Here is a 72,089-nt window from a genome sequence, read left to right on the forward strand (position 1 = left end):
GAGATATACTCAAGTTGCACAATTTCAAATTGGTTTTTTAAAAAAACAAATTTTTAAAATTAAAATTTATATTTTTTGCTATTTCTTTCTCCTTATCGTATCACTAGTGTAGTTCTTTCTACAGAGATAATCACAGAACTTTTGGGTTTATTTTGATTTGACTCTAATGCAAGTTGATGCTCCCATAGCAATTTTTAAAAAGCAAGTGCTATTGTCAAGGCAGAGGGGGAAAAATTGATCCAGATGCTGAGGAGAAAATTGTGTTGCTCTCTAACAGAAATCTATTATACTGAGGTTACAGTCAGTTCCTTTCAGAGTCACAGGGTTCTTGTGGCCAGTTGAAGAGCCAAAACCCTCTAATCTATGGCAGAACTCAATTTTCTTCATACTTCTTGGCTTGCTGTGTAATAGTGTCATGATGATTAGATCTGTATTTATGCAGATTACTCAAGCAAGACGTAAGATGAGTGAAATTATAGTCAAGAATACCAGGTGGGATTCTATTACATATCCCAGGTAAGAAATAATGCAGACAGTCATACTGAATAAATAAAAAGGGGGATATATCAAGACAGATATCTAGGATATGATACCAGAGGCAGAATATGAGAGAAAGGGAAGAGTGGAGAAAAACTCAGACATGTCTGGTTAGGATGACCAATGAATACCTGATTGCCCAGGGCTTTCAAAGTTTCAGTGCTGAAGGTTTCATATTCTGGGAAACCCCTCAGTCCCAGACAAGTTGGTACATTTGAACACCTTAAGATAGGAATAGCATTCACTTATAAAGGATACAGGAGAAGGAATATTTCTTCCGTGAAAAATACACTCTGTGTGAACATGTTGAATTTAAGATAACAACAGAATATATAAAGAGAAACAAACTAAAAATGCATTTTCAGAGCCCTAAGGGAAGGCTGGGTCTGGATGTGGAGAATCGTCAGTCATCATATGAGCATCAGTGTCATGCAAGAGGATGAGAATGTCTCAGGAAGGCTACAGAGTTAAAAAATGGGGAACGGGGATTAAGACTAGTATTCAGTTTTGGAAAAAAGTGGTGGATGTGAATGCTAGTGGAAGAAGAAAACTTATCAAAAGAGACTGAGAGGAAGGTGGGGAGAGAAAAGGTAGTGATTATCCCAGAAAACAAGGAAAAAGAGAATGTTTAGATCTGAAGGACAAAAATGTTAAATGCCAAAGAAATAAGTCCACAGAACCTGGGAATTAGGTCTATTTCTTGTGGTGATGGAAAGGGGTGATATCAGGAGTCACCTCTAGGACTTAAGGAAAAACCTTGGGGCCCAACCAGTAGTTAAAAAGCCACACCCAATACATACAGGCCCACCTATGCCCCAAGAGCATGCAACATCACTTCCATGTTATTCTCTATTCCCAGGCCTTGAGAAACTATTCAACATTTACTGACAGTTTTATTTTTAAAACAATGAAATTTATTGAAAAATTTATTGAATTAATTTATTGAAAAATTAGCATGTGCCAGGCACCATATATGCTTTATCTCATTTAATCCGTACAATAACCTAACAAGGAACTATTATGAATATACTTCATTTTGCTCCTCTTCAATTTCTCTCCATGTGGAAAAATCCGTAATGGCAAAAGCTGAAGAATTTTCTATAACATGCCACATTCCAATAACATCGCCCTAGTATTTTAGAGTGTTCAGTATCTCTGGAAGGTGAATCTGCTTTGAGTCCCAAGGATCAAATGAAATATTTTTTCTAATTTATAAAGATATCTTTGAATTCTATTATAATCTTCTAAGGTACAATAACCTCCCTGACCTCATGGTAGCTAACAGGTTAACGGAGGCCTAGTTTCAATTCTTTCTATAAAAGTGCTAAATAGCAATTCCATGGCAGTCCAGTGGTTAAAACTCCACGCTTCCAAAGCAAGGGGCAAGAGGTTGATCTCTGGTCAGAGAACTAAGCCCCTGGAGAAGGGAAAAGCTACCTACTCCAGTATTCTGGCCTGGAGAATTCCATTGACCATAGTCCATAGGGTAGCAAAGAGTTGGACAGGACTGATTGACTTTCACTTTCACTTTCTTTGGAAGAACTAAGATTCCAAGATTTGATCTCTGCTTGGGGAACTAAGATCCCACATGCCACACGGTATGGTTTTTAAAAAAAAAAAAAGCCTAAATAAGCATTCAGATATCCATGTGCTTAGTCGCTCAGTCATGTCCGACTCTTCGTGACCCCATGGACTATAGCCCGCCAGGCTCCTCTGTCCATAGGGATTCTCCAGGCAAGAAGGAGTGGGTTGTCATGCCTTCCTCCAAGGGGTCTTCCCAACCCAGGGATTGAACCCAGGTCTCCCACATTGCAGGCGGATTCTTTACCATCTGAGGCACCAGGGAAGCCCAACTATCCATTAGTTCTGCAATATTATACTCACAATCTCCACAACTGAATAATTTACTAATTGTTTTATCTTGGTCACTTCTGTTTACCTATAAGACGGTAACCTTCTGGATGTCAGAAATCAAGCATTGTACTCTTCTCATCCACTAATACATCTAATATATTATTTGGTCCCATATGCCTCCTTTAATATTTGATGGCTGAGTCCTAACACTCAGAAAAAAAATCATGACCAGAACATGCTTGCACCATCTCTATGATAGTCTTCCTGATGTTCCCTGGCAGGAATACCATTATATAACCATGTTAGTCTGAGCTCTTCTCACCAAATCATTTCATTAGACATAGAACTAATTTATACAGTGAATGAAAGTGGAAGAGCACAGAAACAAAAATGTACTATATGTAGTATCACCTGTAAAAGAACAAATTAATAGATACCCATAAGAACTGGCATTATCTCAGAAGCCTTCTTGTGAAAGATTAATATAAACCTTAACTGTTACAGTCACACGAGCTTCTGTATACATTTTCCCTGTGATACTGGTAGTAGCAATAATATCGTATTTCCAATTCACCAAAAGTTAAAACTCTCAGAGATGGAACATATATAAGCAACTAATGAAACAGACTCCATTTTCCCCTCTCTGCATTACTCAAATTGAAAAAACTCCAGAGTTATCAATTCTTCTGTAAGACATGCAGGCCTAGGCTTGTATAACTACAACTTCTGCTAACTGGTCACAGGCTAGTATTTTCACACCTTTTTTGTACTAAATGGTTAGAACTGATACAGAAGCTGTCACCAAGACATCATCATTTAAAAATCTTAATAATACACGCAGCATTAATATTGAGGAATTTTTTAAAGTTTAATTTTTTTGCATTTCAGTAAACTCTTGTAAATACCACCCATTTGCCTTCTGTACAATTACAACACATAAATGCCTGCTAAGATAAGCTGAAAATTTTTGTATTCAATTCGCCACATATAAACAGTACATTTCTAGGCTAGACAACTCTTTGGATAATTACCTGAATTTTCTGTAAGTGCTTTAGATTGATCATCTAACTTGATAAAAATCTGTTTGCTAAAAAAAAAAAAGAAAATAAATAAGGGCAGGGTGGAGGACAGCGGGGGAGGGAGAGCATAAAACACCAAGCTTTGCTAATAAATAGTTCTCAGAAATATCAGCTCCCAATTTACTACTTGTACACAATGGGCCAGTTGGAACTTGTATGGTGATCCAATTTGCCACAGCTCTTGTTTTTAGTCTTTGTGGAGCTGCTGTGTGAGCACAGTGGGGGCCGCTCCTGCGCATCCCCTGAGTCAATCAGTGGACTTTTGTCTCCTGCTGGTCAAAAATATCAGGTGGCTTTGAGAGTCTAATTATCAATGAAAAATTAAATTCAATACAGAAATGTAGCCACAAGCACTCCTTTCCTCACCCTTTCTGTGCCCTCCCCACCCCAGGCACATGATGGAATATCACGTTATTCCTTACGATTCCAAAAAGATGGCAAGAAAAAAAATAAAAAGGCACAGGCCTGAGGAGGCGGGCAGAAGAATGATTGATTCTTATTTACATGGCTTTCTCCTTTTTTGGTGCAGGACTGTCCTAATTACCATGGACATCCTGGAAATCAGCAAAGGGTAGGGAGTTTCCCCTTAGAATTGTTGGGCCACATTTATCTCAGCATTGCTTCATAAAATTTTCTAGCAATAGTTTCTATCAGATATTAAATAAGCAGAAAAAATGAAAGAGGATATATGTTATTGTCATTAACCTCAATTTACTTGATAATTCAAATATGTCCTTTTCTAATGCAGTGAAGAAGTTCTTATTGTTTAAGTATATTCTATCTCTCCTGAATTTATCCCAGGTAGTTCAAGAAACATAAAATTGAAAATGCTTGTAACTGCCACTTGATTCAGAGTTTCAAAGGTCAAGATAGATACATGTTCCTCACTTCACATTCTAAGTCACAGAATAATAATTTGAACCTACCAATATCCAGGTACAGTACACCTCCAGTTTTCTACTCACGTATATTCTCTCTTTACCCTCTTGTCTTAAAAAAAAAAGTGCCCTAGTGATGAGAGATCAATTAGGTTAAAAAGGAAGAAAAATTCTACCATCTTGATAAATACACCCTTACCAATCTTCCCTTAAGATACTCTTCCAAAAACTGAAATATTAAAGTCAATCAAAGCAAATCTTCTCATGGTGCTCAAACACTCCAAATATAATGTCATTATACATATTAAAAGTTCCCCAGTAAGTATAATGGCTGATTCACAAAATCCACTGAAGTATAACGTCTTCTTTCATCTGAGGAACTATCAAGAGATGATATCAACCTTGGGTTAACTATCTCTAGAGGTTCTTCAAGCAGAAAATATGCTTTTCTCTATGAGTCCAAAGGTATAAAAAGTCTTGAATATATTGTTAGGTAACAGAGTAGACTAGAAATCCCTCCAGCACTTCTAAATTCTTAGGACACCAATTATGGAATTGTTTGAATCTGTTCTAAGGATCACAAAGGCTCAGTATAGTTAAATTTATCCAAGGATACTCTGGGAACTCAACAGTAAATACAATAAAGAAATACCCTCATGATCAGAGGTAGGCAGAGGAAAGGCACAATATTAAAGGTAAGCTTATAGCATGAAAACATGAATTTTCATTTTTAATGTTTTAAATAAAACTTTTCATCCCTGCAAATAGATGCTCTTTGACAACTCTAACACTACTTTGAAAAGAAAGACACTTACTATACACTGAGAAATACAAATCTTATTTTAAATTATCATATATTATATAACTAAACTTCCCTGATGACTCAGCTGGTAAAGAGTCTGCCTGCAATGTGGGAGACCCAGGTTCGATCCGTGGGTGGGGAAGATCCTCTGGAGAAGGAAATGGCAACCCACTCTAGTATTCTTGCCTGCAGAATTCCATGGACAGAGCAGCCTGGTAGGCTGCAGTCCATGGGATCACAAAGAATCAGACACGACTGAGTGACTAACACTTATCATATAACTGAAGAACAGACTTTGAACATGGCACTATTCATAGAGAAGAGGAGTTATCTGACACTCTTTAGCTTTTACATATTTATGTAAATTTTGCTAATTAATCTTAACACCCATACACAATATATATGTGCATAGCAGTACCACATCTGAAATAGTTACAAAACAAGGGTCATTCTTTACAAATGGCCATAAAGTAAAAGCCTAACAATTAAAAATGATAACAGATATAAGCTAGATAAAGATTATCTTTTCACTATATTTCAAACCTATAGCAACCAAGAATATAAAAAACTGTGTTTCTGTACTGATACATCTTTGTTGAAACCAGTTTAATTAAATGGGCAGAAAAAACTTTTACTCCTTTCATTCTTTCTCTTAGGCTTTACTAAATAAAATTATCATTAAAATATGGTTGAATTCACAGAATACAATCTTTTTTCCTCTTAAGAGATTCTATATTACCTACTTGGAGTTTTTTAAAATAAAAGTGTTATTTTATCTAAAACTAAAAATCTACATGATATTGCAAAAATACATATTAGTGTAAACAGTATGGTTCACATTAAGACAAAAGTTTAGCAACATAAAAGAGGATCTCTTTAACTGAGATTTAAGGTAGGGGTAAATTCTTTATGCAAATACACTTCAGGTTTTTTTCCTGATGCACACCCAGAACTTCTAAAACAAAGCTATAATGCCATTTAAAGTTACATCATACATTTTATATTTTACACATTTTAAATTAATGAACTTAATGGGCAATGCATTAGAAAGAAAACAGGCAAATTACAGAATAATTTAACATTGCAAAGAAACAGAGCAACTTGCAGGACATTAAACACTCTATTTTGACGTGGAATGCCTGAAGCTAAAGCAATTAAAGCTGTAAAATATTGCTGGCTGACATGATGTGTATGTAAATTTGTCATTCATTGGCAAAGGTTTGTACCAATCACTGGGGATGTTCACAGTAAAACAATCCATGTACCATAAAATGCTTTTAGAGCAGTCCTCTAAGAGAGTTGTTTTATATCATTTAGGTATCTGAACATTATCCATGATAAACTTTTGGTTTAATAAGAGTCTTCTACGGAAATGACCTTAAAATTAGTTATTGACATATTACTTATATCTGTGCTTATTTCTTAAAGGGAAATAACATTTTTAACATACCCCACAACAAGAAGAGAAAATACAGGTAGAGCTTGGCATTATATTTAATTTGGTTGTTTTTCCCTAGGCCCCCAAAAGAAGACCTACTTTTGAGTATTATATCAAACTCTACCCTCTACAAATAGAGTCTAACAGGGCTATACTGAATTCTAGCCAATGACCTGATTTATCCCAGCTTAGAAATAGTGGTATTCTCCCACAGGAGGAAGGAGGAAAAAAAAAAAAACCCACAGTAATCCCCCAAATTCACTGTTGCTATGGAAGAGACAGGGAGGCCTGCTGAGATTGAAAGTCACAAAATATTTGGGCAGTTGAGAAAATGTAGGCCCAACTTCTATTGCCAAAGCCTGAAGACTCTCTTTGCCAGGACTCCCTGGTCATTTGGCACTGCAGAGAAATGCTGGGCAGAACCCCAGCAGAAGATACAAGGAAACCAGGCACATTTTAATATTCATCTATCAAAGCTCTGCAAATCATCCTTTCAAATTAGATGAACTGACAAGAGCCAAGAGAACATTTTAATAAATACTGAAATGACTTCGTAATAGTCAAAATAGTTGGTGAATGCTAACTCATATTTCTTAGACATTTCACCAATAAGTTTAATTAAACTTTCCCAAAGCCTATGAATGAGAGAATATCTTTATCTCTTTCTACTTTTCTTTTTAAGAAAGAGAGCTGGCTCATAAGATTTCATAGCTCTAATTCCCCTTTCTAAAACTCTATATTCCAGTCCTTCTTGGCTGCTATAAGAAATAAAAGGTTAATCTCCCACCTTATGTTTTGGAGAAAATCATCACAAAGCATAAGCTCCATTTGGTAAATAAGAAGCTGTACAGGAAACTCTGACTTGCCAGACACTGGATATTATACACATGATATTGTGTTATAATCCAAACAGCATCCTTAAATATTATGTCTAAATTAAATGAATTAGAAATTTAAATTTATATATGAAGACATTAGAAAAGAAAAAATCTCTACTCTAGAGTTTAATAATCCTGACAGCCTCCCACATAACTTGCAAGATAAGAATATTAGACTGTGAATCTCACTCCTGGGCATATATCTGGACAAAACTATCATCTGAAAAGATATATTCACTCCAATGTTCATAGCAGCACTATTTACAAGAGCCAAGGCATGGAGGCAACCTAAATATCCATTGACAGATGAATGGATAAAGAAGTTGTGTAACATATATACAATGGAATATTACTCAGTCATAGAAAGGTACGAATTTGAGTCAGTTCTAGCGAGGTGGATGAACCTAGAACCTGTTAGACATAGTGAAGTAAGTCAGAAAGAGAAAAATAAATATCATATATTAACTCATACGTGTGGAATCTAGAAAAATGGTACCGATGAACCTATCTGTAGGGCAAGAACAGAGTCGCAGACATAGAAAACAGACTTGTGGACACAGCAGGAGAAGGTGAGGGTGAATGAATTGAGAGAGTGGCACTGAAACATCTACATTACCATATGTAAAACAGATAGCTAGTGGAAAGCTGCTGTAAAACACAGGGAGTTCAACCTGGTGCTCCGTGATAACCTAGAGGGGTGGGCTTGGGTGGGGGCGAGAGGGAGGTTCAGAAAGAGGCACCTTGTGTATCCTTTTGGCTGATTCACACTGTTGTATGGCAGAAACCAACACAACATTGTAAAGTAATTATCCTCCAACTAAAGATAAATAAAAAAAGATCTAGTATATACATACAATGAAATGTTATCAGTCATATAAAAGAAGAAAATAATACCATTTGCAGCAACATGAGTGGACCTAGAGATTATCATACCAAGTGAGGTAAGTCAGAAAAAGACAAATACCATTTGATATCACTTGTATGTGGAATCTAAAATATGACAAAAATGAACTTAATTACAAAAAAAAAAAGACTCACAGACATAGAGGACAGACTTGTGGTTGCCAAGACAAATGCGAGTATAGCAGAGGGATGGATAGGGAGTTTGGGATTAGCAGATGTAAACGAATATACATAGAATGGATAAGCAATAAGGTCCTACTGTATAGCACAGGGAGCTTATTTAATATCCTATAATAAATAATAATGGAAAAGAATATGAAAAAGAATATATATATCTAAATCACTTTACTGTACACCAGAAACTAATATAATATTGTTAATCAACTATACTTCAAAAAAATAAATTTTAGAAACCAAAATGAATATTTTTAAGGAATATTAGCTTGTGGGAATAAATATTTATTGAGCATCTCTGATAGGCATTAGGGAAAATTTTTTAATGAATAATATATGTCTTCAAAACGCTTGTAGTCTAAGGAGAAAAGTAAGCAAATAATCAAATATCATACATACAAGGATGGCTAAATACTAAAAAGAGGTATAATGGATAAAAGAAGAAAGTAAGTAGGAGTGGGAAGAAAGAAGAAAAACTTTGAAGAAAATTGAGTAAGGCTTTGACAAACGGAATGGGCAGTGGTAGAATGACTCTCTGAACTGGCTTAAGTGCCACTCCATGTATGCATGCAGTGATCTATCTAGCCATGCACTCTTACTTCCCCCAATCAACAATTTCACGCTGGTTTTAGAAATAAATACCTCTCACAGAGTTATCTAGGATGTACTGGCAAATAAATCCGCTTCATTCTTGGCATTATAACTTAGAAAAGCGATAATCTTGACACTTATATGCCAGCGAGACAATTTCTATGTTGAAAAGGTGATCACACATTTCAATGTCTCATAAACAATAAATATGAGTCATAGCAATGCTGCCCAGTGTGAACAGACTTCAGAGCCCTAAGAACTAAAATAATTTTAAAATTATCTTTGCCTTTGGGCCGTAATAACCATTGGCCTCTTTTTTAATCTAGAAGCTTAAAAAATAATTCTAATGTTCATCTTCCTAACCCTTACTAAAGTAGGATGACATTGAAATAGGGTCTTCTTTGTTATAAACATGTTGTATCTATGAAGTCCAATATTAATCCCATTTGTACCATAAAATGTATGATCCACTTGAGCCTTGCTCTCCTGTGAATTATGAATCATAGTAGTACACTGGGGAGAGTTATCATGTCTCTATGGTTCTTACTTTGTTTCTTCAATTTTTTCTTCAAATATCTTGGTACCAAAAGTATCTAAGAGATTTGAAGTCCCCCAAATGAAATATCTTAACAAATCCTTTACACATACTCTCTACTCTTTCCATAAAATATGTAGCTTAAGAGAACCAGAAGATCACCAAATAAAATAACACTAGTATATTTTTATCCCTTAGAAGGAAAGGCTACTTATTATAATCTTATTCCTTTGGTAAGTAGCTAAAATATCCAATTAATAAGGTTTAACCTATCAGACAGAATTTGTTTTTAGCATAATGAAAATGTGTTGTCATTACATTTGTATTCCCTTGTGTTTTTGAGATATGATTCATTATAACTTATTTTAGCTGTTCTGTTTTCCAATTCTTCATATTTTCACATCTTTTCCAACAAAATAATAATACACAAATAATACCCGACAAGACTTTACACATTTTTCTCTACTGGTATGCTTTTTGTTCAAGCCTCTTAAGTATGGGTGTGGTAAAAATACAAAGAGAGTCTGGATGTGAGCGTTCTCACAGGAAAAAGCATCAGTTTTCTCTCTTCTGCCACACACACTGCAGATTCCAGTTAACAATGCATTAAGCAATACAGAATAGTAATTTTGAACCCAAACAATCATGCCAAATACTTCTGGTGAAAAACAGTTGCTAAATGTAGCTTCATTTTGAAAGTCACTGTTTTCATTAACAGTGTCTTCTAGTTGCCTTGTTTCAATAGTACTACTATTAACCATGAAATTTAACTGCTTCTGTTTACTCTTTGAATTATACCTATTAAATTGCCAACTCAATTTATTTTCCCAGTTGTCATTACCCTGTTAAGAATATTGCTAATAAGCTAAAGGAATCTCTATTCCTTTTCTTAGATTATGTAGCTGACTGAATTTACTCAACAATACAATTTAGAATATAGGATCCAAAGGAAAGTGGAGTCAATTCCTGACATCAGCCTTCGCTTCTATCCCTATTAAAGAGGATCTTTTTTAGAAGAGTTGGAAGAAGAGTGTTCCATGCATTTCTCTACTTACTACAAATAAATGACAAGTTTTAGTGAGTCACATGACTAATTTGGAGCTATGAAAAATGAATGAGTTTAATTAAAAAGTAGGCCGGTAGTACAATTAATTCAAGAATAAACTATGTTATATAACTGACACAATTTTACCACATTCTATTCCTCTCACTAACATCTACAAGATGTTAGCCAAAAACCAACTGAAAATTAAAAAATTTTTAATGTACTATATCATCACCATAGTTAATAATGGTAACAAATATTTACTGTACCCTTAGGTTTCTCAAACTTATTTGCCTGGTACTCAAAATACAATGAAAGAGGAGACATGGTTCCTCCCATCAGAGAATATATATCAAACATCACTTGGATATGCTATCTTTAATTAATCAATGACCTCCACATTCAATCATGTAAACTTTACCTACTTTGACCTAGGGATTGGGGATGAAAAGACATATATAACACACATTGAGAATAATGTTAGATGTTAATTTACCAGACACAATCAAAAAGTATGCACAGATTAATGTTTTTGATAACATTCCAGAATTTAGAAACTAGTACTTGAAAAAAAAAGATGTGATAACTCTTTAATAAGGAAACTTTGTTTCATTTCATAACATTCTGACCAATCCACAAGGAACATTGCTCATCTTGCTAAAGAAAACTACCATTAAGTATTTTCAAACATAACTAATGAGATTAGGAAGTAAACCTCAAGAGTAAAGCTATCAACTGAAAAATTAGCTGAGATAAATGTTTATGAGCGAATTGTGTATTATTAGTGAAGTAGTCAACATTTTACAACATTAGTGTTAAGTTGTAGGGGATTCCTAAAATACTATCACTGTTAACTGTAACAGATGCAACTCAGCTAATTTTTTAAAAACCTGAAATACAAAAAGTAGTAGATCAGATTCCCACCTATGTAACAGATTATTATCCTCTTATGAAAATTCACTTTCATATAGTTAAAGAAGGGCTGATCTGAGTAGTGCGAGCGTCTGTGCTAAGTTGCTTCAGTAGTGTCCAACTCTTTGCAACCCCACTGACAGTAACCTGCCAGGCTTCTCTGTCCACGGGAGTCTCTAGGCAAGAATCTGGAGTGGGCTTCCCTGCCCTCCACCAGGGGATCTTCCTGACCCAGAGATCAGTTCAGTCCAGTTCAATCGCTCAGACATGTCTGACTCTTTGTGACCCCGTGGACTGCAGCACACCAGACCTCCCTATCCATCACCAACTCCCAGAGCTTGCTCAAACTCATGTCCATTGAGACCGTGATGCCAACCAACAATTTCATCCTCTGTTGTCCCCTTCTCCTCCTGCCTTCAATCTTTCCCAGCATCAGGGTCTTTTCAAATGAGTCAGTTCTTTGCATCAGGTGGTCAAAGTATTGGAGTTTCAGCTTTAGCAACAGTTCTTCCAATGAATATTCCTTTAAGATGGGCTGGTTGGATCTCCTTGCTCTCTAAGTGACTCTCAAGAGTCTTCTCCAACACCACAGTTCAAAAGCATCAATTATTCGGTGCTCAGCTTTCTTTATAGTCCAACTCGCACTTCCATACATGACTACTGGAAAAACCATAGCTTTGACCCAGAGATAGAACCCTGCAATGGCAGATGGGTTCTTTATCACTAGCATTACCTGGGAAGCTGAGCTTAGTAGTAGACGTAAGCCAATCACAGCACTTATTCAGTATAGAATAAAGAAGGTCACTAATTACAGTTGCAAAAGTCAAGTTTTCTACAGATATGGCCAAATCACCATGTAAGCAACAAGAATGCATATCTTTCCTAAAACTGACATCACAGACACATGAAGTTAAGATGCCTCACAAATTCAAGTGCTTCACAAATCTGCTCTCCTCACAGTACACTATACCACATGTGCTCTTAGAGTCATCGTGAGAAACTTCAACTTTCATTTCACTACCATCTTAGACTAAGTCACTTTAAGAAGCTCCTAGTAAAAGATAACATTTACCCAAAAAAAGAAAAAAGTGATATCTACTTCTAGATTTCACCTAAATAAATGTCATTCTACTTTTTGACTGATGAGGAATGACATCGTCATAGCCAGAATTCTTTCTGCCTATGCAACAAGTTGAGCCAAAGAAAAGTGAGGAGAAAGGGTCAATAAATTTGGTGCTGAGGAAAAAGATCAAATATTATTTTTCTCAGCCAATTTGTCTAAATTTATGTGTTGCTTTTAAGAACATCATTTGACTCTTAGTACGACTGAGCGACTGAACTGAACTGACTGACTGATACTCCAAACACAGAACAAGATTTTTTCTTAATATCAGGGCCTAACTATACAACAATTTGAAATATGCAAACAAATTTAACTTTATTTTAAAATGCTAAATTTTAAACTTAAAAGTGAAAGTTGCTCAGTCATGTTCAACTCTTTGCAACCCCATGGGCTATAGCCTGCCAGGCTCCTCTGTCCATGGAATTCTCCAGGCAAGAATATTGGAGTGGGTAGACATTCCCTTCTCCAGGGGATCTTCCCAACCCAGGGATCGAACCCAGGTCTCCTGCATTGCAGGTTGATTCTTTACCATCTGAGCCATGGGGTTATCTTAAATTCATATTTATGTGTCTTTTCTAAACACTTATTATTCATATCAAGAGTATCAAACCAATGCATTAAAATGATTATGAATCTTACAGACCATATAAAAAAATCATTCTACAGTGAATAAAATCCCTAATCTCCAAAACTAACTATTTCTCAGTGTTTCTAACACAAGCATCTGGAGCCAGAAAACTGACTATAGAGGGAGAGGTGGGTTTGTTAGTTTTGTTTTTAACCCTTGACTTGTAAAGCCTAAGGTATTATCCTTTCGTGGTGCTGATACTAGGAACTAAAGAAACATTTACATTATGGGTTCTGTGATATAATGAAAGATGTGCACTCTATATTACAAGACAGAAGAACTGTGATTTGATCTTCCCATTAACGAAAACTATGTTAAAGACTGTGCTGCATAATGGGATTTTATTATGCTTTGTTCCATAAAGCACTCCTAGTCACAATGATAAGCTGATATTTCAACATTACCCTATAAATCCAAATTGAGTTTTTAAATCAGAATTTCAAGCAGAAATCAGTCTCAAAGCATCACAGCATTTTTAAACACTTATAAGTGCTATGAAATTTCCTTGGACATTGAAATATTTTACATGCATCAGAGCCTGGTATAGATATTTACACAGGACAATAAAGGTATACACAGATACACATATCAGTGCAAATTTGTCTATAGAGATAAAGAGATGCTCCTGTTTGCATATGTATATTCATGAAAATTAGGGGAAAAAAGTCAAAACCAAATAAATATTTAATGTGTCAGCACCTGTCATACAGTTTTGTGTGTGTGCTTTACTACTATTGACTAGCCGTAGTACTGCTACTCTAACCAACTTCATTAAAGAATAAAAGAAAAGTAATAAGTCATTTCACACTCTGTCTGACCATTATACAATAATAGCAAGATTTCATGCAAGGGTACAACATTATGCCCATCTGCAATCACAGTCTCTTTGCAAAAATCTCAATTCACACTTCACATGCAGCTAACCTTGTTACCATCCCTTCCTAAATCCATCAGTGTTGCAGCTGCACGTCTTCACAGCCCAACATCTTAAAATTCATCACTTTGGCACCTTAGCATCACTATAGGTCAAGATAAAGAATCCAACCAAGAATAATTAAAGGGCACCCAGATGTTTAGTTTACTTATCTCAAGCCTTCCCTTTAACATATTTGAATTGCCTGTGTGTACTATTTCTTTCATATTTTTAAGATAAGTGCAATGTGATTATTTTAAGGGTATGAGCCCTGGAACAATACATTTCTGACTTCTTTTTTTTAGAAGTATAGTTCTTTGTAGTTGAAATTTGAACAAGAGGCGTGATAATGAGTAGGTTGAGGGAAGGAAAGGTGTTATCTCATTAAGGTAATTACTAAGACATCCCCACCATTATATCGGTTTGAAAATGTGGCAATTAAAGCGCCCTACATGGGCTCCTGGAGACAAGAGAACAAGACAGTTCTCTTGGAACTTCTGTGTTGCGGTTAATGTGTGTCATGTAAATGAAAGGGTAGACTATTGCTATTTAATTCTTTTTCTCAAGCCCCCCACGCCCACCCTCAAATTTCTTTGTGGGTTGTGGTTTTTTTTTAACTTAACCTGAATTTAGTTCTGATAAAAGGTGCCATATTGACAGTCCTAGAAGCTAAAGCCTTCCATTTACCCACAGAATAGTTGGAGCACAGAGAAAACAGTAGAACAACCTAGGCAAGCAACATGTTACCAACCTAAATCAAAAGATACATAACCTTCTTCCCTTCTCTTTAGCTAGGCAAGTCCCCTTCTCTGGTGAGGATCTGCCAAATTTATACTCAAAATCAGGGAAGTTTAATATATACATAAAAAATTTGTAAGTGGTGTTCTTAGCTTACTTTACCACAGCATATACAGGTTCATCACAGCTCTCAATTTACTCAGGCTGAATTTGCACTATCCACTGAAACCACTACCTTTGGTCAGTTTCTCATCTCTCTTCTTGAGCTGGTCATCTTGCTCTTTCATTGCTTCCACAGCCCTAGTTAAGATAAGTAATAAAGTGATATACCAAACATCTAGAATCCTTTCTCCAAAATCTTGGTTTCACACTCATTAAAGCATTATTCATCTCAAATTAAGGAAAACAATCTACATGTCCAGCGATGAAAGAATGGTTGACATGACTGTGATACATTTACAGAACAGAATCTTATGTATCAAATATTATACTTACAAAGAGTTTTAAATAATACAGAGATACTTGTACTACTTATGGGAAAAGCAGAAATGTTATCCCAGATGAAATATTACAACTATACAAAAATTCACAGCAAAATTCTAGAAACAACAAATTAAATATTAGCAATGGTTTTCTTTGAATGATAGAAAGTGAACTTTTTTCTTCTCCCCTTAGTATTTTAAATTTTTTTCCACAGTGAACATGCATTACTTTTATGATAGAAAAGTTATTTTAATAGCTTTTACAAAAATCTTGTTTTTTGGTGGGTGTAGTAGGATTTGATCACATAAATTTAATTTCATTAAAATTGAAAGACAAAGCTGTAACACTGTAGTATCTCTTATCTTCCCCCTCTCTATTTTTACAGAAAAAAATGGGAGCAACAGGGATTCAAACAAACAAAAGAAGACATAATCAAATACGTTGTTAAAAAAAAAAAAAAACTAGAATAGGTATTAAGCTAGATGACCTGAGATTCTTTCCAATCCTGAGTGGATTTGGATCAAGATCACGTCTGTTTAAAATCCAATTACTTATTAATGGATGTTGGAAAATATCCTTTTGCCAAATTTCTGGGCAAAACCAAGAATTGAGTTCCCCCAAGGGGCTGGATCATTCATGGGAGGAAAAGAAAAGCCTGTAAAACATGTTACCAAAGAAGAGATATCCTTCCTGAAATGTCACCAATGTATGCAGCACTGCTGTTAATAAGCAGTGTCTTGAATAGTTGGGCTTTTTTTAATCCTGTTCCAAACTGTTGTTAGATCCAGCAAATTTACAAGCTTAATTCAACTTTTCAGCAGGGACATTCCTTAACAGAAATGCTAGGTCTATCACCTTTTGACCACATAAAAACCTCCCAGTCATATAAAATAACAAAAGTCAGGAGGATAAAAGTAGGCGGGGAATGAAGACCCAAACAGACTCTGGGCCTCAGGCCTTAAAAGTCTTCAGGGACCAGCTGCTGCTGCTAAGTCGCTCCAGTTGTGTCCAACTCTATGACCCCATAGATGGCAATCCACCAGGTTCCTCTATCCCCGGGATTCTTCAGGTAAGAACACTGGAGTGGGTTGCCATTTCCTTTTCCAATGCATGCAAGCATGCTAAGTCGCTTCAGTCGTGTGTGACTCTGTGCGACCCCATGGACAGCAGCCCTCCAGGCTCCTCTGTCCACAGGATTCTCCAGGCAAGAATACTGGAGTGGGTTGCCATTTCCTTCTCCCTCAGGTGCCAGAACTTCCCTCTATTGAATTCACTCACCTGAGGCTTCTCAACAGATCCCCACGCCATCCTATCTATTGGAATGAAAGCAGTCATTATTGCTTTACTAAATGAAGTGGAAAAGACTTCAGGTTTATTCCGACTCCAATCAAACTTTCAGTTCAGTTCAGTTGCTCAGTCATATCTAACTCTTTGGGACCCAATGGACTGCAGCACACCAGGCGTCCCTGTCCATCACCAGCCTCTGGAGACTACTTAAACTTGTGTCCATCGAGTCGGTGATGCCATCCAACCATTTCATCGTCTATTGTCCCCTTCTCCTCCTGCCTTCAACCTTCCCCACCATCAGTTCAGTCACTCAGTGGTGTCCGACTCTTTGCAACCCCACGAACCGCAGCACGCCAGGTCTCCCTGTCCATCATCACCAACTGCCAGAGTCTACCCAAATCCATGTCCATTGAGTTGGTGATGCCATCCAACCATCTCATCCTCTGTTGTCCCCTTCTCCTCCTGCCCTCAATTTTTTCCAGCATCAGGGTCTTTTCAAATGAGTCAGCTCTTCCCATCACGTGGCCAATGCATTGGAGTTTCAGCTTCAACATCAATCCTTCCAATGAACACTCAGGACTGATCTTCTTTAGGATGGACTGGTTGGATCTCCTTGCAGTCCAAGGGACTCTCAAGAGTCTTCTCCAGCACCACAGTTCAAAAGCATCAATTCTTCGGCAATCAGCTTTCTTCACAGTCCAACTCTCACATCCATACATGACCACGGGAAAAACCATAGCCTTGACTAGACGGACCTTGGTTGGCAAAGTAATGTCTCTGCTTTTTAATATGCTGTGTAGGTTGGTCATAACTTTCCTTCCAAGTTGTAAGCGTCTTTTAATTTCATGGCTGCAGTCATCCCCAGCATCAGGGTCTTTTCAAATCGAACTTTCAGTTCAGTTCAGTTGCTCAGTTGTGTCCAACTCTCTGCGACCCCATGAATCACAGCACACCAAGCCTCCCTGTCCATCACCAACTCCCGGAGTTCACTCAAACTCATGTCTATCGAGCTGGTGATGCCATCCAGCCATCTCATTCTCTGTCATCCCCATCTCCTCCTGCCCCCAATCCCTCCCAGCATCAGAGTCTTTTCCAGTGAGTCAACTCGTCGCATGAGGTGGCCAAAGTATTGCAGTTTCAGCTTTAGCATCAGTCCCTCCAATGAACACCCAGGATTGATCTCCTCTAAAATGGACTGGTTGGATCTCCTTGCAGTCCAAGGGACTCTCAAGAGTCTTCTCCAGCACCACAGTTCAAAAGCATCAATTCTTCGGCGATCAGCTTTCTTCACAGTCCAACTCTCACATCCATACATGACCACGGGAAAAACCATAGCCTTGACTAGACGGACCTTGGTTGGCAAAGTAATGTCTCTGCTTTTTAATATGCTGTGTAGGTTGGTCATAACTTTCCTTCCAAGTTGTAAGCGTCTTTTAATTTCATGGCTGCAATCAGCATCTGCAGTGATTTTAGAGCCCAAAAAAATAAAGTCTGACACTGCTTCCACTGTTTCCCTATCTATTTCCCATGAAGTGATGGGACCAGATGCCATGATCTTAGTTTTCTGAATGTTGAGCTTCAAGCCAACCTTTTCACTCTCCTCTTTCACTTTCATCAAGAGGCTCTTTAGTTCCTCTTCACTTTCTGCCATAAGGGTGGTGTCATCTGCATATCTGAGGATAAATATCTTCGGGGGAGGACTTTGGACAGGTGAAAATAACCGGGCCTGCCATAAGGATTGGAGAAAGAAATGGCAACCCACTCCACTGTTCTTGCCTGGAAAAATCCTATGGACGGAAGAACCTAGCAGGCTATAGTCCATGGGGTCGCAAAGAGTCGGACACGACTGAGGGACTAACACTCCATAAGGATAAACAGGCCACGAGAATCTCGGGAAGCTGTATAATGTCATTCCCCTAGGTATCGTCAAAGGTTTTAACCCAAAAGGATAACAAGACACAGGCAAAAGAAATGGGTAACATTAGTTTGGGCCTGTTTGCTACAACTGACCCCTAAAAAATTCCGGGTGCAAGCGGAACGAAGAGTAGGCGGAAGAAGAGAAAGTCCCACCAGCCGCAGCAAGGCCGCTTTCTTTCCTGTGCCTCTGATGCTGGGAAAGGTTGGGGGCGGGAGGAGAAGGGGACGACGGAGAATGAGATGGCTGGATGGCATCACCGACTCTGTGGACATGAGTTTGAGTGTACTCCGGGAGTTGGTGATGGACAGGGAGGCCTGGCGTGCTGTGATTCATGGGGTCGCGGAGAGTCGGACACGACTGAGCGACTGAACTGAACTGAACTGAACTGAAGGCGGGCGAATCAAAGGCTGCCACGTGACAGGGATGGGTGGAATTGTTCCCATTAAAGACCAGGATTTTGGAGATCTGCTCTGAAGTAAATCTAGAGAAACTCGCCGGGTGGGGGCAGAAGGGGGACTCGGGGGATGGGAGAGCCACAATATGGATTGCCAGAAATTTCAAAAGCAATCCAAAAAAGAAGACAAAATGAATTACCGCGTACTCGCATTTATCCATTTGTGTTTTATGTGATTTTTTCTGGTCTAATCTATTGATGCATAGCAATGAATGATTATATGGCAATTATGCATTTATTCGCATATGAGTATGTGTAATGTAATGCCACAGTGTATTCACTCAGGGCTAGTGAGAAAGTAGGTATCCTTTTGAAATCCTCTTAATCTAAGGGAAACAGTTTGGTAAGTTTCTATCAATGGAACCTGTGTTGGAAATAGGGCAGATGAATAATAATTTGAGGTTTCTAAGTGATTATGGCCCTAATTCCAATGGACATCTCCGTCTGTTAATATCTGGGCTAGAACTTCCCTGCCCATAGGTCTGCAGATGCCCAGTTTGGGGGTGTGGGAATGCTAAGAGTTGGTGCAAAAGGAAGTTGAGCAATCTGATCCTTATTGGATCTTTCAGAAATTATGGCATGCCTGTTTTTTTTCAAATGAGGAGTATTAGGAAAATCAAATTTTTCATATTAGATCACTAGAAAATAATTTCCCAGCAGTTCAGTCAACCAGGAAACTGCCTAGTGAGAAAGAGACCTACTATGGTCTCTTCACTTGGACAACCCCCACATCTGGAAGATATAAAGAGTAGCTTAACTTCCCTATGGTAGGAAGTGAGTAGCACGGACTTCCATATCCTTTTCCTAACACTATCAGCCAACTGGCTTTAGAAAGTAGACTATTATTCCATAATGGGCATTCTAATTGTGTGGTATAGGAGCGGTGGGACAATGCACTATCACTAATTCCTCTCTCATTAGGCAGCGGTATAAATACACATTGCTCCAAATAAAACTTTTTCTCCCCTTTCACATAACCATGCACACCTTGGAACACTTTCTCTAGCCCCTGAATGCACTGGGAGCCCCCACAATGGTGCCTGGCTTTCGGGTAACCCACGATCCAGCTAAAAGTCTCTGTCAACATCTAAATTGCACTCAGCATTTCCATTCCAAGTCTAAAGGGAAAGAGGAAGAGGAGAGCCAGAGAGGCAGTAGACGAGGTGGGGATAATCAACAATGAGGAGTTGACTTCCTAGACCCGAGGGAAAATCTGAAGGGAGACATTCATTTGCAACCTTGAGGCCTTGGGGGTGGGGGTAGTGTTTGAAGTGGGATACAGATATGAGCTTCCACCTGGGCAACGATTATTTTATCATCTTCATAGGAGGACGCTTCGTATTTTCTCCTAAGCCTACTGGGATGTGAGAACAGGGGGGCCGGCTCTGTAGGCCCTGCGCAGGCACCTTTTGTGAAAGTATTTAAATTCCTGTCCCTGATCTATACAGTCTCTGTCCTGATGCACGCATTTCTTCCACACCGTCTGTAACGGGGATCAGGATCTTGGGGCCGCGGGGCTGTCCGGGGTTGGGTGAGGTGGGGATCGCAAAGTCCCGGCCTGGGCGCGCTCCGCTGGAGACCCAGAGCGCAGCCGTCCGGCGATGGCGGGACATGGGAACCGCGGCATAAACAACGGGCTGCAATGTGTGTGTGTGTGTGTGTGTTTCTGGGAGTGAGAAAGAGGATCCCACTTCCAGGGCTTCTTCACTGAAGAATCAAGTCAGGCGGCCAGACGCAGAGGTGGGTGGGGGCGGAAATCCCTCAACTCCACAAAGTGACAAAAGCCCTTTTTATCGTACAAGTTCAATCTCGGACTTGAGAAGGTCCTCCTTTTTCAGTGGAGCTTCTGCGGGGGCGACCCGCTATCCCAAACCAGATAGTAACGGGAGCTGGGAGAGTCCCAAAACCGGGGAAAGGAGACGCGAGACGGAAAAAGCAGTGGGGATCCGGGCCTCAGCTTAACGCTACCTGCAGGGCGGCCGCCTCGGGAACGCTTCTCCTGGGCTTCCATCGACCCAGGCGGCGGTTCGCTCAGCAGAGTCGGGGCTGCGAGAGCCGAGAAAGTAAAAACAAACAAACAAAAAAAGAATGCCATTGAGAGCCGTTCCATTGGCGACTGCGCGGCGGCCGCGGCTTCGAAGCGGCAGAACTGAGGCCCCTCTCCTTCCCAGTCGGCTTCCGCTAAGAACTTATTAAATAGGGACGGTTTAGAGTTGATCTGTCACTGAGCACTACTTACCCCGAGATCTTTTGGTTTTTGAATTACTTTATTGATCTGAAGATTTTGTTCTTTGGAAAGTGACCCTGTTTGGTCTTAGAGCTAATCAGGAAGCGCTGCCAGGGAGGGCGCTTTGTAATCACCTCGCGGCCCTCCCCCGCGGGCGCCGCCGACCCTTCCCGGGTGCGCCCCCTGCGGTCGCGCAGGCTTTGCCGGGAACCCTCCAGCCTCCGGCAGTTCGCTCCACCGCGCGCCCAAGGAGCTGTCTGTGGTGCTAGGAGAGGGAGGCCCGAGGAGAGACGGAAGGTGGAGAAAGGGAGACTGCGAGGCTAGCCGAGGCCGTCCACACAGCAATACTAAGACTGACAAGAGACTTTCAGAATTCAGCTGGAAGAAGGGGAGGGAAAAAGTCCCTTCTGGGTCTTCTCATCGCCCTGAGACAGAGGACCTGGTTTTCCAAGGCGAAAGGCCAGTGATACCTCCCTCTTTCTGAACACACACATCCCTAACCCCACACACTTACCCCTACTAAGCACCCGGGGTGTTCTACCTTCCAGAAGAAGGGAGGGACAAACAGGCCCCCAACTCCAGGGAAGGAGGCGTGGGTAGAGAGGAAGGCTGGAACTGACCAAGAAGCTAGGACTGGACAAAGACCTAGAAAGCTCAAGAAGCCTCGAGGCGCTGTTCCAGGGTCCATGGGGTAAACCTGGAGAAGCCCCCACTCACCCTTCTGCCTAATTGCCTAGCCAACAGCCAAAACACAGGACAAACCAGCTTTCCCACACTAAGAATTCATTGCAGAGGAGGAAGCATCAGTTCCCTAGGAGGCTCGGCTCTGCCCCTGATATGCCCACCAGTGATGAAAAGTCAGTCTCTTTCCAAGCATGTTGACTTCAAGACATGTCTGGCTTTTTAGAAAGCCAAGCAGCTCTCTTCCAGTATATTTTTGTAACCACATTGCTTAATAAGGACTAAAGTTTCCTTCCCCCTGGGGAGAGCTTCTCCAAATATTTTTAGAAAGTTAAAAATATAACAAAATAAGCTGCCTGTTTACAGAGGGAAGGTGGGATTCAGCAGGCTCCTGGGGAAGGGCTGCTTAGGCAGGAGTCAGATGGCCGGGAGGGAGGAAGAGGAAAGTCTTGGTTTGCAGTAAGCAGTTTTATTTGCAAGGGAGGGAATCAGCTGTCTAATTTGCCATCATGTGGGCTTTCATTTTAGGGGGTGGAGCAAAAATAAACTGATAAAAGGTGGTAAGTATATTTGTTGGAGGCATGGAGGCAAGCAGCAATTATTACTTTGCAACTCATTGAAAATTGTTGGCTGGGGTTAGAATGGCTGGCTGCTAGTTGGGGAGTTAACTTATTTCACACTCACTACCGATTAGTGCTAGGTTTCCTGGAGTCTCAGAGCTGATCTTACAGACAGCAAGTTTAAGGGGTCTTTGTGTTTAAACATCTCTCTGAAACAAGTGGGTTTGTTTTTTCCTGTGTTTCTGTAGCAAGGAAAGAATGCCCCTGAAAATCCCTGTTTTGCCAGTCTCCAACTTAATCAAAGGAGCAATCCAAATGGAGCGAGCAGTGGAGTGGCCTTCTGACACCAGCTGAAGGTGGGAAAAAGAAAAGAAGTGCAGCTCCCAGGACCAGCAGACCTCTGAGCCTCCACAACTAACTCTGGATCTCCCTGGTGAAAAGACCTTTGTCTGTTATCCTATTACTTGCTTTTTTTTGGAAAACCTGGTGTTGCACTCCTCACCTTTTACCCAACCTCCCAACTTTGTTGGGCAGGCACAGACAGAAGGACTTCTTTTGAGGGAATAGACTATGTTTGCATTTGACTTCTAAGCAGTAGTTTGGGGACATATGAATAGAAGGGCACCTGCTGAGGTGCCCCTTGTAGTACTGCTGCAGAAAGAAAAAAATGAAAAGAAGGGATCCAGCACTCAACTTTCTCCCTGGGACGACAATCCCACCGCCACACCACACATACACACACACACACACACACACACACACACACTCCGTTTGCTAACTTCTGTGCAACAGGAAATAACCAAAACAAATTTAGAAGGGAATTGACACTTTCAGCTGCATGGTTTAGGGGGTGAAAGAAAACATGGTTTTGAAGCAAAAAAACATTTGGGAGGACTCTGGTAGATCTAGACTAATTGCTAGCAGCAGTGGAATAGGAGGTTAATTAAGAAACCTTGGTCCCTGTAGACATGGCGTTTCCCCCTTCATTGTGCGTGTTTGGAGCCCCAGTTTGGCCTTGAGAGTAAAGGGGTAGCTGGCAGGCTCCTCAGCAGAGTGGTTGGCGGGCTGCTGGTAGCAGATGGGTTCTATGGTCTTGTTTGTATCTGAAGGTTTGTTTATGTGCTTTTCCCAACTGAACTTGAGGTCATTCTTAGTATGGAACTTTGAATGTGTGAGCACAAATGAATCCCCAGCTCGCCCTTTCCCCTAAAGATGATCAGCCCTGGGGTCAGTGCAAACAAAAGCTGTAGCACCGACCGACCGCCCCCACCCAGGTCCTGGAAAGTGCCTTTTTAGGTCCAGGTGGACCATTTAAGGACCTGAAGTATTTAAACATGATTGTAAAATCCAACAGCAGCTAAGATAGAACAAGGAGAGTCTGCTGACTGTCCAGGCAATGGGCATTCCCACTAGACACAGTGGTGCCCAGCTTCCAGCCTAGGCCAGCTGTTCTGAGTTTGTCCCGGCTCAGCGGGAAGAAAATGAGAAGGGCCAGTCCAGACCCTTTTGTTAGAATCAAACAAGACCACGACCATTTTTAAAGCAAACTGATGAGCTGGAGAGAAATCACTCCCTAATTAGCCAAAGTCTGATCGAGGTGCCCAAAGCAATTTCTTCCTGGATTTCACCTCTTTCCTTCTTCCTTCCCACTCCTCCCCAACACACACTCCCACAGCACTCCACATTTTTAAAAAATGTTTTTATAACTCTACTAAGATTCAAACATCAGAGAAAGTTGGAAAATGGGTCTGGATGTGTTTTAGCTGCAGGTCTTACTCCTTTGACTACATACTAGGGCCAGAGTGAAGACAGAGATGTGAAGACACCCAGATGGGGATTCAACTCTCAAACAACGGGAGACGTGACCTCCAGGCTGGAGAAGGTGGGAGTAGCCCCGAAACAGTACAACCATCCCCTTCCAGTTCAGCCTCTCCTAGTCGGGAGTGCTCAGCCTCTTGGGAGCTAGTAAGGGAGGGAGGTCTGGGGCTGAGGTCAGGCTCTGGATAAGGTGAGGCTCTGGCCAAGGTGCTAAGAGTATTACACACCTCTCACACACTGATACACACTCCCAAAGCAAGCAGCTGACCTCTACTACCCTCCGGGCAGAGCCTCTCATTTCGCGGTCCCCAAAGATCCAGGGACGTGCATACAAAGCTCGGCACACCTGTCTCTGCCAGACTTGCATTCCGCTCTAGGCACCCCATCACAGCCAACTCACCAGGACAAGAGCCTCGGTGCAGGGCAAGGGGTTGGACGCCCGCAGGGGAACAAGAAGGCAGGGATCAAAGCACAACCAGGGTTTGTTAGCCAGGCCTCTCCAAGTCCCCAGGGCGCCCTAATTGCGCGCCCTTCAGCCTCCTGCTTGCAGGCTGTCCCACCACGCGGGCGCCCGGCCTCGGGCTGAAGAACAGCTGTGCGGCCCGCACGTCCACCCGCCCACCGCCCATCTCCTGCCGTCGTCTCTGCTGCCCAGCGCTCCGGACCCTCACCGCTGAGAGGAGCCCTAGGAGAAGGAGGAAAGGCGGTCAGACCGGGTTCGGCTGCAGCTGCCAGGCCAGCCGGGGCAGCAGGGAAAGTTGGCCGCCTACTTGGCCAGCAAGCCTACAAGCACAGATTTTCTCTTGCGGCCTCATGAACTGCTCTGAAATCATCCACTTAAAAAGAAAAAAATTCACACGTACCAAATTAAGGGCTCGGAAGAGGCCAACATGAAAAATGGAGCTGTTTTTACCCAAGTCAACCCAATGTCTTTATAGATGTGGTAAATTCCTAATATTCCGGAAGGGACTTGGGGTAATTCTAAATCAAGTGACACATTTCATCACAGTACACTCTGCTTTAGTAAAATCAGCTCCCTCAGATTTCATCACTTGTTAAAAAAAGATAAACTTTATTTCTGTAATTTTCAATCACCAAAAAATCTATATTTTTGTCTAAGCATTTATTTTACTGAATCAAAAAGACATGAAAAGAAAAATCATGTTTTACTAAGGTATATAAGTGACTCTTTTTTGGACAACATATAATAAATATGATATATCACTTATCACTCAGTCTTTCAAATGTACATTTTTTTTTTTCATATTATGGAGCATGCCACTTTTCCAAAAGAAAAAGGTCATGAGAATTCAGTGCAAAGTTCTCAGTTACCCTCCTCTTTTCTCTGGGCCAGACGGAATGTCCACAGCAACGCCCTCTGCCTTGGAATCTGAGGCTGTTCATCTACAATTCTCTCTGCCTGTGCAGTTTCCTCTCCGTGCCCTTCTTTCTTCCCTCCTTACCCCACCCCCCCTCCCTCCCTCCTGCTTGTCCCTAAAGTCATTTTTAAAAAGAACTTGAGGTTTTTGTTTTTGTTGATGTTTTCACTTACTGGTCGCACTGTGTGGGGTCAGCATTTTCGCCAGTCATACTGCTGTGGGGGAGCTTTCCAGCCCTGTCTCTGGGGGTGGGGAGATGAAGTGCGGAGGGCTGGCTCTTTCGGGGGACCCCCGCCCACTGCTGAGCGTCTTCCTCTCTCACTTCTTTGCTTCCTGGTAGACTGCAAGGGAGGCCAGACTGCCCGGTTCGGGGAGAGGAGGGGCAGCTGTCCTGGTCGGGGAGGGGATAGGGAGGGTCTGCAGGCTCGCTCTTCACCGGGGGTGCGGGGTACCTGGGATGGGGTTGGACAAGGGGTTGAGGGCTGGCTGTCCCCCGGGCCCCAGGCCGTGGATGAGCACTCGGGGCACCAGGGGCCGCTGCAGCTGGGGATGGGGCGCAGGAGGAGTCCGGTACATGCTGCTGTACATGGCGGCAGCGGCCGCCGCGGCAGTAGTGCTGTCCATGCTGCCCAGCAAGCTTGGGTGGTAGAAATAAGGCGATGGAAACATCCTCTGCAGTGCCGAGTAATTCCCCGCCTCAGCCAGCAGCTCCAGGCCCACCGCAGTCTGCCGCTTCCACTTGGTCCTGAAAAAAAAGGAGACGTGCGTGCACCCCACGGCTGGGGGCACAGTCCAGGCCCCAAGGCCCGTTCTCTCCCCTAGCCAGTCTTTTCTTCCTCAGGGAGGACGAGGAAGACTTAGAGAGCGCTGAGAATCGAGAAGGAACCACACCTCCAGGCCCCCATCCCACCCTCTCCCTCACAGAATCACCCAAATCTAAGCCGGTTTCCCAAACAGACATTCAGAAATAAAATTCTCCAAGCTTTGCTGCCTTCTCCTGACTTTTTGCTCTGCTGTTGCCACCCTTATAGTTTGGCTACTTCCTGAAACTTTTCTAGAGATCAACTGAGACCACTCTTTCTAAGGCGGTCTTCTTCTTCCCTCCTTTAATTCTCTTCCCCAAGTGGCTCCCCAACAATCCCCGGAGTGCATGCTCTCTGCCCCTCCCCCTTTCCTCCAGACCGAGTGAGAAGAAACCGTAAACAAAGGGACACGGAGGCTCCTGGGCCTTGGACCCCTGCCCCTTTTGGTCCCCAAGGCTGTGGAGACACATCTCTCTCATCAGCCTGACAGGACCTTACAGCAGGCGGGCGGCTTAGAGTGAGGAAGGTGACAAGGTTTCAAAACGGAATTCGTTTGAGGGAGGGCTCTCCCAAGGGGACAGTACCTCGGGGCCATTCCAGGAGGGGAAAAATGCATTTCAAAATCTTGTCTCCTCTGGGAGAGAGTAACAATTAAAACCTGTGATCAGCTTTTCTTGGTCTCCTTCCTCCCCCACCGCACCCCCACTAGGAAGAAGAGGCAGCAGGCCTTTGCTCACATGCCTCCTGAAGGAACTCAGGGCTGGTGGGCCCTCCATACCCAGCAGCTCCAGCCAAATTAATAAACATGTCGCCCATTTTAAATTGGCGACAAATGACACTAATGTTTTCCGACAGAATTAGGGTGGCTGAAACCGTATGTAATGAGACAGAAAATTATGGTAAAGATGACAACTGGATGGGCATTTCCAACCACACTTATGGACGATTAGAACACAAACGAGAGAAAAGGTGGGAGAGAGAAAATTGAGACAAGGGAGAAACCGTCAGGCTTAGAAACCCGGCATAACCTCGGCCCCAGATTGCCGGGTTTGGGTGTTCGCACTGCAGTTCAGGGGCCTACAAGTACTGCCAGCTCCTTTCCTAATTTCCTTTCAAGGGAAGCTGTGGTTCCTGGAGGGCTCTGACGTGGCCAGAATAGGGGACAGACCCTCAGTCTAGATGCCTGACCGGCTGCCAACCCTAACCCTCCTCCTGGCTGCCTCACAGGCCAGGCAAAGACTTTTAAGCCGAGGCCAGTGGATCCGCTCTTCAGGACAGTTATAGCCAGATTGAGTGACTGGTTATAGATATTTGGAACCATCCTGGGGCAGGCCCAAAAGGGTGCAGTGCATCGGTTTTATGGGTCTGAGTGTCTGCTACACGGATGTCTCGATTTGAGAAGGTGTGGCTTGATTGATTTGGGGGCAAAGTGGGAGAAATTTCAGCCACTCAGATTTGAGAAAGAAAAACAGCATACGTGAAAGACACTTAGAAGTGCAAAATTCTCCAAACTCCAGCTACTCTTCACCTGAGAGGTATGGCTAATCCCTACTCCAGCCTGAAAACCCCCCAACTGCCCACTCTGGGCCCTCTGAGTCCCTACTGACTCCGAGGCCACACGGGATGAAGTGTAGCTGTCTTGACCTGGATGACCAGATGCCTCTGCTCCCCACCACAGCCTCCCTTACCTGCGGTTCTGGTACCAGGTCTTGACCTGGGTATCAGTGAGGTTGAGTGCAGCCGCCAGGTCCATGCGATCCTGCACACTCAGGTACTTCTGTCGTTCAAAGCTACGCTCCAGTTGATTGAGTTGGTGGTCAGAGAAAGCCGTCCTGGCTTTACGAGGCTTTTTGGCTCTCACAGGGGGACTCTCTCGGCTACTTGAAATCTCCCGGTCTCCTTCCTCCTTTGTTCCTACACAGAAACCCAGACATAGCCATGAGGTAGCCTGGAATGGGGAAGGATGGAGTGTCCTCCTGGCACACTTCTACATTCCCAAGCCAGTCACTGGTCTGGGGGGAGCAGGGGGGCTATATTCTGCCACCTTCCTTATACACATACTTGAGCCTTAGCCAGGATGGAGAAAGAGGACCAACTGCTAGCTATTGAATGAGGAGCCTCGTGCAGAGCTCCTAAAAGGCTTCCAAAAGAGTGTTGAATCTTCCCATCTTTGGAAATGAAAAAATACTTTATGGTAAAGGGTCCTTTTCCTAATTGTTTCCTTGACTGAGGAAGACCCTGTCCCTTTCCTTTATTGTTTTCGCTCTGACTTCGTATTTTCTGATTTATTAGGTTTTAAAAGATCTTTCAACTTTTCTTTTTTGACGAGGGGGTACCTTTTTCATTTTACTTCTTCTGCTTACTAAAAGTTATAGGCATTTGTTTTCCTTTTTCAGTTGCACTTGGGAAATGTTGGCTCTCTGCAGTTGCTTGCATCAGGTCTCTTAAAGCTTCAGAAAGAATGTCTCCCAGACACTGCGTTCAGCTCAAAATCACTGAGCCCATCCAGGTGACAGCCCAGAGATTTCCGGATTCTATTTGTCAACTTTGGTTTTCTACTGAAATGCTGGGAAATCGATATGTCAATCCCTCTCTGTTTGTACCCGTTTTTTGCTTCGCTCCTTGATCTTCCCTGCAGGAAGAACAATAATCTCTCTAATTGACCCACTGGGGAGGTTGGTGCACAAAAAAATCGCCAGACCAGACTGTACATCTGTTTTGGGCACCATTATGCTAATGCTACAATAGTAAAATGAAGAGGCAATATCCTACCTTCCAGAGAGCACACATCTTTCCCAGAGATGACAAAGATTAGTAATAATCAACTTATCAGTAAAGGGGAAAAAAGAACTCTCCTTGGATATTAAAACTCTTGCCATGCAAAGGCCAGAACACTTACTTATGAAATTTTCTGGTGAGAAAATGGAAAAAGGGAGTTGAAAGACAATTCCATTGCCATCTTCTGATTTTACAAAAATAGACATTTAATTCCATAAAATTTTATTCATAAATGCAACCTCCCAATTACTTAAGAGCCAAAACTCTGATTGAAATACAGATATTTAGTTAGGGCTATGGAGTAGGAAGGGTATTTTTAAAAATTGAAACGGTAATTATAATCTTTTACCGTGTGGCCTTTCCTATATTAATCACTATGTAATATTTTTTTTAAAGTTGCTCTGTTAATCAACTCGTCATTTTTTCCTTCACTATATCTGATAATTCCTGTGCGGGTGTTTAGAAAATACGATATGTGGGAGGAACGCAATAATTTGCATTAAAAAATAAACACCACGTTGTGATCACACCCCTAGGCACTACGAAATATGAAAGAACTTCCCGTAAGATCTCCTCCGCCTGACCCCTTCCTAATAAATTAAAATGAAGTAAAACAAAGGAAGGAGCTGGGTGGTGGTGAGGGTTGGAGATGTAGAAATGTTAACAATAAACAGAACTTGGGACGAGTGCCCAAATCGCGCGCCCCGGCCTCCCTCTCGCTTGCAGTTTTTGATTGTGGCCCGATAGCCTTGGAAGCTGAGAATCGCCTTCGGATCCCATCAGAGATTCGCGCGAGACGGAAGGGGAGCAGGAGGAGGAGAAGCTAAACGGCCGAGGGAGCCGAGGCGGCGGGACTCACCGTGGCATTTGATGTCGCTCTGGGACTCTTCCCGCTTGTCCAGTTTGGTTTTGCTGTCCTCCTGCTCGAGCTTTGGCCTGAAGCTCTCGTGCGCTGCATTGCTCTCCTGCTTCGGGGTGTGGTGGGGAGAGGAGACGCTGGTGCTGTATGGTGCACACGCCGCCAGAGGTTTGCTGTCGCCCAAGATGTCCTTAATTAAAAAAGAAGAGGTGGAAGTCCTGGGGGCCGAGGCGGCCGAGCCCAGCTGCTGGGCCGCTGGCGGCGGCGGCGGCTGCTGCTGCTGTGGCGAAGGCTGCAAACTTTGCGTAGGGGCCGCGGCTGGCGGCGGCTGCTGGCTGTGGTGCAGGTGGTGATGATGCTGGGGCCCGTCCGCGATCAGATGCGGTTCCGGGGGCTCCATGGTGACCGAGATGGGAGAGGAAGGCGCCGTTCCTACGGTATCAATCTCCGAACAGGGGGACGGAGTGGCCTGACTCCTAAAATCCGCGGTCCTGGCCTCGCCGAGCGGGCGGAAATCTCCATTCATCATGCCTGGGCTGCCCGAACTGGCACTGGACAAAATCGTGTCTATTCCAAAACTCGACCCGCTGGCCCCTTCCATTGTTGTCATTTCTACATGAGGTCCACGCCACTCCGCCGCTCCGCAGCCGCCCCGACCAAGCAAAGGAAGCTATCGATCGTTAAAAGAAAATAACACTAAACAATGTTGTCGCCGCTTAAAAAGAAAAATAAAAAGTGGGGCGGGAGGAAAGGAAGGATAATTGGGAGGTGGCAATCCGTGGACACTTTCGACACTTTTTTTTTTTTTTTTTACCCTGATGAAAAAAGTGGGAGTTGGGAGAAAGAAAGATAGAGGGGGAAAGTTACAAAAATTGTTGAGGAAGCACCGAGCGTGCGCTCCAGGAACGATAGCGCACGTGGGGCGGCGGTGGCAGCGCAGGGGACCCAGACGGAGGCGAGGCGGCAGGAGGTGAACCCGACACCGCCGCCGCTGCCGCCACCGCCAGGGTCTGCCCACAGCCTGGCACCAGGCGGCAGCGGCGGCGACGGACGTGGCAGGTGCAGCGACCGCGAAGCCCGGGCGGCCGCGCGCCCTCGGAGCTGCCCGGCGGCTCCCTGAAGTAGCTGCCGCGCGCGACCCGGCCGCCCCGGAGACGAGTTTCTGAACTTTCTTGGAAAGTTGTGGAGCAGACACTGCCGCGACGTTCGCGGCAACAAGAGGAGGAGGAAAAGAAGGAGCAGGCGCAGGCGGAGGAGGTAGCGGAGACGCGGCGCCGAGCGACTCCCGCCGCTGCCGGGCGCGTTCGCTTGTAATCCGGCGGCGAGCGGGCGGCGCCGACCCCCTCCCGTGACGTCACGGCCACTGCCGCCGCTCCCCGAGCCGCGCCGGGCCCGCGCCCCCGCCGCCGAGGCCGCGCGCCGGGCCCCGCGCCCCCATTGGCCGCGCCCGCGCGAGCGAGCGACGCCGACGTGCCGGGAGCCAATGGGCGCTCGACTCGCGAACCCGTCAGCGATCCCGGCTCTGGCCCCGCTGCTCTTTTCGGAATCCGCACATCCCTTTCCCTGCAACCAAAATACCTAGTCCTACGATGGTCCCCGCGTTCACAATCACGCGAGAGGGCAAAGGGAGAGAGGGGAAGGGAGCACAGGGAGACTAGAGAAGGGAATCGGAGGTTTTAGAAAAAGCGAGAGAAAAGGGGGAGAAAAAGAGAAGAGCGAGAAAATAGTATTGGTTTGCCGTTAAGAAGTCCGAAGAGGGAGGGGAAAGAGGACAGGAAGAGAAAAGGAATCTTGTCGGCTTACCTTTAAACTCCAGCGCTGTCGCCACGCACCTCCTCAAACACGCTCTTGAATAGTCCAAAGAAACTGAGAGCAGAGGAAGGGACTCCCTGAAGGAACCCAGGGGGAAGTGTGTAACTCCAGCAGCCGGAGCTCTGGGTGGGCGGACGGACTCCGAGCTCTGATTTCTCCCCCAAAGAGCCCAGGCGTCCCGGATCTGGCCCAGCTGGGCAGCCGGTCCCTGAGGGGGAAATGGAGAGGGATCCGCGTCCACCAGGCACTCTCGGTAGGGGTGGAAGACAAGTAGCCCGCTGCTCAAAACCGGGGTGCCAGCCTGGTCTCCAATCAGGGCCCGCGCTGGAAGAAATACGTGGCCAGACACTTTCTCCCGAGCGGGGGAAATAATGCCTCGAGGCGTTCTCTAGCGCCGAGGGCAGCCGAGGTTCACTGTGCTGTCAGGCCGGCCTGGGACTCGGGAACCCAGCGGTGGGGCCGCAGCACGTATGCCCTCCTCGCCACCAGGCAGATCTCACTCTCAATTTCTCTGCCTCTGTCTCCTCTCTCTCTCCCCCACTCCCACCCTTCCTCGCCCTCTCCAGCCGCCCTTTTGGAAAGGAAACAGTCACTGTGGATCCACTTGGGACCTGGAGCGTGTCTTGACTGTGACGCCTCGTCGGAGGGTATCAACTTGCATTATTTTCTCTAGGACGTCTCCAACCTGTCTCTTGTTGAATGTCAGAGTAATGGGAAGTGCCAGTGACAAGACGGCGTATTACTCCTGATTAAGTGCCGTGTCAACCTAATTAGCAGAGTAATTATAAGGTGCTAATGAATGATTCAAAGTTCTCTGAGTTACATTTTACTCCAAATTACCATTTTAAGAACCCTATGAATCTGAGTGACTGGCATAGCTTCCGTAACTAGGTGCAGAATGATGATAGAAAATGGCCTTTTAAGTCTCCCGGGGCTGGACTGAAATCTGGGTTTAGCTGCGGTTTTGAAGGTCTCTTACCGGGGGCCGGCTTTTTTCTGTTGAGGACTTGCGGGTGGGGTTGGTGTCAGGGAGGCAGATGACCTCCTGAGACAAGATCCTGGCTTTCTGTGGAACTACATCTGTGTGAGTCCTCGGTCCGGAAGTGGGTAGGTGGGAGTCTAATCCTTCCTGCATTTTCCTAGGGAATTCGATGTGTTTGACCCAGGAAAAAAAAAAAAGCCCGCGCTGTGTCCAGGTTGTGTTGAGCTGTTTCTTAACCATCTTCGTGCTGTTTTCTTATGGGTATGTCTCTGAGGAGAACAGCGGAGAGACGGAAGACCGAGGGGAGGAGATGTACAATCTAGGCGGCTCTCAGGACATGAGGGGAGATTGGCGGAGGAGCCAGGGTTCGTGAGCCGAGGCGGGGACGCGGGGCGAGCAGCAGATAGAGGCCGACCGCGGCCTGAGCGGGTGAGGGGAGTCCCTCGGGAGCGCGTGGAGGGCCGGCTGGCTGGAGTCCCGCCACTCTGGGCCGGGAAGCCGAGAACTGCCGGAATGACGCCTGGAGCGTGGTTGGACCAGTCGCCTTTGGAGCGGGAACTGCGCAGTGGCCAAGCAGACCCTCCTGGGAGCCTGCCGGCCGGGCCTCAGCCTCGCCCGGGGGGAACTCGGAACCACGGGCCTGGGATTTAAGAGGGCATCTCTCTTATCCAAGGCGGCAGTGTCCCGCCCACAAAGCCGGGCCCCCTGCGCCCCTGGCACAATTGGCTTCTGTAGGAAGGGCGCTGGGGCCGCCTGAGGCTGCAGGCAGACGCAATTTATCCTTCTCCCTTCAAATATCAATTCTGGTTCTTCTCTTTCTGACATTACCCACTAACTCCAAAGGAGGTGTGTTTCCTCCCAGACCTGGGGCTCCCAGCCTCACCTCCCTGTCTGCTTTCTTGGGGTGGGGAGGGGTGAAAACAAATTTAAGATCCTGAACTGAAGGCATTGCACAAATCAGTTATTCTCTACCTTGATAAATAATTCATTTAAACCTGTTTTTGTTTTGTTCCGACGCCTAAAATGACTCAAGAGCTCATAAGGCTGATCGAACAGCTTGTGTTGGATGGTTTGACAGGACTTTTTCCTTGGAATAATTCACATTAGCAGGGGAGACAGAAATATGACCCGACGAAAAAATGAAATCTAAAAAGAAAGGAAGAGAGAAGATGGAAGTGTTGGGGGGAAGGGAGTGTTCACTTTTATAAAAACTCTCAAGGGAAGCAAACAGAAGCTCAGTAGGCCTCACCTTGTGAATGTCTTGGATGAGCTTTTCTGAAAAGGTTAAGATCATAGATTTCTTTGGGTGGGATGTTAGGAGATCAGCTCTGGAGAAGGACAGCTGTGAGGGAGATAATACGATCTTGGTTTTTATCCAGATCCTACTTTTGGTCCCTACCAGGGAGGAAAAGGTAGTACTGGCCTGAATATCCAAAAAGGAACTCGAAGACTAGATGGCAAACTTAAAGAAAAAATTCTTCCGACCTGGGGTTTTGTTTTTTAACTTTTCTCTGCTCTTTCTTCTTTAAACACGTCCCTCTTTTGCCTTTTTTCCCGAGAGTATATATAATGTTTATACCCAAAGAAGTCGTGCATTTTTTAGCAGAGCAAGCATAATTAACTTTTTATTTGAAAATCAAATTCCAGACCCAGAACAGGGTACAAGGAAGTCACATTTCCAATCCCCACGAATAGAAAAGGAACTGCATTAACTGGGTTAATCTCTGAGTTTCCCGTTGAAGTTAACATACAAAGAAATATAGTCCCTAAACGGACATAGGTTTGAAAACGACCTTCCACTTTCAGGTCTTCATTTTCTTAGAAATAAAGGACAAAGGAAGAAAGAGAATTCTTTAATTTTTGAAAGATTTTTTGAAATTCCTTCAGAGAAAGCTTTTTTTTTTTTTTTTCTTGCCAGCTATGAATAATAAAGAACTTTTTCTTACTGGCCCTGAAGGCCACATCAGTCTTCAGCACCACTGAAGATGCTTCCTCCCCACCACAAAGAATGATTCAAACATTCGAATATTTTAACAAGTTCTCAATACATTCTCAGTGGCCCTCTTTTACAATCAAAATTTGGTATTTGGGATTGTGTTAAACCGGAGCATAAAGTTTAAAAAAACAGAACTGAACTTTGAAGAAACACACCTATAGATTACAATAAAGTTAGAACTGATGTTCTTTCTATCGCATTTAATTTGAATGTTTCTAAGGATCCACTTGATGACAATGCCAGCTGACGGGAATGGAGTGCAAAGGCGCTTCCCTCCACTGGGCGGCGCCAAGAGCCCCAAACCGAAAGAGCCTGCTATTGTTTCTTTTTATAAAAGATGCAAGATACACAAATAAGCTCTCCTCCTCCTAAGGTTGACTCCCTGACGATAGTGTGACCTCTCGCCCCGTTTACAAAGCTAAAGAAATGTTGAAAGCATCCTTGTTTGCTTGCTTTGTTTTTTCAGCCTATCAATGTATTTCCAACTGCTTATGGATTTGAAGCTTGTTTGCTTAGGAAAATAATATTCTAAAACACTGAAGAAAACACTGAGATTAAGTCCCTTAAACTGAAACCAAGAGGGTGGGGACTGGGAGGAGAGAGAGACAAAAAGTAAAGTGAGAGCAAAGAACAAGGTAACTGAAAACTGTTTAACAGAACAACAGGTGTAAATGATAGTCTATGTCATTGCTAATTGTTCGAAGGGAATAAAAGTTTTAAGAGGTGGTTCACACACCGTAATAAAATGTGTGAGAACTATAAGCTTCACCACAAAGATCAGCAGTTCAGAAGAGACCTAGTGAAGTTGGCTCTCTGGGGGTTAGAGCTGTGTTGTGCCCAGCAAACAGCAGGAAGCAAGTAGACATGTAAAGGATAGGGCGCTGGAAGAGGGAGTTTCAGTCTCATTTTGCTACTTTCCAATGTACTTGAACAAGGCACTTAACCTTTCTGGTCACCAACTTCCTTCTCTATTAAAGAAGAGAATCATCCTTGCCTAGAATAGGGTATTTGTGATGATCTAGTAAGACTTTCTATGTATAAGCTCTTTACAAAATGTGAAGCAAGAGTTTGACAAATGAACAAGGCAGTGGCGGCAATTATTTGGCAGAGGTTCTATGGGTAACATACAGTAGCTGTATTTTTTCACTTTTCCTTGCTCACTCATTTTGTTCATTCACTTAGTCCATAAACATTGCACAGTATGCTTACTGTGCCAGGTGCTTGAGAATGAGAGAGTTAACAGGAGCATGCTAAGTTGTCACAATGCCGTGAGGGCAACACGAATCTGCTGCAGTGAGGATGCAAAAGAAAGATTGGGGAGTCCTACCATGGGAGGAGACAGGGGAACAGAAAGGCTTCCTAAAGGAAACAAAGTGGGTGTTCAGCCATGAAAGAAAAGGGATGTATCCCAAGTAGACGGATATGATATAGTGAGGGATTTGTATCATAGCTAAGAGTAATAACAGTGCAAAAATATCCAAAGATTGTCAAACCTTTAATCTCCTAACTGGAGTGCTGGGCTACAAATGTGTGGGTGCATATTGGCTCTAGGGATCTCTCCTGTGTACTTCAGGAAGGTACAAAATACTCTTGGAGCATCTTGAAGGAAACAGGAAATAACTACATGTGTTCACAGACCTCAGCAGCAGAATTTTATAGCAAGTTACACAGTCTTAGGTTTTTGCTTCCAAGAAATGGTCCAGCCCCCTCGTACCAAGACTGTAAGGGAATAGGGGAAGCCCATATCTATTCCTTTCTACTTTCTAGAGTTCCAAATTTTGGAAGTAGAGTGAAGTCTCCCTCCAAGTCAGGGATGGAGACAGAAAAGACGACCAAGTGGAAGCAGTTGAAGGGGCAAAGAGAGAAGGTGGGGAGAGATTTTATTTCACCTCTCCTAAACTGAATCATTTCCATTCAAGACGGTTTCTAGAGAAATGAAAGGGCCCCCGTGTGACAACGACAGTACTGCTATAAACAGAACTCTTAAGGCTCTAAGGTTCATGAAAGAAGTTGATTCTTCCACTAACTCGTGAGGTTCAGAGGGAATGGAGGCGCCCAGACAGAGGAGAGACGAAAGCCTCAGAGCGCTGGGTGAAGATGCCAATCAGGGAAGGGGAAATTCATTTGCGATGTTAATTAACAAGCGGCTAATTAAAACGGCACTTTGAGCGCTAATCAATCGCCTTATTAAGTTAGAGCCATCACTGGAACAAATTGAAAGATCCCCGCCCCGGCTCCTGCCTCCTGTGCGGGCGGGGTTGAGTTCCCAGATATGGTGCGAGAGAAGGGCTGGGGCGTCTGCATCCACTCTGACAGCCTCTCGGGGTTCTGCAACATCCTCCAACTCCTGGGTTCACCCAAGTCGAACCGCTTGCCCCTGTCCCAGGATCTTCTTAACTAGACATGTGTCTAGGAGGCGATCTCTAGTCCGGACGAACCCGGCAGAGGAGAAGCTGCCGCGGAGAACCACTGAATCAGCAGCAGCTAGCGCGGACATAGTTTCTGGGAAGAGGGACCCCAAAATGTGCCGGGAATTGAACTGTGGGCCCGCAAGCAGTGGGGAGGAAGCAATTCAGCCCGAGAGGGGGCGCTCTCAGGCCAGGACCACACATTCCCCACTTTGCGGAACAGACAGCCTCAAGTTGAAAATTCTGCCTAGGCCCTTGCCTTTGTCCCGCCCAGCAGCCGAGAGCTGGCCTGTCTTCAGGTATTGAGTACTGGTCTGCCAGCCTCTTCGTCTCGGCCTCCTGGAGCTCCACTAGAATGGGGTGAGAAGAGGGAAGTGGGTATGCTGATGGTCTGGGATGCTGGTACACCACCAGTCACTCCGTGCCTTCCACCCAACCCGTTCACGCTTCCCCCATGCCCTTGACCCCCCCAACTCGCTAGGAGAATTTAAGATTTCCAAACTTCATTTTAAGGAGCCTTCCGCATTTTCTGTTAAATGCCTGATTTGCACCAAATTCCCAAGGGAAAAGTATTTGGCAATAAGAGAGGGGCTGTAAATTTAAATGCTAATTAGGTAGGTCCTCTTCCCGAAACTCCACCTGTCTGGCGGCCCTTGTTAAGGAGAAACACTCCCGGAGCGCACACCGCAGCATTCCTGGGGTATACAGCAAAAGTGCAGGAAAGAGACCCCAGCGGATTCCGGTACGGTACGCTTTTCACGGCCTGCTGCAGAGAAAAAGAGGACGCCGTTAAAAGGAGGTCTTTTGCGTGGTGGGTGGTACATGGCGTAGCCGAGGTGGGGTTTGTGTGTCCGCAAAGACACAGGTATGTCCTTGAGCCGGCCTGTCGGCTTGTCGACGACGTGCGTCGGACCGCGGCTGCTCATGGGTCTGAGACGTGCTTCGGCTGTCCCGGGAGAACCGAACGAACGGCTCCCACGTGCAAAGTTCAAAAGCATTAATATTTTCGTCATATTATCATTATTCAATATAATAATATTTGCTCTGTTAGCGGCACTAATTAGGCCACATTAAAACCGTAGTGTCTCCCTAATGGTGCGTAATGTGCCCACACTCACATTTTTCTCTCTCAGGATGGGCGGCTCTTGGCTGGCAGGGGAGAAGAGACAGGCAAGCAGTGGGATGGATTAAGGTTTGACACTCTCCAACACCCATAGACACACACACAGCCAGGTATCTTCCGGGTAGGGTCTGCAGCCTGCGCCCGGTCGATAGTACCCTCCGCTGTGCACTCGGCCCTGCGCCAAGCGCCCTGCAGCCTCCTCCCACGCCCTGGCTCTTTGAACTCGGCGGATTGATTTTGCTACCCTTCCCCCTTTTGTGTGTGTGCCTGCAATTGGTTAAGTTTTTAAGGTTTGGGAGGGCCGTCGTGAAAGAATTAAAATACTCTTAACTGGAGCCCCTTGGCCGAGAACAGGAGGTCCCGCCTCCTAGCTCGGCGCTTTTAGGATCCCCTTGCCAATGGGAATTTCTTTCCGAGATTCGAAGGTAGGAGTGTAAAAGAAGAGCCCGCAGAGCAGGTCCGATCTGGGTCTTTTTCCCGTTCCGGTTGCCAGCGGTCGGCCCGGGCGTCCCGCAGCCCTCGGCGAGGTGGATGTTAAGCTCCGAGAGTGTGCCCCTCCCTCGGGCGCTGCGGCAAGATCACTCTGAATATGTAATATATTTGTAACGCGCGCCGAGGTGTGACGGGAATGGGGGGGAGGGGGACTGAAGCAGGATTGGGAAGGGGTTGCGGCACAGAACTCACATTGTACTGCGCAATCTAACAATCTGAACATTCCTTTATTAAAAGCTGATGCCTGACATTTACACTGAGCTACCAGCGTTTGCCTCTAATCCGAGCGAAAATGTACTGTACCGCCGAATCGTTTCTGCGTGCTGCGACGCGGCATCCGCGGCCTGGCCGGGCCCATCCGCTGCAGCCAGGGAAGACCCCTACCCGCACTCCGCCTCTCCGAGGGTGAGAGAGGTGCTGCCTGCCCAGTCCGGGCGCCCAGGTGTGACAGGCACCCGACCTCTCGCTCCACCTCCCGCCAGCCGCCCGATTCAGCGAAGCTCTGGTGACCTGATCCAAGCATCTGGTCCTTCCTTCCCCTTACAAAGAAGTAAACTTTTCTACCTCCGCCCCCAGCCCCATAATCCGATCGTTTAGAGCTGCTGTTTTCCTTTTGTCAGCTTCCCCCTCCTCGATCAGTCTGAGTACACGATCAGAACTGCTCAGAGAGCAGGAAGCACATTGATTTCAGCTTGTTCTGTCCACAGACAGGCCCTGACAAGGTTGTTAGAACAGTCGGAGAGGTCTATACAATCACTTAATTACCAAAACTGTCAGTCAGGCCGGACTCGGGTCCGCGTCCCCGGCTGCGGCGGGCATTCCAGCACTGGGCCGCGCGCGTGATTGATCTGTGCTGATAGCATTGCAAAATAATTACGGCGAATTTTCTGATGTGTGATTTTATCCCAAGTTCATGCTTCAGAGAGGTAATCAGAGGATGAGAAGGGGTCAGTGCCATTTCAGATTACCTGGAGTCGGCAAGAAAGGGTTGAATGGAAGAGGGAGCGGCTCAAGGAGAAGGGGGGAGAAGGGGGTGCAGGGAATGAGAGACGAAGAGGAAGAAAGAAAGCGAGATATGGATTGCTGGAGGGATTGCTAGCAATTCGTCAAACTGTGCAAGTGACTTCCTTCAGAGCCAGCATATGGCAGATTGATTTTGTCCAACATCGGTTTAGCCACATTTAAGATGATCCAGCGGTTATTACTGCAATTGGTTTAGGAGCTGACAGGCAGTCGTAGGCGCAATGAGTATAGATCCTGTTTACCGGAGACGTTTCGTAACTGCTGTCAAATACAGTTAAGTAAATATCATTAGGGAAGAGCTCCTTTAAGAGAAATGCCAATCCAATAAACATGATTTTCCTCCCCGCCCTCCACATGGCTGCCTGCGCCTCCTTCAAGGTTCTTCTTCCTGTGTCTCTGCTGTTTGGGTCAGGCGTCGCGGGTGAGTCGTTGATTCTCGCCGCCGTCGGGCCGGGGGTACCCAGCCTCAGGCAGAAGATGCCAGGCCCGCGGGCGGGAGGACTGCGAGATCGTCGGAGCACAACCAAGTGGAGCGAAAGGCTCACGGGTGATGGGGGAGTACACTCTGCGCCCCCGCCCAGCGCACCCTCGTTCAGAGGGTGCTTCAGGCCTCGGAACCTGAGCCTGAGACTCCACATCCCGGGAGGCCAAAAGCACCATGCCGCGATAGGAGGGCTGTTCGAAGTTCTCCGCGCGCGCCGGGGTCCTGACGCGGTTCCTTTCCGAAACTGGCTGGCGACTCCGGGTCAGGTCCCCAGGCAGGCCTGGACTCTCAGGCTTTGCGGGCAGTGTCAGAGGAATGGAGTTCAGGATGGCGGACTCAGGCCGTTTCCCTCCCAGGCCCGGCGTTCCAGAACACGTGGGTGTGGATCTGAAGTCCCTACACTTCCCAGGAAGTCCTCTCATGCAAGGAATGGAGAAGAGCAGGCCGGCCACCGCTCAGTCTATGCCACCCATCGCTCAACCCCTCCGCTGACCTTGTGACCCCAAGGAGAGCAAAAGCGCAGTATTTTCTGAGTCGACCCCTCTCCCTGCGGCCCTCTGAAGGCAAATCTCTGAGCCTCCGTCTCAATATAATGGTTTTGGTGGAGTTTGGATCACTGGTGCCTGATTCACTTTCGTCTGGCCTTGGCCTCTCTACCTTCTTGGACTAAAGCCGGTCTTCCATACCCCTTGTAAGGAACCAGGCAGAAGGGAAGGGAAACTAACACAGATTATGTTCATTTAGTAGGCCTGTGGTGAGTCTTCACAGCCCTAAAGTCCTAACCCGGATATCATCCCAGAGAAGAAAGGCCAAAAAGACTTTAAAATGAGGGGAGAAAACCAACCTAGAAGAGAGTAAAGGGTCAGAAACATGAAAGGATTGCTCTAGGGGCTAAAGGGCACCCTAGTTTATAATTTGGTCAAAGGAGGAAGTCATCGGCCCCTAGAGGCGTGTCATCTATCTTCCCAGGGAACATGATGGTTCACAAATGAAGAGGCTAGCCCTCCTGCAGCTTTCTTCTACAAAGTGTAAAACACACATCGCCTTCATCAGTGTTTGGGATGTAAAGAACCCTGTCTATTTAAAAGAGATGCTGCATTTTTAAAGTCAAACAGTACCAATGTATGTGGTGAATCAAGTAGGTAAACAACTTACATATGGTTGCTGCACTTGAAGGAACCATCCATTCTCATGCACAGCAAATTGAAGAAACAATGGCACTAATGAGCCTTGCAAAATGCAACTGTGAATAATGAAAGACAACACTGCATTTTGCAACAGAAAGAATAAAGGTGAAATAATCAGCTAGCAAAGAGGAAAAGAAAGAGAGCAATGATTAAATGATCAAAAGCTGGCAGAGTGAATTCAATGTCACTGCCAGACGCAGCCATCTACCCACAAGTGAAAGTTAGGTTTCAAGCACAGTGTAATTATAGCTGGGGTTGTCAGTTTGACATTAATGCAGCCAGCAGAAATTTCCTAATTGGCCTCAGAGGAGAAAGTGAACCAGAAAATATATTAACATTTTAAAAAAGCATATTTTGCCTAATCCTTTCACTTTCCAACAATATTTGAAGACCAAAATGCCCCAGGCATAAGAATTTAAATGAGCAATTTTGTTTTTGAAGGAAACGGCCAATGAGACAGAAAATAGACTAAAGGGAAATCATTAGTGGATGAGAGATACTGACAGGCTTGCCTTGCTGACTGGCTGGCCTGTCACTTGCAGTCTGTGTTCTTTAGTTCCACGCTATGAGCTAAGTTGATAACATGAAAAGACCCATAAACGTGCAGCCAGAAGTCACAGCCTATTATCTGGAAATTCAAATGCAAGGGGAGGGGGTGGGAGGGAAGGCACGGGCGGGGGTAGGGAGGGAGGGGGGTGCCCAGGGAGAGAGGAGGAGGAGGGAGAGGCCCTCATTCTTTCGCATAAAACCGGCCATATCAGAGAACAATAATAAGCCATTATCTGACATAAATGTGCTATGGACTGCCAAAAAATATAGTCCCGAATCGACAACATTGTTCAAACTGAAGATAGCAACAAAATGCTTAAAGTTGCGGATGTAATTTCACATGCGTCCGGGTTGATGTGATATGACCGCATCAGGGAAACAAAGCTAAGTGCAGTCAGGATCTGTTAGTACTGTAGCTTTTGATGGAACAGCTGAGGCACGCATCGCCCCTGGCATGGACTCCGGGGCCGAATGCTCACGACCAAGACTTTTGCCCTTTTGAAATGAAATAGAAATAGGGGAGCCGCAGAAAAACCAAATCGGCGCCGAGGGTCACAAGCAAGTCGGGCGGGAGCTTTCAGCAAAGGTCTGAATATTCAGAACTGCGACGGTAATTAGCAGATAGCCAGAAAGAAAAATAATAATAAAGCTTTGGTTGGATATCTGTAAACAATCATTAAGAAAAATAAAAATGAACCTTATTAGCCTGCCTTGGAGGTAGTCAGAGACAAACATCCACAGGAAGAGAGGACGCGATTTAAATAAAATAATCATATGCATCATTAAAAAGAATCATACATGTATATATGGGCACGTATACACTATGGAACCTAACGAGGGCTCCTCACTCAGTCCCAGGCGACCGGAGCGCCCAATCGGTGCTCAAGACCTGCCGGCTCGGGTCCTCCGGCCTCCGCGGACCCAGCCAGCCCGCGCTGCAGGGTCTCAGGTCACCACAGGGGGCGCCGGGGCACCGCGGGACCTCAGGCCACATCTCTTCCAGCCCCCTTCCCGGGCTCGCGCCTTTCCCGCCTTTCCGGGGAGAAGCTGGGCCTAGACCCTGGAACTGGAAGAAAGCGGCAGCCTAACTGCTCTTCCGATCGCCGCTTGGGGAAGGGGGGCTCCGCATTTAGAAACTTCTCGCACTTTTCTCTCTCGGTCTCTGTCTTCTGGTGCCTGCAAAACCTTCAAAGATTTGCTTATTTTGATTCCTCGGGCGTTAGAGCTGTATTAGGCAGCACTCGTAGATAATATTGATGAGAGCTTTGCCGGAGCCTGACATCAAATTAGTGGCCTTCGTGTAAAAAATCTGGGAAGAAATGTCTAACATGCTTAAAGCTGGTGGGAGGCGAGATTTTTACTCATCAATGAAATGCTGCTTAAAGGGTGGAGGGAAGGAAAAAGGCTAAGTCAAAACTTCAAGCTCTCTCATTATGAGGTATACCTGACGGGGACACCGAAAGCCGCCTGTACTTCCTCTCATCAATACAGCAGAGCTTTTTGTCAGTAATTTGCAATAAGTGTCTGCAGCATTTCTGCAGGGACCCAGAAATCATTATTGGCTGCAGATCTGCACGGTTCCTAATTGGAAGCATTGGGCCTTATCAGCTGAGGATTTCCTAGGACCTTTGACAGATACCAATACTAAAATCATTGTTCACTTGTCAATTTAAAAGACCATTAAAGCAGCTTATTTTGGTTTTAATTGGAACCTCCCTTCCAACGCCTGGCTTTGGAAAAAAAAAAAAAGCAACACCCAGGCGCGCGCGCACACACGCACGCGGATGACGGGTGTGTAAGGGGCCCAGCGGAGGCCGGGCGCTGGGACTCCCGATGCAGCCGCCGCCACCACCCGAGATACGCGGGGCCGCAGCCTCGAATTTCCAGAGATTCCAGCAGCAGCAGCAGCAAGTCGAGCTCGAGCGCTCCCAATTAAACACCACCGCATACGCTTAAAGATTCTCGCAAAAAGTGCACCCGGGCCAAAAATCAATCCCTCTCCCCAGCCCGACCGGGTGAAAGCAGACACGTAACATATTCATGCGCTGAGCTCGCCGGGCAGCCCAGCGCGGAACTTTTTTTTTTTTTCTTTCTTTTAAATAAAGCGAGGAGGACTTCCGCGGCTCGGCAATCCTGCTAAAGCTGGCAGATGCAGCAAAACTAATATGTGTAAATGCTTTAAAGCAATAATCTGCTTACAGCGACACTTCCCCGGATCGGCGGCAGGACTGAGGGGGAGAGAGAAGGCGCTTGGCAGCCAGGGGAAAGCGAATTGTTTTGACACCGCCATTGAATAGCAAAGCCTGGTGGATAATCATTTCATAAGATAATTGTGGGCAAGTAAAAAAATAATAAAAAGAACCTACCCACTTCACCCACCCCCTTTACCTTCCCGCATCAAAGTGAGCGATGAGTTCTGCTCATTATTTTTACCTTGCTCACAACATCACTGGGTCCCTTCTAAATGAAATAGACTTAATGATAATACTAGAAGGTAAACGGAGCGGGAATAATATTTACTGTATAATCATTTGGGCTCTGTTAAACTCAGCACTTCCCTTTATCCCAAGAATCTCACTAATTGCTTCCAATCGGAAAATGACCAGGCAGATTTCTTTTGTTGCAAGGTTATTTGCACCTAATGTTAAAAGCATATATGTGTTTTTTTTTTAAAGGTTCGTCCTTATCCTCTTCCCGCCTCCCTTCTAATTTTAAGTAGCTGATGTTTTGTTTGGCTGCTGTTTTATTTGCTGTCAAAAAGAATATGATGCAAAAACCACTTAAGCATGTATACAACCCATGGAGGGATTCATTTGACCTCATTATACTGCAATAAAGAAGAAATCCAGTTTGTTAAATATCACCGAACCGCATGCATTTCACATCAGATCATAAGAGCAATGCTTCAAAAGATTATCCCAGAAAGTGCTTAGAAAGATGGAATGGGTTAACTTTGCTTGCCAGAAGGTGTTCTGACAAATACAGGAAAAGAGAGAGATGTGCAGCCCCCTTTAAGAGCAGAGCAACTGAAGAAAAAAGAGATTTATGCTTTTAATTAATGGCAATTAAACCATGCCTGTTGGCTTGGCCTATGGCAATTGTTCCCTGCAAAAAAGGAGGCCGAGCTGGTGACAAGCATTTGAATCCGCTAAGTTCTGTCAAGGGAGCTGACTCTGCAGGCATCAAAACCAAACTAAATCAATAAAAGAATTAAACTTTTATAAATTGCATTTTGACAAGTATCAGATACCGTTAAGCTTTGATATTATGAATTCCTTGGAGGTGATGCAAACAAGAAGGGCCGCAGTTAGAGATCCAAACAATCAAAGAGGCTTGTTAACATGAGCTGTCAAATGCATCAGTGCTATTAATTACTACAAATTAATGTGACTCTCTCTTCCTCTGGTGATTGGAATAATAATCAGCCAGATTCATGCAATGAGCATAGAGAACATATGCAACCCTGCCAAAAATAATAAGTTTAAAAAACAGTAGACATTTACAGTCTCTGTGTTCAAAGGCTGGATGGTTTTCTTGTTGCCAGTTGTGACCTCACTTGACCCCATCTTCCCCAGCCCTGGGATCTTCTTCATGTGTTTTTTTTTTTTCTTCTTTTCCTGTGTGATGACGGAGGGAGGCATCATGCTCTTGCCGATAATTATTGGAGCAGAGAATAAAATCTTTATTGTGTTCCACTGAGGTGTGGGGGAAACAAGAACCCTATCCAAAGTGATGGTTTTCTGAAATGAACCCCAATTCCAGAAGTCCTGTAATCTGACCACTTTGTAGCTTGAAAACTTTGCTCTCAGGAAGGTTGATAATTAAAATTACATGAGGCTCTCACTCAGTGCAGTAGGCAGGACTCATAGGGGAAATGGGAACCCTACTTAGAGATTCTGGGTACCTAGAATGATTCAAACTATTTCCCTCAGCATTTTGTGATATTCTAAATTCACAAATGACCATTGCCAGGATTCGTCGGTTGCCTCTCAGATCCACATTTTAAAACATAATGTGATTTTCATCTTAACAGAAGAATTGTGATTCTGGACCCCTAAACCCATACTTCACCCAGTGAAATGCCTCAAGCTAAACAAATACTTGTCATTAAATGGAATAATTCATATTTTCTAAAATATTTTAAGAGCAAACATATTACAGATTAATTGTTAATAGTCTTCCTTGTGCTTTACAGTGTATGATATTTTTTATTTTGCTAATCTGGAAATCTTAATACACTCCTTTGCAGAGTTGCCTTATGCCTTCAACTTTTTACTTTGTGAACCAATAGGATGTGGTTTCTCACATCTGAGGAACTTCCAAATGTTTGTTCTGTCTTTTTAGATTAACTGAAGAATGGAATTTAGCCACATGATATGGGAATTTATAATAATGGGGGTTCTTTTATATAGCAGAGATCGAACATCTCATAGTTTCAACTAATTTTCATTTAGTTGAGTGGGGGGTAGGGTGGAGATGAAGGTGGCAGGAAGTGAACCTCTAATTCTCTCTTGCCATTGGAAATAGGATTACAATTTGGAATAACGTGATGTCGCTTCCTATTGGCTTGAGATGATCCATAGCTCTAGAATATCACCATTTTCTAATTATAGGCAACTATGTATTAGATGTGTGGGTTTTCTTAATTGGAGAGAGACAGAAACCATAATGATATACCTCCTAACTTGCAGTAGGAATGGTGCCAGGTGTGTATTGGTGTTCAGACTAATTATTTGATTTTTACTATTGACTATACCTAAGTGTGTTTTTAACGCAGAGAGGAATTATCTTGACACCATCTGGTAGCAGTTTTTCATGTCTGACAAAATTTAAAACTCAGTTTGAAGCTGGGCCAGTGATAAATATGCTTTGGATTCCATATGACCTTGGTCGACCTCTGACCGTATATGAATCAGGGCATTTGTCTCAAACTGTGGTTACAGAATTTTATTGATGTACCTAATCTGTTACCCAGGAACCACAATTCTTATGATAGAATACTTACTTGGATAGTGACAAGGAAGTTTGAGATGATTTTTTTGCTTTTTTTCATTGTCAAAAAATGGATCCTGGCTCTAAGTCTAGATTTAAGTTTGAGTTTCCCATTTCAAGGGCTTCTCAAGATCTGTTCAGAAAGAGCATTAAAGGGGAGAGAGGGGAAACAAATGCTTATAAAGCCTCCACAGAAAAGTCTGATAGATAAAAATATGGCTCTAAGAATGAGCTTCTTTCCTTTCCTATGTGCTCACTCAGCAAATGCAGAAGGAATTTATTGTTGGAAATTTGTGTAATCATTTTTATCTGATTACTTGGCAAGATGCTACATACACTCTAGCTTCTATTTAAAAATCCTGGTATTATTATAAGCATGTTTCAATTCCTCCAAATGTCTTTATGAATTTGAAGGGGCTGCTCAAGCTTTGTCACTTATTTTTAACAATATAATTTTCTAAGAGTGGAACATTCTTGCTAAGCATGACATGTGATATGTAAGCACATATTGACCATTCACTATTATTTTACTTCTTCCTGGCAGCAGCGGTACATCAGGCAGAATTCAAACAACACACTTGCCTGGAGTTCAGTATCCATTTAAATCAGATTTGTCACCTTTCAATTTTTCAATACTGTTTCTTACTTTTATTAAAATCCAAGTTAGTAAATGCCCTGTAGATTTGATGACAGGCCTTGATATGAACAACCCACATTCTAAGTGGGAAAAAGACTGAAATGCCTCTGTTAATATAATAACGTAATTATCTTTTTCTAGAGAGTTAATTTACAAAATATTTGTACTCAGTACATTTTTTCACTGTTGTTTTGAAGGTCTCTCATATATAAACTTGCACGTGTGGTTGTGAATATGCATATGTGTTTTCATTGTGAGGGGAGTTATCCTTCCCCACTCTTTTCCACTTTGGCATCCTCCACATTTTTCTCTTCCTTGAAACTAAATAATTCATAAAGTATTATTAATCTGATAGCAGTGAAGTTTGTGAATCCTCACAAATTTTACACCTGCTGGAACTCAAGAACTGTTAGTTAAAAACTTTTTCTTGTTAAAAAAGGTGGGACAGTGGTGGTGGTGAGGGTGTTCAAAATTTCATACACAGGTAGAAATATGGATATATAGTCTAAGACACTTATTCATGTACAAGTATACCAATATAATGTATGGCTGTTGATTTCTTAGAAAATATGTCTTCATTTGAGAGTGAGTTATCTCTTTTTACTTTGCTCATGTTGAAAATGGCAGATGAATGATCAGCTGTCGGTTGTTCTTCACCAGGTGGAGTGATAGATGAACAGACACTTTAATTCAGACCCTTTGTGTTTGCCCATAGTTTGAGATTTTTGTTTTTTATGATAGTGTACCAGATAGAATGAAGCTCCACCTACTTGGTGCAATGTACAACGAGACAAATAATGAGTATAGATATTGTTGTTTCTTTGTTTACGACACTGCATATTGTGCCAAGAATAGACAGATAAGTAACTAATGGAACACACACAGCAGTATTTGTTTCAATCCTAGTTATGCTGCTGCTGCTACTGCTGCTGCTAAGTCGCTTCAGTCACGTCCGACTCTGTGCGACCCCGTAGATGGCAGCCCACCAGGCTCCGCCGTCCCTGGGATTCTCCAGGCAAGAACACTGGAGTGGGTTGCCATTTCCTTCTCCAATGCGTTAAAGTGAAGTCGCTCAGTCGTGTCCAACTCTTAGCGACCCCACGGACTGCAGCCCACCAGGCTCCTCCGTCTATGGCATTTTCCAGGCAAGAGTACTGGAGTGGGGTGCCATTGCCTTCTCTGAGTTATAGCTGCTAATATTGACAACAGTTCTTCTCCCCCATATGAAAATTTTGTGATTTGGAAGGAAAAAAGCTGACTTTTTACTTCACTGTTTCTTGGTCAAGAGGGTATAGAACTGAATGTTACCTCTGAGCCTGGTTTGTAATTTTATATTCATTATTTTATGGTGGTAAAAAATAATTGCAAATATTATATTAACTATAATATTAAATCCATTTTAAGAAAACAGTACATATATACATATATATATATATCATCCCAAATATAATCTTAAATTCAGTTCAGTTCAGTTCAGTTGCTCAGTCGTGTCCGACTCTTTGTGACTCCATGGACCGAGCATGCCAGGCCTCCCTGTCCATCACCAACTCCCGGAGTTTACTATTGAGCAATTATTTTTTTCAGCTGCAGAGAAGACTTTTATGATCTGACTTTCCCATGTCACAAATTTTAAGACTTAAGACCTAAATTTATTTACTACCAGCACTAGTGGTTGTAGACATGACCCTCTCTTTCATTCCTGGCTCTAGAAGGCAGCTTTCCTTTCTTCATTAACCTGCCTGCTTATGTTGTATTTTGTACTTTCTAGCTTGATATTTAGTAAATCCTTCTAGTCAACAAAAGCACGAATATCTAATAAATCCACTAGACTGCACAAAATCCAACCCATCAACCGTCATCTTTCTCTTTCTTTAGTAATACAGTTACTCAATGATGTGAACATCTCTCTTCTTTCCCCACTCAGAAATGGCAACAATTCTGACAGGGTGTGTTTTTCTTGAGCATATAGGGGAAAATTAGGGCTGCAATGATCCATATCCAACCTGATTTGAAGAAGGCTACATTAACCTTGTGAGGTCTTGGGAAAGTCATTAATTTGATGGAATTCTGATTTTACATTATTAAAAAAATGATTTGTTGTTGCTATGCTGTTGCTAAGTCACTTCAGTCGTGTCCGACTCTGTGCGACCCCAGAGACGGCAGCCCACCAGGCTCCCCCGTCCCTGGGATTCTCCAGGCAAGAACACTGGAGTGGGTGGCCATTTCCTTCTCCAATGCATGAAAGTGAAAAGTGAAAGTAAAGCTCAGTCGTGTCCGACTCTTAGCAACCCCATGGACTGCAGCCTACCAGGTTCCTCCACCCATAGGATTTTCCAGGCAAGAGTACTGGAGTGGGTTGCCATTGCCTTCTCCAATATGTATATTGAGGTGGTGGTAAAAGAAATGACAAACAAATCACATTTAGAAATAAAGCCTAATTAACTTAAACTACATTATTTAGAGATTATTTTAAACTACATCTCTTACTGGCAAGAGATGATGTACGTTTTCCTTTTTCATTTTTACTTTTCACTTGGTGAACTAGACTGTAAGAAAGAATTATTAAAATTATTAAAAATGATTAAAGGTCATATATTCATCCCAAAAGTGTGCTCAACCCTGTGCTAAATCATGCATAACACAAGTGAAGCTCTGAATTTCCAGATCTTATAAACAGAGAAAATAGAGGAGAAAATCAATGCAGTACAAAGGAGTTGATGAGTATAATGGTTGATGAGTACCAAAGGCCATAGGAACATGTGGGAGGGACATTTAACCCAGCCTGGTGATGGCATGAAGGACTAGGAAATGCTTCTTGGAGAAAGGTGTGGCTGTGGCAAAGGATAAGTAGAAGTTGGCTAGAGAAAGAGAGATAGTGAAAGGGGGAGTGGGAAGAATGTACCAGGCAAGAGAAAAGGCAGGACCCACGTCAGAGATAAGAAAAAATCATGGCAAAATCAAAGGATGATGCTTTGACTGGTCCACAGAGTTTGAGAAAAGAGTGTATAGATGCGGTGAAAATAACTTTCTAATATTAGAGTATAATTGTTTAAAAGTGAATACTGGGTATTGCTAGTCTTGGTTGTATAAATATGATTTACTAGTACTGTTGGAGTCAACTAAGAAATTTCTGGAATGCTTCCTATGTGCAAGGCACTAAGCTCAAAGCTGCAGATGACATAAAGACAAATAAAACATCTCACACTTTCAAACAAGTTTATAATCTAGCAGGGAGGATAAGCAGGTAAATAATTAACTAGAAATATGGTACAGAATGAAATGGGTCCTCTAGTGGAGATTAAGAAAACTGTTGTAGAACACCAGAGAAATGGTGATTTGGTTTAGGAATGAGGGTGGAACTTAATAAATTTGTTGATGAACTGTACCTTGAAGGATGAGTAAAAGTGATCTTGTTTCCATTTTTATACATCTAAATGATCATATATTATTAAGTAATCCAACAGCAGAAAAGAGATATAATCTTGCTCAAAGATAAGCAATTAAATAACATATGCACATTCAATTCTTTGTTGATTTTTTCTTATTATTAAATATAAATCCAGATGTTCCACGTCATATAAAATATGAAAATATGCTAGTAAAATAAAGAGAGCCATAGAACTAGAAAAGGCCTTAGATCACACAGAATAGCTTTCTTTTACTGTTTTATAACACATAAAAACTGAAGTCCGGAAAGTTAAGAAACCTGCTAAAGATTATGGAAACAGTTTAAAAGTGGAGACAAGACTTCTAGTCTGCTAGTATTTATACCACACTCAGGTTGCATTCCAACATGTTTCAAATGTTGATGAACAAATTAATCCAAACCAAGATATATGTAGAAATTATCTAGGACCTATCTATGGTAAGCCAGTTTTTGTTTATTTAATACTAGTAGATTTCTTACTGAAGGAGGTGAATGATACCACTCTAATGGCAGAAAGTGGAGAGGAACTAAAGAGCCTCTTGGTGAGGGTGAAGGAGGAGAGTGAAAGAGCCGGCTTAAGACTAAATGTTAAAAAAACAAGGATGGCATCCAACCCCATTACTGCATGTCAAATAGAAGGGGGAAAGGTGGAAGTAGTACAGATTTCCACTTCTTGGGCTCCAAAATCACTGCGAACGATGACTGCAGCCATGAAATCAGAAGACAGTTGCTTCTTGGGAGGAAAACAATGACAAACCTAGACAACGTGTTGAAAAGCAGAGACATTACTCTGCCGACAAAAGTCCGAATAGTGAAGGATATGGTCTTCCCAGTGGTCATGTATAGTTGTGACAGCTAGACTTTAAAGAAGGCAGAACTTGAAAGAATTGATGCCTTTAAACTGTCGTGCTGGAGAAGACTCCTGAAAGTCCCTTGGACAGCAAGGAGATCAAAGTCAATTTTAAGGGATAATAACCCTGAACTGTACATGGAACAACAGACTGGTTCCAAATAGGAAAAGGTGTACGTCAAGGTTGTATATTGTCACCTTGCTTATTTAACTTATATGCAGAGTACATCATGAGGAATGCTGGGCTGGAAGAAGCACAGCTGGAATCAAGATTGCTGGGAGAAATATCAATAACCTCAGATATGCAGATGACACTACCCTTATGGCAGAAAGTGAAGAGGAACTAAAAAGCCTCTTGATGAAAGTGAAAGAGGAGAGTGAAAAGGTTGGCTTGAAGCTCAACATTCAGAAAACAAAGATCATGGCATCTGGTCCCATCACTTCATGGGAAATAGATGGAAAAACAGTGGAAACAGTGTCAGACTTTATTTTTTTGGGCTCCAAAATCACTGCAGATGCTGATTGCAGCCATGAAATTAAAAGACGCTTACTCCTTGGAAGGAAAGTTATGACCAACCTTGATAGTATATTAAAAAGCAGAGACATTACTTTGCCAACCAAGGTCCGTCTAGTCAAGGCAATGGTTTTTCCCGTGGTCATGTATGGATGTGAGAGTTGGACTGTGAAGAAAGCTGATCGCCGAAGAATCGATGCTTTTGAACTGTGGTGTTGGAGAAGACTCTTGAGAGTCCCTTATACTGCAAGGAGATCCAACCAGTCCATTCTAAAGGAGATCAATCCTGGTTGTTCATTGGAAGGACTGATGCTGAAGCTGAAACTGCAATACTTTGGCCACCTCATGCGACGAGTTGACTCACTGGAAAAGACTCTGATGCTGGGAAAGGTTGGGGGCGGGAGGAGAAGGGGACGACCGAGAATGAGATGGCTGGATGGCATCACCGACTCTGTGGACATGAGTTTGAGTGAACTCCGGGAGTTGGTGATGGACAGGGAGGCCTGGCGTGCTGTGATTCATGGGGTCGCGGAGAGTCGGACACGACTGAGCGACTGAACTGAACTGAACTGAACCTTGCATATTCACTGGAAGGACTGATGCTGAAGCTCCAGTATTTTGGTCATCTGATGCGAACAGATGATTCATTGGAAAAGTCCCTGATGCTGGGAAAGATCGAGGGCAAAAGAGGAAGAAGGAGTCAGAAGATGAGATGGCTGGATGGCATTACCAATGCAATGAACATGAACTTGATGAACTTGGGCAAACTCTGGGAGATGGTAAGGGATAGGGAGGCCTGGCATGCTGCAGTCTGTGGGGTCACAAAGAGTTGGACATGACTGGACAACTGAACAACAACAACAATAGTTGATTTACAATTTTACGTTCGTTTCAGGTGTACAGCAAAATGATTCATATACATATATCCATTCTTTTTCAATTCTTTTCTCATATGGATTATTATAGAATATTGAGTAGAGTTACCTGTGCTACCCAGTAGGTCTTGGGTGATTATCTATTTTATATATAGTGGTGTATATATGTTAATCCAAAATTCTAAATGTATCCCTCCCCCGCTTTCCCCTTTGGTAATACCAATTTCTAATATATGCTAATTGTTTCTTCATGTATAAATGATTTTATAGAGGTGTATGCTAATTTGTAGAGCAGATGAATTCCAGACTGACCTCTTCAGTGTCAGCAAAGTGTAATTACTGATACTTATATTGAAAAGCAGAGACATTACTTTGCCAACAAAGGTCTGTCTAGTCAAGGCTATGGTTTTTCCAGTGGTCATGTATGGTTGTGAGAGTTGGACTGTGAAGAAAGCTGAGCGCTGAAGAATTGATGCCTTTGAACTGTGGTGCTGGAGAAGACTCTTGAGAGTCCCTTGGACTGCAAGGAGATCCAACCAGTCCATCCTAAAGGAGATCAGTCCTGGGTGTTCATTGGAAGGACTGATGCTGAAGCTGAAACTCCAGTACTTTGGCCACCTCATGCGACGAGTTGACTCACTGGAAAAGACTCTGATGCTGGGAGAGGTTGGAGGCAGGAGGAGAAGGGGATGACAGAGGATGAGATGGCTGGATGGCATCACCGACTCTGTGGACATGAGTTTGAGTGAATTCCGGGAGTTGGTGATGGACAGGGAGGCCTGGAGTGCTGTGATTCATGGGGTCACAAAGAGTCGGACACGACTGAGCAACTGAACTGAACTGAACTGAAAGACTGATACGTATCATTATACAGAAGAAAAATATCAAGAGGACTTGAAACATTTTCTTTCTGTTCACTGATCCTTCATATCCATGTGGTATGCAACCATTACAAAGCCTTTCCACATATATTAACTTACTTAACATAGTTCTAAAGACCAACTGAACTGAAAGACCAAGTAACATTTAAAAAGATAGTGGACACATTTTGAGAAGATGGGCCTAAATCTGGCATTCACTTTGGAGTAAATGAAAAAGTGTAGGAATTTGGAGACTTACTTAATTATTATTTTTAAGTTTTTAATACAGTCTTTTGTTTTTCTAATAGTATTAGTAGAAATGAAAGCAACAATTTGGTCATTTATTTTATTTTGCTCTCATCATAGATTAGAGTTGAAATGTTTTATCCATTCCTAAAAAAATGAATATCTCTGCTTTGGTTTGAAAGCTTGGTTCTAAGGATGGGAGCATCTTATTTTATTGAGATAAAATCACCATCCAGTAACTTGTCTCCATTGGTATCAATTATTTCCATTGTCAATGCAGATGCTGTCTGTTCCTCTATAGCTTTGCATATGAGATGTTTTCTAGGGTCCTCACTGTACAGTGAGTGCATAACAGCTTGGCTTCAGGCATCAGGGTTTGTTATGTGACCTCAGTCACTCATTGACAAAAGTGTAACAAAAGTCAATGGCTGTGAGGATTAAAAGCAATAACACTAGTGACATGCTTAGCATAGTACTCAAAAAATTATTCTTTAAAATTGTATTTTATGCTAATATTAATCCTGGTCCCCTTTGAATATATTCTCATTTATCAATGTACCTCTTAAAATTCAGTCCCCAGATTCAGACAAAATATTTCAAATGTTAGCCATATGTTTACTAATTAATGAATTTGATTACTGTTCACCTAAGACCTGGCAGAAAAGAACATCTCTTTCAATACGATAAATAAACCATATGTAGAAAGGCCATGATTAGACTCAGATATATAAACAGAGACACGATTTTCTAACTTTAAGCAAGTTGTTCCAAGGATTCATTTCCTAGGGTGAGAGAAGAATATGTGGCTTGACTGATACTTATAAAACTACAAGAATTCTTGCAACAAATGTAAGCAAAAAACGTGCATACATCAACCAAAGTCCTTCCCTTACTTCAACAGTGGGTGTTCCCCAGCAACAAAATTGAATGCAGGGATACAGAAGGGAAGATACTGGGAGACAGGAGTTTGTAATCTCATTATCAGCAGCTGGTGTATTATAGCCTTAGTGGCTTACTGTTTTAATATTGCAGCACACTAGGCTGTTTTTCAAGTACATTGTCTTCAGCCTGGAATTACCTATTGGAAAAATTCATAGGTCTTGCTATTGTTACGATGCTGTGTTGTGAACTAAAACCTTTATCTTGACTCAGGTAGGAGCCAAAGCAAACAAACAAAATCAATAGCTCCCCTGGAACATAATCCTTCATGTGAACACTAAATTATTCCTAAAGACTGAGGAGCAGGCCTACTTTTGCAGCTACCTGGTTTTCTTAGGCCCAGCCCAACTGAGGTTGCTCTATCTTAGGAAAAATGATGACATGTGAAACTTTACCTATATCTTCTACAGATAAATTTATTTTTAACACTTTTTTTGGCCATGAGGCTTACAGGATCCTAGTCGGGGATTGAACCCAGCCCTTGGCAGTGAAAGTGCAGGGTCCTAACCACTGGACCACCAGGGAATTCCTTCTACATGTACATTTCTTTCTGTACTGTATTTTCCCACAGTGACAAGGGGTCTTGAAGGGGCCTGATGACTTCCTACTGTTTTAACTCCCAACTCACTATAAAATAAAAGGAACTCTGATAACTAGTAAGTCGCCAAAAAAAAATCTTACATCATTATGGCAGGATGGGACTTAGAGATTTTGCCTCATGACCACTCTTCTAGCCAGGAACAACGTTTCTCAATTCTCTGTCCCTCCAGTTCTGCTCAGAGTCAGCATCTCTTCCAATAAGAGACACCCATGTGAGAATTGAAAGGCTGAAAAGGAGAGGCCGCAATTTACAGTTAGCAACATGAGTAGATGTGAGATTCTAAAGAACTACCAGGTGAGATTCTAAAGAATTACTTCAGTTAGTGCTATAAACTGAGAAAAAAGAGATTTCCAGAGGGTCTGAAAATTTGCACTCCAGTGAACCATCTGCTTTACTGTGGCAGCCTTAGACCATTGCTGTTAGCTTCCCAAATCTTGGTTCCCTAACTCTTCTAGCAGTTGGTTATGCCTCTAGTTCCCTACATCAAAACCCTTCATACTTGAAACATATAGAATGGTTTTTGTTGCCCTGACTGAACCTGGACTATGTTGGCATCACCTAATTCAACTACTCATGGATACATGAGTCCCATTTATGACCCATCTGATGAGCTGGCATTCAATTTGTTCTTAGACACTTAAAGAAATATGGAAATTGGTAGCTTCAGAAAGCACATTTCATCATAGAATTGCTCAAATTGTTAGAAAGAGTATCATAATGTAGAGTAGAAAGAGTGTGCTTTTTTAATGAGAAAAGTCATCCTAGCTTTGTATCCTACGTTTTGTCATTTTCAAATGCTGGGCAAGGTGCTTACCTTCTCAACCTCAGTTTTCTTTTCTGTAAAGTGATGGTTGTAATAATACCTGCTTTTTAGGGTTGTTATAAGAATTAACAAGATCAAGTTTATAAACCACCTTTTCCCTACACTTCAGCATCTATATAACTTTCACTGTTTGGGCCTAATTCTGTCCTCTGCAGTCATGCCTGTCAGGCCCAGCTACCCCATAGAGCACCTTTGTGAGAATGAGAGAAAGGCACTGCCTTTGGCTGACTCAGCCTGACATCCGGGCATCTGGCTTGGTGAGTGGAACAAGAGCTGGATTTCAGCGCCCACTGCCCTCCAACTGAGCATCTTTGAGCACAGCCTGAACAACCATCCACTGGGTCACCGCAAGAAGATGAAATCTAATTCCTCAGGAAAATCCTAGATTTTAAGATTTCTCTCTATTCCTCAACATGTCTTCCCTCTCCTCTCTAAACCAGACAGAGCAAACTCTGAGAGACAGTGAAGGACAGGGTAGCTTGGTGTTCTGGAGTTCATGGGGCCTCAAAGAGTCGGGCATTACTTAGTGATTGAACAACGAACAACAAATTGGATGAGGATAGCCCCATAGTGAAATGATAATGTGTATGTTAGTCGCTCAGTCGTGTCTGACTCAGACCATGTGGATGGGAGCCCGACAGGCTCCTCTGTCCATGAGATTTTCCAGGCCAGAATATTGGAGTGGGTTGCCTTTTCCTTCTCCAGGGGATCTTCCCAATCCAAGAATCAAACCCATGTCTCCTGCATTGCAGGCAGATTCTTTACCCACTGAGCCATCTGGGAAGCCAATAACAGTGTACTCTTCATTAATGAACAATTCGGCCAAAGAATGACTAAACTAGAAGACTATACCAACTAAGTCATTCATATGAAGGTATCGCCTTAATCATGCATTTGTGGTTTTAAATGTTACTGTGGAGGTTTATTCTCTTGTTGAAGATTGCTGAACATCAGTAAGAATGTGGGTCCCTGCTGAATATGAGATTAGAAAGGTGTGTGAAATCCTACCTTGGCTGCCCAGCTACACCTAAGGGCCTCTGTGGTTGCATTCTCTAGGACTACTCCCCGGGGGAGGGTGGGCCCAATATCAATACCCATCTCCCTTTAGGCATCGACCCACTCTTAACATTTGTGTGGCCCAAGGCAAGAGAACAAATGGAGGCCTGTAGCTCAACATTCAGAAAACTAAGGTCATGGCATCTGGTCCCATCACTTCATGGGAAATAGATGGGGAAACAGTGTAAACAGTGTCAGACTTTATTTTTTGGGGCTCCAAAATCACTACAGATGGTGATTGCAGCCTTGAAATTAAAAGACACTTACTCCTTGGAAGGAAAGTTATGACCAACCTAGATAGCACATTAAAAAGCAGAGACATTACTTTGCCAACAAAGGTCTGTCTAGTCAAGGCTATGGTTTCGCCAGTGGTTATGTATGGTTGTGAGAGGTGGACTGTGAAGAAAGCTGAGTGCTGAAGAATTGATGCTTTTGAACTGTGGTGTTGGAGAAGACTCTTGAGAGTCCCTTGGACTGCAAGGAGATCCAACCAGTCCATCCTAAAGGAGATCAGTCCTGGGTGTTCACTGGAAGGACTGATGCTAAAGCTGAAACTGCAATACTTTGGCCACCTCATGTGAAGAGTTGACTCATTGGAAGACTCTGATGCTGGGAGGGATTGGGGGCAGGAGAAGAAGGGGACTACAGAGGATGAGATGGCTGGATGGCATCACCGACTCAATGGATATGAGTTTGAGTGAACTCCGGGAGTTGGTGATAGACAGGGAGGCCTGGCGTGCTGCAATTCATGGGGTCGCAAAGAGTCGGACACGACTGAGCGACTGAACTGAACTGAGGGCCTGTATCTAAATGTTTAGAAAGTACAAATAAAGATAAAAACTGTTAAGTAGAATATTTCTAATCTTACCTTGACAAATAAATATTCATAATGACAAATGAGAATAGTGTCCTCTTGATAAGTTGGTGATACTTGGATGAATAATACATCCATAGTTAATTAATTGTTTATATATTTACTGTAGAAAATTAATTTGTATTATCTTTATTTTAGCAAAGTCACTGATTGTATTGGTATAATTAAGATTTTTCATATATGCTCTATTGACAGTAATGACAAATTAGTCAATATTTAAGTCATTGTACTTTGTTTATTGTTCATTTTAATTGGAGAAACCACTCTGCTGAGGCAGGAATAAATGGAATTGTCAATAAATTATTAAACCATTCAGTTCAGTTCAGTAGCTCAATCATGTCTGACTCTTTCAACCCCATGGACTGTAGCACGCCAGGCCTCCCTGTCCATCGCCAACTCCCAGAGTTTACTCAAACTCATGTCCATTGAGTCGGTGATGCCATCCAACCATCTCATCCTCTGTCATCCCCTTCTTCTCCTGCTTTCAATCTTCCCCAGCATCAGGGTCTTTTCAAATGAGTCATTAAATTATTATAAATTAGGCGATGAACTTCACAAGCAAATTTTACATATATTAAAAACTGTAATGAAGTCACATGTGACAAAGTAGCATTATTGCAGAAAATATTATAAACTATTTTAATATAATAGCTTTTATAATGAATTTTTAAAGTGAATATGTCTTTTAGGAGAACATCTAGATATATACAGTATTTCTTAGATTCTTTTTTCAAATTTGCCAATATTGTGTTATTATAAAAGAAACTAAGTTTAGCAGGGCATCAATTAACTTATTCAAATCTCTCCTCAATTAAGACTATATTCTGATCTGCCAGAAACATGATCTTCATTAAAATTAGAAATAATTAGTAATTATTTATACATGAATGACCTGTTTGCTAGGTAAACGTCTTTGATTCCTTGCTATAATGTTGTTATATTTTATTGGAACATTGTCAACAAATTTCTTGAAGTTTATTTTGATTTAGAAAATTCACTGACTTTGACATTTTAATAAATATTTTTTAGTTCTTTTATAAGTGAAATAGGCAAACTTAGATAACTTTAAAATTTTTTGTTAAATTTTGGTAATATTAATAATAAGCAAAAGTAACATCAAATAACTGGATAGCATGGATTCAAAATTAATTTTCTATCAAAATCAAGATTCACATTTTAAGATTCTTCTATTGTTTCAGTTAATTCTTATAGTGCATCTTGTATCTTATGCAATCTAATTGCTTTAAACGATCCAGAGAACATTCCTATCACACATGTCCAAGAATGACTTTAAGATCATTGCTTTGTTTCATCAAACTACTTCATCTTTGGGAGGAATCAGAAAATATAGTATATAATCTTTGAACTGCTATTAAGACAGTTGACATCATATCTCCCAACATAAAATTCTGTATGCTGTATATGATAAACACAAGATTTTTGGATTTCTGGCCAATGTTCTGTACAGTAAAACTTTCTATTTACCAACCCCATTGCCATCATTATGTCTTAGACATTACCCTTGGAGAATTTTTAAGTTATTTAAATGAATTTTAGTGTTATATTTTGAAAATTTCAATTACTTTTTAAATATTTTGATAAAAGTAAAACTATTTGCAATTCTAGCATTCAGAGGCCATCTAGTTACCAAAATAAAGGACAGTTATCAGACTTCCCTGGTGGTCCAGTGGTTAAGACTCAGTGCTTCCAACACAGGGGGCATGGTTTGATCCTTGGTTGAGGAAGTTCCACATAAATAAATAAAACCTTTATTAACTTAAAAAATTATTTTTAAAACAAAGAATAGGTATCATTCTTCCTAGACATTACATCTAGACCAACAGATACAATATTTAAAGTGACAGGAATTGGTGCACAATATTCCTTTTCTCCTCCATGCACCTGTAGTGAATATCGTATGTACCAATTTCAAGTACCTGTGGAAACAAGCCAGAACACAGAGACGGAAGAAGACAGATGCCTGGTGCTAGTGGGAGATTGTACTTAATTATGCAGAAATCTACTACAGGAGAAGTAGGCTTTGGCAAGTTAATTTATCTTTTACCTAAGTGCTTCTGCCAGCCAAATCTTCCCCATACACCAGGGCACTGTCTCTCTCCTGTGTAGACAGTGGCACAATTCACGAACCTTCACATGGCTTCAGACACTCTTCAGGGGACAAAGGGCAAGAGATGCAGAGAGGCTTTTTCCTGAGTTTTAAACTGTGTCACGAGAGTGGGTCAACCTGTGTCAATGCTGAACATCAATCCCAGGTGACAGAGATGCCCGTGGATTCTCTATAACACATGTTTTTACGTGTGTTTGTTGATCTGGGGTTGGAGGTGCTTCCCAGGTGGCGCTAGTGGTAATGAATCCGTCTGCCAACGCACGAGATTCTTGCCTGGAGAATCCCATGGACAGAAGAACCCGACAGACTACAGTCCAAAGTGGTGCAAAGAGTTGGTTATGACTGACATTACTTAGCACGCATGTGATCTTGGTAATCCCAAAGGGCAGTACTGCTGGGAAGCTCCCTTCTCTAGGTGGAGGTCTGATTAGTCAGTCTAGTCCATGAAGCCTATCTCTACCTTAGCCCAGATCACATTCTCTGAGCTTTTTTTTTTTTTAATCTGAAAGGGCCAAGGTGTAAAGATGGGAAGTAAAGAGTAATATTTCATTAGGGATTCCCAGGTGGCTCAGTGGTAAAGAATCCACCTTCAATGCAGTAGTCATGGGTCAATCCCTAGGTCTGAAAGATGCCCTGGAAGAGGAAATGGTCATTATATATATATAAATATATATATATATTTTTTTTTTTAGAGAGAGAGAGACACGCATATATAGAGAGATAGATATGTATATCTATCTATCTATATATGTGTGAGTCTATATATATATATATATACACCACATCTTCTTTTGCTATTCATCTGTTGATGGACATTTAGGCTGCTGTCATGTCTTGGGTATTGTAAATAGTGCTGCTATGAACATTGGGGTGAATGTATCCTTTCAAATTAGAGTTTTCTCTGGATACATGCCCAGGAGTGGGATTTCTGGATCATATGGCAACTCTACTTTTAGTTTTTTAAGGAACCTCCATACTGGTCTCTTTAGTGGTTGCACCAGTTTACATTCCCACCAACAGTGTAGGATTCCCCTTTCTCTACATCCTCTCCAGCATTTATTATTTGCAGACTTTCTTAATGATGGCCACATTGACCAGTGTGAAGTGATACCTCATTGCAGTTTTGATTTGTCTCTAACAACCAGTGATGTTGAGTATATTTTCATGTGCTTATTGACCATCTGTATGGGTTTTTTTTGGATAAACATGTTTAAGTCTTCTGCCCATGTTTTGATTGGGTTGTTTATTTTGTTATTGAGCTGTATAAATAATTGTGTCTTTTGGTAATTAGGCCATTGTCTGTTGTATCATTTGCAAATATTTTCTCCCAGTCTATAGGTTGTCTTTTCATTTTGTTTATGATTTCCTTTTTGCAAAGGAATGTTCTCTTTTAAGGACTTGACCTGTTGGTGCTAAAAGACTATTAATCTTTATGGTTGAGCAGGTATTTCTGTTGATAGGGATGTTTGGTCCATGCACAGTGCAGATACACAATGCACAGTAGAGGGGAGAAAGGAGGCCAAAGGGCAGAGAGTTTTTATGTTTAAATTTTTCCTGTCTTGCCATAAAATATGAATTTTATTTTGCACCTCAAATAGACAAGTATCTTGAGGCTAACATACACATAACATTGGTCATATCTTCAAAATTCTGAGTATGGTTTTCAATACAATGAAGTTGAGTTTTACAGGATACAAGATTTCGAGTTTCCTATGTACAGGAAGCATGGACCAGAATGGTGCCTGCCTTTTGAAGGTGATGTCTCACAGGTCGCCCATCCAAATAGAGTGCACTGAGTAGACACAGTTTCCACAGAAGCTCCCCGAATCAAAGCACAGCACATGACTGAGCTGCTGGAAACCTGGCTCCACTTTCCTGATACATCCCCCCACTGTTTTCCTCCCTATTTTCTCTGTATTCATGGAGGTTCTCAATAGAAGGACTGAGGTGCCTTTCTTCTAGCACTGTTGTTCCCCCGATAACCCTCTGCCACAACCTCTCCTTTCTGTGTATGTTTATTGTATGTATGGTCACTAGTACAACATTTGGCTTTTTTTTTTTTTAGAATTTATTTTTTTTTAAACTAAGATTTTTTTTTTTTTAAATATTAGATTGGTTGGTTTTGCCATACATTGACATGAATCCGCCCCGGGTGTACATGAGTTCCCCCTCCCGAACCCCCCTCCCACCTCCCTCCCTCCCCTTATCCTCCCTCTGGGTCATTCCCGCATACCAGCCCTGAGCATCCTGTAACATGCAGCGACCCATCAGTTGATAAATTAGCCTTATATCCACAATTAGATTTTAAGCAACTTAAGAGAAAAGGTTATGTTCTTTTGTGTCACTCACAGTGCCTAGTACAATGCAGAACATGTATAGAGGTTCAATCACATTTGTCAATGGATGAATTAAGCCAGCAATTCCCAAATTTTTTGATGTCATAACAAAATATTTGATGTCTCTTCAAAATAATTGAGACTCCTAAGGGATTTTGTTTATGGAGGTTATATCTACTCAACACTTATCATTATTGAAAATTCAAAATATCACAGCAAAACAAGACAGTAGAAGTATACTTTTTTGTTGTATTTCTGCATAGATTCAGGAAAAAACTGGTATTTCAAAATAATTCATTGGACAATATTGAGATTATGGATATTGTAAAAGTTATCACTGAAGATAACTACTTAAAACACAGAAGTACTAAGAACTGAGTTAATTTCAGAAAAACTGCACATTTTTATACCTTAAATCTACTACCTGAAAAAATTCTAAAAAATACAAGATTGTACAGGCATGCATTCCATAAACTGTCAGAGGATGACATTATCCCATATCATGCAGTGTCTGGAAAATTCTACTCTACTTGAGATAATGAGAGTGAAATAGGCAAATAACATTTCAAAAATGTTGTAAAAATAGTTGTGAATTCCTGGATCCCCTGCAAGAGTCTTGGGGACCATTAAGGATTCCAAGACCAAACTTCGGAAAACAGTGGATTAAATGATAGTCTTGGTTAATTCGATCACTTAAAGATGCCCATTAAACAAAATCACTACTAGAAAATTGTAGGACAATTTGAATCTACTTTCTAGTGATTGGCATTTATATTATTTATGTAGTGCTGTCTAGTTCATCTTTAGGTGAGTCATCTAGATTAGATTGTATTAGAAATCTAATTACCCCTAACTTAATAGATAAAACTCATAAACATTGATTATCTCATAGTCTCTATGAGTTAGGAAACTGGATGCAGTTTAGTAGCTGCCTATGGCTTCCCTGGTGGCTCAGAGGTTAAAGCGTCTGCCTCCAATGCAGGAGACCCGGGTTCGATCCCTGGGTCGGGAAGATCCCCTGGAGAAGGAACCGGTAACCCACTCCAGTATTCTTGCCTGGAGAATCCCATGGACAGAGAAGCTTGGTAGGCTTAGTCCACGGGGTTGCAAAGAGTCGGACACGACTGAGCGACGGAACGGAATGGATGGCTCAAGGTGGGCTTCCCAAATGGCGCCAGTGGTAAAGAACCTGCCTGCCAATGCAGGAGACATAAGAGATGCAGGTTCAGTCCCTGGGTTGGGAAGATCCCCTGGAGGAAGGCATGGCAACCCACTCCAGTATTCTTGTATGGAGAATCCCAAGGACAGAGAAACCTGGAGGGCTATAGTCCATAAACTGCAAAGAGTTGGACATGACTGAAATGACTTCACACACACATACACACACGGCTCAAGATATCTCATGAGGTTCATTAAGTTTTGGACCAGGGCTGTGGTCGCCCATGAAGGCTCCCACTTGCAAGGAATCTGTTTTCAAGTTTGTGTATAAGGTTGGTGGCAGACATCAGGATTCAGTTCCCCACAGACTATTAGGCAGAGGCCTCAGTTTCTCACTGGGTGTTTCCTGGAGGCCCTTACACCATGGCCCTCTCCATAAGGCAGCTCACAATGTGGCAGCTGGCTTCCCTCAGAGAAAATAAGTGAGAGAATCAGAGGGGGTCCCAAGGTGGAAGCCACAATCTCTTTGTAACCTGATCTGTTGACAACCTACCTTTTCTGCCATATTCTATTTGTTAGAAGCAAGTCAATTTAAATCTAGTCCCACATGCATGGGGGGAAAGAGGGAGGACTTTCAAGGTCATTGAATTCTACCCTAGAGGCTGCCTACTATAGCAGTCTCTCTAGTGGAAAAGGAAACTAAATCACAAAGTTGCTCCTCGCCTCTGTTGTTCTGCACAGCTTCTTCTTGTTATAACTCCATCCCTTTTTGCCACGTCTCATATTCCTGCTATCAGTGAAGGGGCTTCATTGGTAAAAAGAGCCTATTGAGATATTTTAAGATTAGAGTTTCATGACTTTGGTTCCTCATAGTTCAGTTTCACTGGACTGTCTATTTTAATGAACATTTCTCATCATGGATGTATCAGACTGCTAGTTGTCCTTCAAAATCCATCTCTTCTATATTTCTGGCCACATGGCCACCCAGCCAGCAATTACATTTCCCAGCCTCCTTGTCAACTAGACGTGAACTTGCACCTAAAGTTTAGGGTAATGGTATGTGAGAGAAAGAGATGTGTGCAGCTTCTGTGTCATCTCTAACTTAAGAAGGGCTCCACGTGCTGGATTTTGGCTCATTACCCTCTGGACCAGCTGGAAATGGTGACAACTTGAGCAGCCTTGGAAGTCATATGTTGGGGATGGCAGGTCCCACCTGGCTCCATGGAGCAGAACTACCCCTCCAGCCAGAGTCAACCAGATGTCTATAAAAGAGTAATAAGCCTCTATCTTATTTATGTCACCATGTTAGGGACCTCTTTGTTTTCAACAGCTCTGTTATTCTCTAGCTATTACTTTTGATATTAATTAGTCTGGGAAACCAGAACTGTTTTACTCCTAGTCTAAAACACCGTTTTAGTTTGTATGGGGGAAAGGTAGGTACATGTGGAGAAGAATATATGGGAACTGTCTGTACTTTCTTCTTCATTTTGCTGTAAACCTAAAACTGCTCTAAAAAATACAGCTTATTAATTTAAAACAAAACAGTGCCAGATACACTGGGAATATTACTGTGAAACCGCAGTCACTTTCCTACCCTCACAGGACACTTTGTTTTGAGAAATAAAAGTTAAATAAGCAATTAAATGTGTATTAATTAATTACAATTGTGATAAATACTAAGATAGAGTGATTTGTGAGTATATAACAAAAGACCCTAAGCTATGAAACTCTAATAGAGGTCAAATATGTTTTTAAAGAAAATAACTGTTCACTAAATATACCTTCATATTGTAATGCTTTTTGTTTCTTGTAGGCAATTCCCTAAGCAGTAAAAAAAATAAAAGTTGGTATGCGACTTTGGCCTTAGTTTCCTCATCTGTAAATTTCAGAGACAGATACTTTTCAGATGGTTGTTAGCTTTTTCCCTTCCTACATCTCTGTCTCCACACCAGATCTTCATGTGCATTATATGATATGACCTAATTTTTTTCCCACAACTGTTATGAAGTGAAGTGAAGTTGCTCAGATGTGTCCGACTCTGCGACCCCATGGAATGTACCCTACCAGGATCCTCCATCCCTGGGATTCTCCAGGCAGGAATACTGGAGTGGGTTGCCATTTCCTTCTTCAGGCATAGTGTTGGATTTATACGAAAGAGATTCTTTGTCCCCAAGGACAATTGGGATATGTATGGAAAGGGACAGGTGTATCTATGTTTCAATGAGATAAAATGGGATCAAAGGAAAAATCAGTCTAAGAACCAGGAGAAATGTGTTCAAGGTCAGCTATCATTTCTTTTTTTGTGTCTTAATCTGTAAAAAAAAGTGCAGACTATCTACCCTTTTGACACTTTGTTGATGTATTGGTGACTCAAATAAATTTGTGACGTGCTTTAAACTCTTTGGGGGTTAGGTCCTAAACAAGATGTAGCTCCGGGGTAATGCCTCCTGAAGATTAGCACTTGGAGGTTGTGGTTTCTGTTTGTTGTGACATCAGTTGTCCTTTTGCACTTCTATAATTCTTTGCTTGTGGAGATAACATGAGAATCAGGCTGGAAGGCTAAAAAACAAAGAAAGCTTAAAGGTTTATACCTACAAGAAGTCAGAAAGGCAGTCTGCAGTCAATAAGCACAAAGATACTACATCTAGCACACTTGGTTCAAACCCTGGCTCTGGTACACACTAGCTATGTGACTTTGGGCAAGTTACTTAATCTCTCTGTTCTTCCATTTCCTCATCTATAAAATGAGGATAATAAAAGCCTTGACTTCACAGGTTGTTGGGAGGATTAACCGATTTATAATCCAGATGAATTCTCAGAACCAGAGACTGGCATGTGGCAAGTGTTTATTGTTAGCTGTTAATATTATTGTTAATTTCACTTAGATAAGATTTTTCATTTACAGTAGTGAGAACATTTTCAGCTAGGTTAAGTCATCAATGAAGGGGGGTACATAGAGGCAAAAACAAAAAAAAATGCAGGAAAGAGTTCTTGAATAATCAGATATTTTGTTCTTGTGAAAATTTAACTTGTTTCATGCCAGACCCCCAAAGCTGTCTGGCTTTCCCTTTTTCTGGTTAGAAAAATGAAGGAAAAATGTCCTTCCTTGTCTGATACTCTCTCTCTGGGTTAAATTTGGACTCAAAAATCATAAGTATGACCATGGTCCAATTAACTTTACCCACAAAGCCTACACTCTTCTTGAAAATACACCATTCCTAGTCCATTGTTTTTCACTGGAAAGAGTTTAAAATCTCATCAAAAGCACCAGCCTCTCCCAGCAACTTCAGTTCAGTTCAGTTCAGTCACTCAGTCGTGTCTGACTCTCTGCAACCCCATGAATCACAGCACGCCAGGCCACCCTGTCCATCACCAACTCTCTGGAGTTCACTCAAACTCATGTCCAGAGAGTCGGTGATGCCATCCAGCCATCTCATTCTCTGTCGTCCCCTTCTCCTCCCGCCCCCAACCTTTCCTAGCATCAGAGTCTTTTCCAGTGAGTCAACTCATGGCATGAGGTGGCCAAAGTATTGCAGTTTCAGCTTTAGCATCAGTCCTTCCAATGAACACCCAGGACTGATGTCCTTTAGAATGGACTGGTTGGATCTCCTTGCAGTCCAAGGGACTCTCAAGAGTCTTCTCCAACACCACAGTTCAAAAGCATCAATTCTTCGGTGATCAGCTTTCTTCACAGTCCAACTCTCACATCCATACATGACCACTGGAAAAACCATTGCCTTGACTAGACGGACCTTGGTTGACAAAGTAATGTCTCTGCTTTTTAATATACTATCTAGGTGGGTCATAACTTTCCTTCCAAGAAGTAAGTGTCTTTCATCCCCAAAGCCAAGTTCAATCATACCTCTCAGGGAAAAGGAACCCACTCTCCAGAAAGAAAAGGATGGCGGCTCCTCCAGAGCATAAATTAATATCACAGCTGCCACTTTCGTAAGAATATCAAAACCAGCTTTCCAGTTTGTAAACATAAACTTCACAGACCCACGGTTGGATAGAATGTTCCTAAGTGTTCTGAATGTACAACACCCAGAAAAACCTCCTGAGTGTTATTTACAGTATGTGCTTCATAGGGAGGAGAATTCACATTTCAGTAGTCCAGGGAACAAATGCACAGATAGGAAAGAAAGCCAGCAAATTATTTAATGATTACTTTTAAAAAAATATGTCACTGTGCAGAAAAGTGTTTGGAGCTATGTTGAAGGCCTGTGTCAGTGTGTGACACTGCTTCATTATCACTTCAATAGCCATGAATCCAGGGGGTGGGAGGAAACACTTCATACAAAAATAATGACTTTAGTCCTTGGAGCCCCACCCCAATATTTTAGGAAATCATGTTCTTGCCTTAAAGCTGTGTTCTCTTTGTGTGTCAAACATTTGGTGAGTTGTTTTCAGCTGTAAAGAGGAATGAGCTTTTATTTGGTTTTCTCCATTCCAGATGAAGTATTACCATTAATATAGTCTTCCCATATCCCACCTTAAAAAAACATTTACAATGGGATAAAATTAAAACGCATCCTCGGAAAGACGTTTTTCACTTGGCTATGCCACATGAATTTTAAATTTCCCTTTTCACAATGCAACCATTGCCATGAAACGCTGAGGGTGGATTAATGCTTTTCTGGTACTTCGGTATATCAGAACACGGATTTGCCAACAACAGCTGCAGCAAATTCCCCTGACTGAGAAGAATTACAAGTATTATCACCTAGATCATTAAACTGGGTTCATAGATTGCAGAATGTCTTCAATCAATTCATCTTAGATAACCTGAAGCCAGCTGGACCCCCTCAGCGAGAACTTGACTTAATTGGCCAATAAGTGGCTGGAAAAGGTGCATGCTATTTGATAAAATTACTGAGTGAGCAAGTGATTACAGTTTGGAGAAGCACCGAGTATAGACTGCAGGTCAGCCTTTTTGGGGAGGGCTAAGTTAATGTCCACTATTAAGTGCTGCTATGAAAAATGGTAGCTTGCTTGGAGCTCAGATGGAAAAGAGGATTCAGGTCAGACTTCAGCTGATGGAGTGGGTGAGAGGCAGACATTTATCATCTCTTTGGCCTCATTTCTGCCTTGGTAATAGTCCCACACTAACCACTCCAGCAGTTGCCTGATTTTCTGTCTCCCTTTCATTTTATTGGCATAACGAAAAATATTGCCCTAGCCAACGAATCCATCTGGAAGGAAAAACCACTTTTTCCTCAATCATGTCCCAAGAGTCTTTTCCACAGAAAGGTTAAGGAATCGAGAGGCTGAAGAACACATTGTCTACACATACGTATCAATAATTATTCTCTCCCTCTGGTGAGGAGATTGAAGTACTGTATTTTGCTCGTTAGATGTCTATATTTTACCAGTGCAGTTAAAAAAAAATGGGCAAGTCAAAACTGGAATATGTTACCAGGCTGTTGGCAGAAATTATTAAATAAAAACCACTCTCTTCCTTCATGATGAAACAAAAGTTTCTTAATATATTGCTTCCATGATATTTTTTTCCCCTGCCACTAAATGTTTTAGCCTGTTTGCAAAAAAAAAGAAAACTTTTGACAGATTTAGTTCAAGATTTCAGGTTAACAGACCTGCAACAACACATTGTCACTTGAATTATTGGTGTTAGACAATAATATGGTACCATTCAGGGGGAAGTCCGAAGAAGAAGTTTCCAGAGCAAAATGCATTCATTTATTCTCATCTAGAAATATACTTGTTTCATTGGCTTTTACTAAATAATAAACATCATCGGGATTTTAACAGGTAGAGATATGGGAAATCATTCAAACTCAGGCCACAATTTGAACTGTAGCCTAAGAAATCTGACACATCTTAAACCTGCCTGGTGTTCATGAGAGAAATTAATTCATCAGCATGCAAATACCAATTGCATCATGAGAATCCCTTTAACCCTTTGTTAACTAACTTTGGGAAGTGTAAGCAATGATTCTGAACTTTACTTTGCTCATTAGTGTGTTATTGGGGCCAACATACCTGGCATACTATGGACAAAATCAGTAGGCACTCTTGAATGGCCACATTCACTCCTTTCTGGAGGCGTTGGCCTTCTTTCCAAGTGGGAAATGCAAACCCACCTTGGAGCCTTTACCATCACAGAGGTTGCTTCTGTTGTTACTCACATGTTAAAAATGAGAAATACAGTTCTTAGAGGAGTCAAGTGCTTGGATGAGATGCCAGAAATACTGGGTACAGCTGGATCCAAACCCAGGTCTTTCTCTCCCAGAACCTGAGCTCTTAAGGTAGCATCTGTGTCTGGCAGCCTTTTGACTTCTCTGTGAATCTTTAACTTAGGCCCCAAATTTTCCAAGGACAAAATGAAAGTCAAACATATTCTGCAAGTGTTTGTTTTAAATCATTTGCCTTATTTGTATCACAGCCACGAACCAGGTCCGGCTAATGAGAAAGCAAGTCATTTTCAACGCAGCAGCTTATAAATCAACATCTCTTTATGATACCTCAATCTGCATTGATTTTCTGAATAGGAGGCTTTCCCTTCCACATCACCAATTTCCTGCTTCTAAATTACTTTTTTTGGAGCGATCTTAAAGAAAAATAAGGCAGGGGTTGGGGGATCATCTTCACAAACTTTTTGACGACCACATTGTTGTTCTACCAACTGTTTGAAATGGAAATCTCTTTGGGTGATTTTTGGGTGGAAGAGTGAAGGGAGGGTTATAATTTCCTCCTCCATCATTTATTCCTAGAGTATTTCAGGGAAGAGTTAAATCAAGGAGCACTGGACTGGTGCACACATTTTTCTCTTACCCTGAGATCTTTTGGGTGAAAGGGCAGCACTGAATTAAGCATTTAGTATTTTCAAAATCTGTGACCCGGAGCTGGTGCCTGAAAGCATCATCGATAATAAGGTTGGAAGCACATTATACTTTGCCGGTACTTCCCTCATCTTGCCTTGGACAATCTTCTCCAGGAGTCATAATTATCCCACTAGGAAAACTGTCCCATTGTCTGCTAGTCTTTACTGGCAGGAAGTTTTTCTTGCTCTCTCCAGCTGTATCCTTTCTCAGCAGGGCCCATTAGTTCTCATTTAATTAGTACCACGATATAAATGGTCCTTCTCTTCATTTATGTTGTTTTCATTTAAATAATTACACAGTACAGTGTTTCCATTCCCTACAGGCACTGGTTTTGTAGGCTGAGAAACAGGATTGCAAACTATAGGCTTCAGTATATTTTTTATATGAATAAGGCAAATACCTTTGTGCTCATGGTGGAGTTTCAGGAACATGAAAAATTATTCTGTTTCCTCTTGAATGGATTCTGGCACTAAATGGCTGGCAGGCCCAACAACCCAATGATAGAATTGTTGATGTGTCTAATGGAAAACCTGCTTGGCCTGGGTACCGGTAAGTGCTGAAAGTACAGTGGTAAATAAGCCAGATGTGGGTCTTGCCCCT

At 42.6% G+C, this 72,089-nt stretch overlaps 1 protein-coding gene across 1 annotated transcript; it reads right to left on the reverse strand.

Annotated features, from left to right (window-relative positions):
* Window positions 1-26,267: 26,267 nt before the first annotated feature.
* BARHL2 (BarH like homeobox 2) lies at window positions 26,268-30,885 on the reverse strand. Its single transcript, XM_055403552.2, has 3 exons — window positions 30,276-30,885; window positions 28,327-28,552; window positions 26,268-26,580 (listed from the first exon to the last, which is right to left on the reverse strand). Exons 1-3 carry the CDS (start codon window positions 30,883-30,885, stop codon window positions 26,268-26,270), a joined length of 1,149 nt encoding a protein of 382 aa, XP_055259527.2.
* Window positions 30,886-72,089: the final 41,204 nt, after the last annotated feature.

The sequence above is a fragment of the Moschus berezovskii genome, chromosome 4 (genome assembly GCF_049115385.1).
Source record: "Moschus berezovskii isolate FMDL1 chromosome 4, NW_MosBer_1.0, whole genome shotgun sequence".
NCBI classification, from domain to species: domain Eukaryota; kingdom Metazoa; phylum Chordata; class Mammalia; order Artiodactyla; family Moschidae; genus Moschus; species Moschus berezovskii.

What these genes read in the sequence shown, in the direction of transcription:
- BARHL2 (XM_055403552.2), bottom strand. Translation starts at nt 30,885, where the DNA reads ATGACAACAATGGAAGGGGCCAGCGGGTCGAGTTTTGGAATAGACACG. An exon ending in GAGCGACATCAAATGCCACG is followed by an intron (nt 28,553 to 30,275) that starts GTGAGTCCCGCC and finishes GTTTCTGTGTAG; the next exon opens with GAACAAAGGAGGAAGGAGAC. An exon ending in ACCTGGTACCAGAACCGCAG is followed by an intron (nt 26,581 to 28,326) that starts GTAAGGGAGGCT and finishes CTTTTTTTTCAG; the next exon opens with GACCAAGTGGAAGCGGCAGA.